We start from the raw sequence: 72089 nt of genomic DNA on the forward strand, positions 1-72089 counted from the left end.
CAGTAACTCATAATGGTTTTAACCCTTGTGGTTTAAACTCCTCCAGAAGGCAAACATTCTTTGGGCTGCTGAATATGCCTTTCCCATCAGACAGGACTGCTCTAAAAGATCACTGTAACACTAGGGAGTGTCAAGGTCCTCTTCTCTTTCTTCCTTAGTCCCTTGCTTGTCTCCTCCACTATTCCTGCAGCCTCAGGCAATTCTTTTCTTTTTTTCAAGAGCCTATGAGAATTTGGATGGAAAAATGTAAGAAAATAAATGTTAAAAATGGTTTCTGGGGCAACTAGGTAGTATAGTGGATAGAGCATCAGACCTGAATTCAAATGTGTCCTCAGATACTTCCTAGCTGTGTGACCCTGGGCAAGTCATTTAACCCCAGTTACCTAGCCTTTACTGTTCTTCTGCCTTAGAATTGAAAACAATTCTAAGAGAAAAGGTAAGAGTTTTTTAAAAAAAAGTCAATATAACTTAGAAAACTTCTTTCTTTTTTTGTTTATTCTTTTTTTTTTAACTGCATGGAAAAACAATTTTTTAGCAGTTGTTTTCTGACTTTTTGCAATCCAAATTCTCTTCCTCTCCTTTCCTATCGCCTGACAGTAAACAAACTCATATAAACTATTCCAGTGTTGTCATATAATACAGATTTCCATGTTTTTCATATTGTGAAATAAGGCATATGTCGTATATGCAAGAAAAAAATCAGTAAGAAATAAAGTGAGAAATCATATGGTTTGACCTGTATGTATTCTCTAACATTCCTTCTATGGCTGTGGATAGCATTTTTTATCATAATTCCCCCTGGGTGGTCTTACATCTTTTCATTGTTGATAATACTTCAGTTCTTCACAATTAATCATCATACAATATTTCTGTTATCGTATAAAATATTCCCCTGGTTCTGCACACTTCACTTTTCATCAGTTCATACAAATCTTTCCAAGTTTTTCTGAATTCATCCTATTTTTTTTAATGGCACAATAGTTTTCTTTTACAATTATATACTACAACTTGTTCAGCCATCCTCAATTGCTGAACATTGCCTCAGTTTCCAGTTCTTTTCTACTACAAAGCAAACTCCTAAAAAATATTTTTGTACAAGGAGGTCCTTTTCCCTTATCGCCGATCTCTTTGGAAAAATCTAGTAATGGTATGACTCTAGGGTCAAAGAATATGCAATGTTTTCCAGAATGATTATATCAGTTCACAGCTCCACCAACAGTGTATTAGTGTTTGTTTTCCTACATTTTTTTCCCACATCCTCTAGGAATTCTGTTATCTCTCACTCTTGGAAACCTTCAACTTGGGGATACCTCATGAGGCCACCCATTCTGAGATCACCCTATGTAGATAATCAAATCACAGACACACACACACAATTGGAGGTTGAAGTTCAGGAATATTGTCTATTAACTTCTGACTCTGGCCAAGTGGCAGCATCTACGTTGGCTCCTCCCATGGAGATCTGAAGGAACTTTATCAATGTCGAGGTGGCTCCTATTTCTTGGGCAGGAAGAGCTTGTTCTTAGAAACTCTCCTCTTTAGGCTGTACCAGTAACCAAAGTTGGGGCTCTGCCATGAACTTGGACCCTAATCCTTCTATCTCCTCCTCCTTGACTCCCAAGGCTGGCACATAATAGACAATTTCCAAATTATAATTTATTAGCTCTGGGGGGAAAAAGAAACCACAAATGAAAAGGATGAAAAAGTGACCGGATCCATTGTGTGAGTTCCCATTTGTTTCTTTCTTCCATGAGAACAAAGACAGAACACACATGTTGTAAGGCTAGCACAGTTCCTTCCCCACCAGAGCCAGAGGGAAGTGGTTGAGTCTTTATCAGGGCTTAGAGTTCTCAAACTGTTTATTCCTGGTTCTGTTGGAGTATCTCTATGCTCAGCTGACTACTGAAATCTCTCTGGAGCTCAGTGAGCTCAGTGGTAGAATAATAACATTAGAACAATCCAGAAGCCTTTCATCTGAGGCTGATGAGAACTAATTAGTGGGGGTTTTGTTTGTTTTGAATCCCTTACTTTCTGTCTCCATATCAATTCTGAGGCAGAAGAGCAGCAAGGGATAGGTAATGGGGGCTAAATGACTTGCCCAGGATCACACAACTAGGAAGCATCTAAGATCATATTTGAACCCAGGACCTCCTATCTGCAGACCTGGCACTCTATCCACTGAACAACCTGGCAGTCCCAGAATTAATTAATGCTTGCAGAGCCAGAGATGAAAAGGCATCATCCATAGAGGCAGAATGATTCCAAGGATGAAATAAGAACCAGAGGTCATGAGTTCAAATTCTTATTTGGACTCTACCACTAACTAGCTATATGATTTTAGGCAAACTACTTCAATGTTCTGGGCTTTGTTTTCTCTTACTCTGACAAATTAGGAGGTTGACTTTACTACTCTAAAGCTCTTTTAAAAAAACCTCTAAGATTCTACAATTCAATTCAGGATTTGATGTGGTTTTCTCTTCGGTGATATGTATTTTTCCCAATTGCACATAGAAACATTTTTTTTAAAAAGAACTCTTACCTTCTGTCTTGGAATCAATACCAAGACATAATAGTGGTAAGTTGGGGATTGGCAGTTGGGGTTAAGTGACTTGCTCAGGGTCATAGCTAGGCAGTTGTTCAGGTCAGATTTGAACTCTGGACTTCCCATTTCTATGCTTGGCTCTCAATCCACTAAGCCAAGTGACTGTGCCTCCCATTCCCTACCCCCTTATTACTTCTTATAGTACAATAATATTCAGTCACAATCATATACCACAACTTGTTCAGCCTTTCCCCAACTGATGGAATCCCCTTAGTTTCTAAAACTTTGCTACCACACACAAAAAAGCTGCTAAAAACATATATTGTACTATTAGGTCATTTTCCCCTTTCTTTGATCTCTTTGGGCTACAAATCTGGTATTGGCATTGCTGGGTCAACATGCATGCAGAGTTTTATAGCTCTTTAGGCATAGTTCCAAATTGTTCTCCAGAATGGTTGGAGGAGTTCACAGCTCCACCAACAGTGTATGTGTCCCAATTTTCCTATATAGGATTTAATGATTCTAGCATGTAGCCTGGCACCTAGTAGGCATTTAATAAATGTTTTTTTTTGTTAACTGATGCATGATGAAAGAAATTAATATTATTTTTAATTGCAAAATTTTATTTAATTAATTAATTTAGAATATTTTTCCATTATTACATGATGTATATTCTTTCCTTCCCCTCCTCCTATCCCCCTCCTGTAGCCAATGGGCAATTCCACTGGGTTTTACATGTGTCATTGATCAAGACCTATTTCCATATTATTGATATTTGTACTAGGGTGATTGTTTAGGGTCTACATCCCCAATCATATCCCCATCGACCCATGTGATCAAGCAGTTGTTTAAGAAACTCATATTCTACTGTAATAGGTGGGTTAAAAGAAGAGTTCAAAACTAAACACACACATACATATATAATTAGCAGGTTTATTTAGCTAAAGGGAAAAAGGAAAGGGAATTAGGGAATAACTAACTCTTAACCCAAAACACAGATTAAAACCGTTATAACTACTATACCTATTCTAAACTAAATTCTTAAAGTAGTAATCAAGGTTAAGGGGGTTTGGTAGGAACAAGGACAAGGGTCAAAGAATCTCACAACCAGGTCAAACAATAGTCCCAGTAACAGCTCTGTTGAAATCCACTTGACAGCAGTACCAGCAGCAGCAAGGATAGGCAGAATATCAAGAAAGCCAAAGAAGAGGGAATCACTGACTCTCTGGGTCCACCCCAGGAACACCAAACAGAAACCTTCTTGGCTCTCCTGGCTGCTAGAGAAAAGCAGCAGCCTCTCCCTCTTCCAGAGGAGTCCATCAACTGCTCCCAGAAACTGCCTGTGTGTTCAGTTCCCCAGCTCCTCAGAGTTCTGTGTGGAATGTTGGTTTGCAGGATCTCTTGCTGTCAGCTTGCCCCTGCTAAAATCCCTTACTCAGTAAACAAGGAATAATTTGACACTTCTTCCCCCTCCCCCAAGACATACACTTCTTTAGGGATTTGGATTTCTAAACCAGAATCATCTTCAAAAATCTATGAAAAGCCCCAAACAGTTCATTCTTAAGGACATGTGTTTTCCTCAGGGTGGGAACTCTCCAATTCCTCTACATCTTAGTCTTTGGAGAATCACCCAAGTAAATCTCAGAGAGGTTAACTAACATGCCCATAATCAGCTATGGATTCCCAAGTTTCAAAGAAAATTATACCCAGATTTTTGTGACCCTAATTAGGCACAGCTACCTGCTATCCTAGTCTGCCTCTTCATGTAAGATTTGGAATAAAAAGACCTGTATACCAGAGGGAAATGGAGCCAGTTCCAAATGGCTCTTGAGAGAGCCAATTGTTAAATTTTTCCATGTGATCATTTATACCTTGGAAATTGGCAAAGGTCACGAATCAGGACTTGACTTGTTTTTCTGATTGCCTGGACTTAAAAGAGTGATGTTGAAAATATTAATAATGCAGAATAAATTTAAAAGTGGGTCTTGTATATCCTCCTATTTTTTTTCTGGCTAGTTGGTTGTTAAACATTTTTCAGCATACCCCTGCCTGCATACAAGGCAAAAGACAAACAGGCCAATACCTATTTACTAAAAGAACATTCAACATGAAGGAAGAAGATCCTATGCTGTTTGGTGGCTTACTGGTGCTGTGATGTTAGGTAGTTAAATTCAATCTGAATTCATAAATATTAAGCACCTACTATATACAAAAGATAAAAATGAAAAACAGCTCAGCCCCTGCGCTCAAGGTGGACAAGGACCCTACACAAATAATGACAATACAAATGAAATTGAGGAAGTTCCCAAGAGGAAAAACCTCTATCCTGATAGCAAGAGCAGGAAAGTCTTCCCAAGAAATCTTTGACCCAATCTGTTTTGTCTTCTCAAGGAATCTTTGAGCTAATCTGTTTTTCCTTCCTAATTCAATTCTTCCCTCCTTGGGCAGCCTGATGGTACCTCATACCCCAGAGCTCATCATATTAATGATTCCAGGGAAGTCTATTACAGCTTAGAACTCCCAGCCTCAATCAATGACTCAGTCTCAGGTTAGCCAGTAGCAAGAATTATATATAGGAGAGAATCCAAGTCTTCCTTACAACAAAGGAGTAAACGGAACTTAGGGAAATAATTTCATTTCTGGGCCTTCAATTTCTTATAAGATGAGGGCAATGGATCACATCATCTGCTGTTCAGCCTTTGGTCTCAGGCCCCCTTTAGACTCTTTCTTTCTTTTTTTTAACCCTTTCTGTTTTAGTAACAACTCTAAAACAGAAGGGTCAGGGCTAGGCAAATAGGGTCAAGTGAATTGCCCAGGGTCACACAGCTTGGAAATGTCTGAGGCCAGACTTGAACCTAAGACTTCCTGTCTCTAGGCCTGAGCCACCCAGCTGTTCCCTCTACTCTTAAAACTTTTTGAACACTGCCCTACAGAGTTTTAGCTGATTTGGCTTATATCTAGTGATAGCTATCATATTAGAAATGAAAAGTCTTAGTAAAATTATTGTGAATCTTAAAAACTACTCAGATTGTACTTTAGAAGATTTGATTTAGCTATTTCCTTATTGTAACAATGGAGATACTTGGTCTAACAGAATCAGGAATGTCTTGGGAACTTTACATTACTCCACTCATACTTAGACATACCTTAGGGGAAGATAAAGTTGTAAACTCCTGATTGAACAATGAAGGTACTTAACCCATACCTTACAGTGAAGCTAGAACTTTAAGCTAAGTCTATTTTTAGATCTAATAAAAAAAGCTGTTAAGTACCTGTAAAGGTTAAATTAATCACAAAAAGGTCAAGTAACTCACAAAGGGCGAACTTAACAAAGAAGTGTTAAGTAACTCAAAAGATATAATCTAACCAGAGAAGGTGAGAACTAAAGAGTGGTGAGAACTAAGAATGGGCAGTCCTGGAAAAAAGCATCTACTGTGATTGGTAGACATGAAAATTTAGGGTCGGTGACATAAGAGAAAATTTATTTAAAAGGAGGGGTAAAAAATCAGCTCAGGATATTCAGTTCGGAGTGGAGAATTCTGAACTCAGTTCAGGAGATTGAGTTCAGTGGAGGACTGGAGCTTCCTTGGAGACAGTCTCGTGGTGAGTGATAAGACTGATTCCTTTTCCTTTAGACTCAGGAAGGCCACTTTGGCCAAGGCCCTTAACTACTACCTGGCTCAGCCTGATCCAGAGCACTTTAAATTAATTCTCTCTCTCTCTCTTCTCTCTCTCTCTCTCTCTCTCTCTCTCTCTCTCTCTCTCTCGCCCCCCCCCTTAATTCCTTCTCTCTATATTAATTAAAATCCCCATAATTCCCAGCTGACTTGGGCATTTTATTATTTGGGAATCATCCCTGGTGACCAATTATTTAGATTTAAATCAAAACACTAAAATTATCCTTACATTATGAAAATCATTTTGGCCGTGCACCTCTCTGAAATCTCATGAAATTCATGTAATTCTGTGAGTAGGGAGTAGACCAGCTGAGAATTCACAAAATTTCCTTTTCAGCTGGGATTCCTGGATCCCCTTCGATACATTTTCATAAGGCAAACTCCCAGCTAGAACCACCCCAGTGGAGAGCAGGCCCAACTTTATATCAGCATGCTCCTCATTCCCCTTTTTGAAACCCAAAGTTGAGTAGAAGGAAAAACCTGGGCTGAATCGAATCAGAGTTTATACTCTACTTTCAAGTCCTAAATTGTTCCTCACAGCAAACATCTGAGAGACAACATACATATGATGCTTTGCAAACTTTGAAGTATTAGATAAATGGCTACCATTGTTGTCATTATTATTAGGGATGAGAACGGAACAACAGAACCCTTCCATGATATAGGATCCATTGGCTAAGGCTTGTGAAGTAGCTCCTATGCTTGGCATTGCTCAAAGCACCGGGGACTCTAAAGGCAATAATGAAACAGTGCCTGCCCTCAAGAAGATGACAACATATGATGAGAGACAACACATGGTGACCACATACAAACTCTGTATTCAATAAAATGAGTTTGGGGTAAGGGTTGGAGGAGAATCAGAGAAGGGAGATGGAGCGGCATGTGTGAGGAATAACACAGCCATCAGTTTGGCCCAATGGTAGGACTAGTGAAAGAGTGAAGGAAGATGGAGAAGGCTGGAAAGGTTGACAGGGGACAGCTTGGCCAAAGGGCTAAAGATGCCAAACGAGAAATCTATGGTTGATCTGAGGGGTAGTAGGGAGCCAAGGTAGTTACTCCAGGGCTGATAATCACCATAATTGAAGAAAAATCAAGATAACAAATGACCCAAGGGGCAGTGGAAAGGGGAGCAACTCACCAATGGTGACTCAGCCAGAAAAGCACTAGAAAAGCACAGTTTCTAAGTCCATCTATCCTTGACAAGGAAGAGAATGTGGGACAATCAGAGCAAAAATGAGCCCCCCTGAGAAGTGAAAGGAACATGGGTGTCATCTTGCTTGTTGAGTGAATACTTAGTAGAGCGTTTATGGAAAGGGACAGAGGAGACTTGTGCAGGATAAGAAAGCCCAAAGGGATTGTGATTCATCTGTACACATTGGAACGTGAGGAAATCACATGCCTTTGAGAGTGGAGTTCCAGAAGCTGCCAAACAGAGAAGAAGACCAGTGGGGAAACTCACATTTTTATTGTGACATTGGGGCTATCATAATTGCCCTCAAGGAGTTTATCTTCTAGGTGAGAAATGATAAATAGAAAAAAAGCAAGACATCATTTGTTATATACACATATTTTTTTGTCAAATGGTGTCTTCTTTAATGGGAGAAGAGGAAAGAGGGAGGTAGTTACCTGGGTATTTTAATATAACAAATCAATCAATCCATTTAGATTTTAAAAAGGCGTCTAGAGAGGGGGCAGCTGGGTGGCTCAGTGGATTGAGAGATGGGAGGTCCTAGGTTCAAATCTGGCCTCAGACACTTCCCAGCTGGGTGACCTTGGGCAAGTCACTTAACCCCCATTCTTAGCCCTTACCACAGGCTTTCTTTTTTCTTTTTTTTCTTTTAAACATTATTTTATTTGGTCATTTGCAAACATTATTCACTAGAAACAAAAATCATTTTCTTTTCTCCCCCCCCCAACCACCTTTCCCTCTCCCATAGCCGACGCATGATTCCACTGGTTATCACATGTGTTCTTGACTCGAACCCATTGTCATGTTGTTGGTATTTGCATTAGAGTGTTCATTTAGAGTCTCTCCTCAGTCATATCACCTCCACCCCTGTAGTCAAACAGTTGCTTTTCATCAGTGTTTTTACTCCCACAGTTTATCCTCTGCTTGTGGATAGTATTTTTAAGATCCCTGCAGACTGTTCAGGGACATTGCATTGCCACTAATGGAGAAGTCCATCACCTTCGATTGTACCACAATGTATCAGTCTCTGTGTACAATGTTTTCCTGGTTCTGCTCCTTTTGCTCTGCATCACTTCCTGGAGTTTGTTCCAGTCTCCATGGAATTCCTCCACTTTATTATTCCTTTTAGCACAATAGTATTCCATCACCAATATATACCCCAATTTGTTCAGCCATTCCCCAATTGATGGGCATCCCCTCGTTTTCCAATTTTTGGCCACCACAAAGAGCGCAGCTATGAATATTCTTGTACACGTCTTTTTCCTATTATCTCTTTGGGGTACAGACCCAGCAGTGCTATGGCTGGGTCAAAAGGGCAGACAGTCTTTTATCACCCTTTGGACATAGTTCCAAATTGCCCTCCAGAATGGCTGGATCAATTCACAACTCCACCAGCAATGAGTTAGTGTCCCCACTTTGCCACATCCCCTCCAGCACTCATTACTTTCCATATCTGTCATGTTAACCAATCTGCTAGGTGTGAGGTGATACCTCAGAGTTGTTTTGATTTGCATCTCTCTGATTATAAGAGATTTAGAACACTTTTTTCATGTGCTTATTAATAGTTTTGATTTCTTTGGCTGAGAACTGCCTGTTCATGTCCCTTGCCCATTATCAATTGGAGAATGGCTTGATTTTTTGTACTATTGATTTAGTTCTTTATAAATTTGAGTAATTAAACCTTTGTCAGAGGTTTTTATGAAGATTTTTTCCCAATTTTTTGCTTCCCTTCTGATTTTAGTTACATTGGTTTTGTTTGTACAAAACCTTTTTAATTTGATGTATTCCAGATTATTTATTTTGCACTTTGTAATTCTTTCTAATTCTTGCTTGGTTTTGAAGTCTTTCCCTTCCCAAAGGTCTGACATGTATACTATTCTGTGTTTGCCTAATTTTCTTAAAGTTTCCTTCTTTATGTTCAAGTCATTCACCCATTTTGAATTTATCTTGGTGTAGGGTGTGAGGTGTTGATCCAAACCTAATCTTTCCCACACTGTCCTCCAATTTTCCCAGCAGTTTTTATGAAATAGTGGATTTTTGTCCCAAAAGCTGGGATATTTGGGTTTGTCATATACTGTCTTGCTGAGGTTGCTTGCCCCCAGTCTATTCCACTGATCCTCCTTTCTGTCTCTTAGCCAGTACCAGATTGTTTTGGTGACCGCTGCTTTATAATATAGTCTGAGATCTGGGACTGCAAGGCCCCCTTCCTTTGTATTTTGTTTTCATTATTTCCCTGGATATCCTTGATCTTTTGTTCTTCCAAATGAACTTTGTTATGGTTTTTTCTAAATCAGTAAAAAAAAATTTTGGAAGTTCCATGGGTATGGCACTAAATAGATAGATGAGTTTGGGTAGGATGGTCATTTTTATTATATTGGCTTGTCCTACCCATGAGCAGTTAATGTTCTTCCAATTGTTCAAGTCTAGTTTTAGTTGTGTGAAAAGTGTTTTGTAGTTGTGTTCATATAGATCCTGTGTTTGTCTCAGGAGATAGATTCCTAGGTATTTTATTTTGTCTAAGGTGATTTTGAATGGGATTTCTCTTTCTAGTCTTGCTGCTGAGCTGTGTTGGAATTATATAGAAATACTGATGACTTATGTGGGTTTATTTGTATCCTGCAACTTTGCTAAAGTTGTTGATTATTTCAATTAGCTTTTTGGTTGAGTCTCTAGGATTCTTTAAGTAGACCATCATGTCATCTGCAAAGAGCGATAATTTGGTCTCCTCCTTGCCTATTTTAATGCCTTCAATTCTTTTTCTTCTCTAATTGCTACTGCTAGTGTTTCTAATACAATGTCAAATAATAGAGGTGATAATGGGCATCCTTGTTTCACTCCTGATCTTAATGGGAATGGATTTAGTTTATCCCCATTGCAGATGATATATTAGTTGATGGTTTTAGATATATACTGTTTATTATTTTTAGGAATGACCTTCTATTCCTGTGCTTTCTAGTGTTTTAGTAGGAATGGGTGTTGTATTTATCAAAGGCTTTTTTCTGCATCTATTGAGAATAATCATGTGGTTCTTGTTGGTTTGCTTGTTGATGTGGTCAATTATGTGGATAGTTTTCCTAATGTTGAACCAGCCCTGCATCCCTGGTATAAATCCTACTTGATCATGGTGGATGACCCTTCTGATCACTTGCTGGAGTCTTTTTACTAGTATCCTATTTAAGATTTTTGCATCTATATTCATTAGGGAGATGGTCTAAGTTTTCTTTCTCTGGTTTTTGACCTGCCTGGTTTTGGAATCAGTACCATGTTTGTGTCATAAAAGGAGTTTGGTAGAACTCCCTATTTGCTTATTATGTCAATTAGTTTGCATAGTATTGGGATTAACTGTTCTCTGAATGTTTGATAGAATTCACTGGTGAATCCATCAGGCCCTGGGGATTTTTTCTTAGGAAGTTCTTTGATGGCTTGTTGGATTTCATTTTCTGATATGGGATTATTTAAGAAATCTATTTCTTCTTCTGTTAGTCTAGGCAGTTTGTATTTTTGTAAATATTCATCCATATCACCTAGGTTGGTATACCACAGGCTTTCTTATCCTGCACAAGTCTTGACTGTCCCTTTCCATAATGCTCTGCCAAGTATTCACTCAACACCAATATACAGTATGGATTCCAAGACAGAAGGTAAGGGTTTAAAAATAAAATAAAATAAAAATAAAAAATAAAAAGGCATCTAGAGTTTTTATAGACAAAGTTGTAGAGAAGACCTCTCCTGTTAAAGAAGCATGGAATCTTGGATAGAGTTGATTTTGAAGGATCTCCCTAGGCTTCAGCTTCCTCATCTATAAAATGGAAGGGTTGGCCAAGATGTTGTCTGAATTCCTTCCAGTTCTATTTCTGTAATCCTTGATGGATCGTTTCCTCAGACCCCCATAGGCCAATGTCACTCATCTGGGACCTGAGCCACAAGGCTCACTGCCTGGGATCATCCCTGGCACTAGCCTATGTGTGTATTAGACTGCAGAGCACACCAGAGTTTCCATCTCTCTTCTCTCAGCTCAACTGAATTTGGACCAGGTGCCAAAGTTGTGAATGAGGACTCTGGATAGAGGGCATCTTCAGTGACACTATTGGTACTGGGTTGTGCCATGGGAGGAGGCTCCTTTGGCTTAAATCCACAACTTTTTGCATCGTTTTTTTTTTAAACCCTTACCTTCCGTCTTGGAGTCAATATTGTGTACTGGTTCCAAGGCAGAAGAGTGGTAAGGGCTAGGCAATGGGGGTCAAGTGACTTGCCCAGGGTCACATAGCTAGGAAGTGTCTGAACCAGGTCCTCCTGCCTCCAGATCTAGGTCTCTATCCACTGAGCTACCCAGTTGCACCCCCTCTGCATCTTTTTGAACCAACTTAGTGGGACAAGTGTTTAGAAAGGTGCTTCTGTGGATAAAGAACCAGGCGTGGAGACAAGAGGTCCTGGGTTCAAATGTGACCTCAGATACTGGGCAAGGAACATCTCCCATGGCCTAGCCTTGACCAGTCTTCTGCCTTGGACCCAGACTTAGTAAGGATATAAGACAGAAGGTGAGGGTTTAAATAAGGGGAGGGGGGGGCCTCAAATGGTGAACTTCTCTAGTCAGTGTGGGAAATGCTGTTGCTGTTGCAGGCGTGCATTAGAGAGGGGGAAAAGGTAGCGTCTAACTTCCGAATCGACCTCAGACTCTTCCTAAGAAACCAGATGAAATACGGAAGACACCCAACAACAATTCCTTTTAAGGGAAAGTAGGGAACAGACGCCCCAAATGTTCCTATAGGAGGCTGTGGCACGGGGGCCGTCAGGGAGGGGAAGTAGGGCATTCCTCAGGGCAGGTGGGTCACCCCAAAGGTCTTAGGGTGAGAAACCTCAAATCCATCAGCCAGAAAGAGTAAGGTGTTTTGGGGTTTTTAAGTGCGAGGGCAGGGCCTAAAGGGAGCTGCTTGTTGGGCTCCTCGGCCCCCCCTGAACCAGAAAGGACATTCCAGCTGATGCTGCTCATCCAGGCCCTGCCCTCCCACAGAAGGGAAGGACAGCTGGACGCAAGCTTGCTAGGAAAGCCAGACAAGACAGCCAGAGATAGAATGACCCAGGAGGCATTTCCAGGGCAAGAATCAGAAGAATGCAGGAGGAGGAACAATGCAGGCAAGTCTACAGAGGCAGCGCTGGTTGTCAATGGCTAATCCTCTCCCCTCTCGTGCCCCTCCAGGATGGGTTATGCGAAGAATGGGTTTAGAAAATGGAAGCCAAGTGCCAGAGTGGGATAAAACCAAGCATGGAGAGAGAGAGCTTCCATCATACAGTGGAGGAGTGGAGAGGAAGAGAGACAGAGAAACAGAGAGATGCAGGAGACACAGAGACAGACAAAGAAACACAGAGGAAGTAACCGAGAGACAGAGATAGACAGGCAGAGGAAACAGAATACAGAGAGATCAGCATAGGACATACAGAGAAACAGGACAGACATATAGAGAAAGAGAAATAGGAGACAGAGAAACGAGAGGCACGTAGAGATACAGAGATGGAGAGAGAGAGAGAGGGACAGAGGGAGGGGGAGAGAGAGAGAGAGAGAGAGAGAGAGAGAGAGAGAGAGAGAGAGAGAGAGAGAGAGAGAGGGACAGGGAGAGGGGGAGAGAAGGGAGAGGAGGGGGAGAGAGAGAGAGAGAGAGAGAGAGAGAGAGAGAGAGAGAGAGAGAGAGACGAGAGAGAGGAGGAGAGAGAGGGGAAGAGAGGGACAGGGAGAGGGGGGAGAGAAGGGAGAGGGAGGGGGGAGGGGGGAGAGAAGGGAGAGGGAGGGGAGAGACAGAGAGAGAGAGAGAGAGAGAGAGAGAGGAGAGAGAGAGAGAGAGAGAGAGAGAGAGGGAGAGGGAGAGGGGAGAGAGAGAGAGAGAGAGAGAGAGAGAGGGAGAGAGAGGGAGAGAGAGAGAGAGAGAGGGAGAGAGAGGAAGAGAGAGAGAGAGGGAGAGAGGGAGAGAGAGAGAGAGAGGGAGGGAGGAGAGAGAGAGAGAGAGAGAGACGAGAGAGAGAGAGAGGAGAGAGAGGAGAGAAGAGAGAGAGAGAGAGGAGAGAGAGAGAGAGAGAGAGAGAGAGAGGACAGGGAGAGGGGGGAGAGAAGGGAGAGGGAGGGAAGAGGAGAGACAGAGAGAGAGAGAAGGGAGAATAAAGAAGGTGGGAGGGGGCAGGAAGGTGGCTCAGTGGACTGAGAGCCAGGCCTAAACAAAGGAGGTCCTGGATTCAAATTTGACCTCAAACACTTTCTAGTTGTATGATCCTGGGTAAGTAACTTAACCTCTATTGCTTAACTCTTACACTCTTCTATATTGGAACCAATACATAGTGTTGATTCTAAGATGGAAGGTAAGGGTTTAAAAAGAAAAAAGAAAGAAAGATAGGGAAGGGTATAATATAAAATATATAATACAATATAATATAAAGATGAGGGGGAGAAAGAGAGAGAGACAGAAAAAGGGAGAGAGAGAAAGGGAGAGAGGAGAGATGGAGAGAGAGAGAGAGGAGAGCTTTTTCTTTTTTGGTTCTCCAGATCATAGCCTTAGAGCTGGAGGGGAGGCTAGAGATCATCTAGTCCAATCTCATTTTACACATGAGTAAACTGAGACCCAGGGAATTCAAGTAACTTGCCCACAGTCACATAGGTGGTAAGAATTAGCAGCAGAATTTGACATCAGAGTCTCTGACTCTGGAGCCAGTGCTCTCTTCCCAGCCTCTCTAATTCTTCCATCTCTAAGCAAGTCACTTCCCTTGAGCCTCCAAGTGCTTCTACATTTCTCTAGAAAGGAGCAGGCACTGGCCTAAGGGGAGGGGGGCAGGGCAAACTGGCTCCCTGTCTTCTCCAGCTGCACCAGCTGCACCATCTCCCAATGCCTGGGTCTTCTTGGCACAGCTGGGAAGAGAGATCAGATTACGCCTTTGGAAATCCTCCTGGCATAGTCACTAAGAATCACAGCTGCCCCAGGATGCACAAGGAATATGGAAACAGGAAAGAAAGAAAAAAGGAGAAAGAAGGCAATGCTTCATTATTCTTCTGCACAGCCATGCTGCCATGATCTTAGGTCACCTGGAATTGCTCAGGATCTCAGATCATTTTCCCTTCCACCATTGCCATGTAAAAAAAGCCAACCTGTTTTTAATGTGTTATAGGCAATTAAATTTGCTTAGTGTCTGTTTGCTTTTTTAAAGGAAAGCAAACCCTTTTATTAGAATCAATACTAAGTACCTGTTCCAAGGCAGAAGAGCTATAAGGGCTAGGCAATGGGTCACTCAGCTAGGAAGTATCAGAGGTCAGAGTTGAACCCAGGACTTCCAGTCTCCAGGCCTGGCTCCCTCTCCACTAAACAACATGGTAGCCCTCTCTGTTTACATTTAAATCAGATCATTTCAACACAGAAAAGTATTATCAAAGCCAGTGTGGCTTAGTGGACAAAGGAGTCAGCCTTGAAATTAGGAAGACCTGTGTTCAAGTCCTGCCTGTGACCTATCCAGGCTGTGTGTGAGATCCTGGGAAAATCATTTTACATTAAATTCTCTAAGCAGCTCTGTTAAACTCTCAGTTGCTGGGCAGGTATCAATTTACTTCCTTCTAGCACTTGGGCACTATTGTGTGCCAGGCACACAATAGCACATAATAAATGTTGATTGATGGATTTGATCTCCTTGGCCCTAAGCTTCCTCATCTGTAAAATGGAAGGGTTGATGTTCTCCCCAAAGTTACCTACACCAACGAAATCTAAAGAACAAGCCAAGTTTCCTAACGCTTTCTCAGATCGTCCCCTTTGTTCCTCATTAGAATTTCTGTCAATTCATTCTCCTTCTTCATACAGGGGCTCATCATCTCCTGCTTAGAGTATTGCAATAACCTCCTCGTTGTTCTCTGGCCTTGAGGCTTTCCTCATGCCAATTCATCCATCACTCAGCTGACAAAGTGATTTTCCTACCAGGTCTGACCACTTAACACGTTTTATACTTTATTTCTTCCATGCATTCTAGGATCTGGCTATACTGACCCATCAGTGCCCCCCCCCCCCATTCCTTCTTAAACCACCCTTTGGCACAAGACTCCATCTCTTACCTCCGTCCCTGGGAGATTCTCCCTTCTAGTACCAGCCCAAAACCCACCTTTTGCAAGAAGACTTTCCTGCTTCCTTCCTCCAAAACGAATGCCTTCCCTTTCAGATTACCTTCCATTTATTCTGTTTATCCAGAATTATTTGCATATTATATTGTCTCCCTTGTTAAAATGTGAGTACTTTGATGTCACTTGGATAATAGAGTCTGGGGAGTTTGGCTTTTGGGGGGGCTGTTAATACATGCTTATGAGGTAGAGAGGAAGAGTAGGGCACAGGATTTGAATAAATTGAGGAACGGAGACATTAGAATATTTGAGGGGGGTGCAGCTGGGTATCTTAGTGGATTGAGAGCCAGGCCCAGAGATGGGAGGTCCTGGGTTCAAATTTGGCCTCAGACACTTCCTAGATGTGTGACCCTGGGCAAGTCACTTCACTCCCATTGCCTAACCCTTACCACTCTTCTGCCTTGGAACCAATACACAGTATTGACTCCAAGACAGAAGGTAAGGGTTTTATTTAAAAAAAAAAAAGAATATTTGAGGGACTATAAATAAGTAAGTTGAATTCCCTTAGCATAAGGGCAGGAGTTGGGGTAGAAGGGGAGATTAAATTAGGTAATGAACTGGTTTATTAGTAATGTAAAGATGAGATTAACTCTCCCCTGCCCATTTTTAGATTTAATCACCGGAAGTGCATACACCCCACTTATCCTGAAGTGGGGGAGAGGTCTGTGACCCACACTGTGAAAGTGAGTGACAAATCAGAACCCACTGACTGTCCCCTGGGCAGTCCTAAGCAAAGCTTTAGCTGTAATTGGTCCATGTAAAATGGAAGGAAGGCACAGGAAGTGATGAAAAGGAAAGTCTTTAAAAATGCCAAGAACTTCCTGTGACAGGTTCTTGTGCCTTCAACTTGACTGTGGAGGAGCTCTGGCTGAGGACTGCTTCTATTAGGACTACCACGTGGGTGAGTGAGAAAGGCTGACTCCTTTCTGTGTCTTGTTCTGAGAGGTACTAGCCATTGCTAAAACCCTTGTTTAATTGACTCCTAGGCCCTCTGGCTGGGGCTTCTGGAGCCCTGCCAAAGTAAAACCAGGGCTTGAGCAAATAGTCTAGCTAGATTGATTACTCTGCCCTCTTTCTCATTTCTCTACTTTCACTCTTTCTATATTTTATAAATTGCTAAAAAATAATTTGGAATTAACTAATTCCTGATAAATTTAGTCCAACCCTTTAATTTTAACTCCTTGTCATCTGGCCTTTACAGTAACTAGAGATTTAGAATTACTTAGGTGGGGGGAATACAAGAGGATAGCAGTATGCTGGGACAGCTAGGTGGCTCAGTGGATACAGCACTAGACCTAGAGTCAGGAAGATTCATCTTCCCAAGTTCAAATCTAGCCTCAGACACTAGCTATGTACCTCGGGCAAGTCATTTAACCCTATTTGCCTCAGTTTCCTCAAGAAAACCCCAAATGGAGTGAGGAAGAGTCTTAATTTACTCAACTATAAAATGAGGATAATAGTCATACATGACTGAAGTCTGAAGAACAAAGAAGTACGTTAACTATGGAAGAGGTCAGGCAGAGTATTAGTAGTAAGAGAGAGGTCTGTGGAAGGAGGGAAGGATTAGATTGTTCAAGGTTCTCCCTTGAGGCCCAACCTCAGGATAAGGGGTGATGGATCCTGTGAGCCTTGGGTTGGCCCACCTCACAGTAACAGGAGCAGGTGGACCAATGAACTGGAGAAGGCAAGAGGAAGAAGATGGTGTTGCAAGGATGAAGGTGTGTGTGTGTGTGTGTGTGTGTGTGTGTGTGTGTGTGTGTGTGTGTGTGTGTGATTTGTAGGGGAAGGAAGTGTCTGGAATAGAGGAAGACCTCCGAAAACTGGAGAAGACCCTTCAAAGAATTCCTTTCCTTGGGATTCTCATTCTTTCATTTCACTCTGTGTATTGACTATTATTGTTGAAGTGGAGTTGGAGAAGTTAAGCTGAGTCTTTTTCCTAGGAGCTGGGCTAGAAGGTGATTTCCCTCTCACCTCAAAGCCTTCCAGGCTCCTTTGAGCTGAGTGCTAGTCCACTGAACTCAGAGTCATTCTCTACTCCTTCTCAGTCACCCCTATATTTAATCAGTCTCCCAGTCTTATCAGAAGCAGTTCAAGTCACTAGCCCCAGGTCCTTAACACTGAAGATTCAGGCCGAAGACCTCTTGGACAGGAAGTTCATCATCTTTTATAGTCCTTTTTTACATCACTTCCTGTCCCTTCCTCCACTTTACAGGGACCAATGGCAGTGTTTAAATTTGCTTAGCACTGCCCAAGGGGCAGTCAGTCACTTCTGGAGGTGTTACTCACTTTAGTAAGTGGTTTGTGAACCTCCCCTACATATTGTTAAGTAAGGGTGTCTTCACTTTTGATTGATCAAATTTAAAAGTAGATAAGGGGAGAGTCAATCCTATTTTCACAATCCCCAATGGATCATTTAACATAACCAGTTTATACCTCTAAAGATCTTCTAACTGCAGGTGCATATAATATTGCACCTTCTAAGAGGAAACTACAATAATTAGAGATAAGAAGGAAATAAGAGAGAGAGAGAGAGAGACAGAGAGACAGAGAGACAGACAGAGACAGAGAGAGAGAGAGAGAGACAGAAAGAGAGAGAGACACAGAGAGAGAGACAGACAGACAGAGAGAGAGAGAGAGAGAGAGAGAGACAGAGAGAGACAGAGAGAGAGAGAGAGACAGAGAGAGACAGAGAGAGAGAGAGAGACAGAGAGAGAGAGCGCAAAACCAATGTTTACTAGACACATTGACAAAAAATCAATTGGGGGCAATCCCCTTTGGCATAAGAGTTTCCATTCAGAATAAATGTGTTCAACTCCTTCAGTTCAATCAATTACATCCTGTATCTTCTGATGCAGTGGAGGTTTCTTTATGGTACATTTTTGATTCAAGGAGTCAGGGAGCTTCTTTTCCTGAAAATTTTCTCAAACAAACTTTTTCTTCTTTAAATAATAGATTTAATGAAAATTACACACCTCCCCTCTCCCAGAGCTGATGAGCGATTCATTCTGGGTTATATGTATATTACCAAAGAAAACATATGTCCGTATTATTCATTTTTGTAAGTGAATGATCTTTTAAGTACAAAAGTCCCAGACACATAAACAAGTTATAAGTCAGGTGTGTTCATCTGCATTCTAGTAGGGTTTTTTGTTTTTTTTTTTAAGATCCCTTTGGGTTATAAAAATTAAGATTTTTTTTCTTTTCCAAAAAGAGGTTTTCCCAACCTCAAATCAGAAAGTGAGAAAAGTAGTATAGAACTATGGTGCTGAATAATAAAGGTTTTCAAAATATTATGTGAGTTTTCTCCTTTGATTTTCACAACTCTGGAAAGTAGGTGCTATTATGGAACAGAAAGCTGAAGCTCCCAAGGGTGAATTAATTTATCAAGCATCACACGCAGCTACTAAGTGACAGCTAATACCTATCAGGGATCAAATTTGAACTCAGGTCTTCCTGACTCCAGGTCCCCACACTGGGATACCTAGAGAGTACAGAGAAACTTCCTTAATAAGCTATCATCTGTGAACCTGATATTTTCATGAAGAAGAAATACATTTTATAGGGTAGTACAAGTGATTGGAATTTTGCGGGGACAGATTGGGATTCTTAATATGGTGTCCATAAACTTAAAAAAAAAAAATGGATAACTATTTCATTGTAACTAGTTTCCTTTTTTTTTTAAATTTTATTTGGTCAATTTCAAACATTATTCCTTGGTTACAAAAATCATATTCTAGTCCTCCCTCGCGCCCCCCTTTCCGTTCCGATCCGCAATTCCACTGGATATGACTAACTAGTTTCCTTTGCTATCCTATGCATTTTATTTTATACATTTCACGACATCGTTCTGAGAAGGGGTCCTTAGACTGCTGTCCAAGGGGTTGGGGTCACAAGAAAAGTGAAGAACCCTTGAGTTCAGCCTCCAAGGCAAGACTGTTACTAGTTGTGTGTCCCTGGACAAGTCCCTTCACCCCGTTTGCCTCAGTTCCCTCATCTGTAAAATGGCAAACCTCTGTAGGATCTTTGCCCAGAAAACCCCAAATGGTCGTGGAAAATTAACCATCACTGAAACGACTGAACAATAAATTAAAAAAGTGCCAGGCACTGCGTTACTGGAGAAACAAAAAGAAGCAAAAGTTGGTTCCTGCCCTAACTTTTACAATCTAATGGGGGAGGCAGATACAAAGCAAGTTTATACCCGAGATAAATGGATGCTAATGAACCGACGGAAGGCACTTGAATGAAGAGGTATTGCTTATTTTACTATTAAGTAGTAACAATATTAATATTACTCGCTCTCATTAACTTTTTTAAACCCTTACTTTTATCTTAGAATCAGTAATGTGAGGTAAAGGCTAGGCAGTGGGGGTTGTGACTTGCCCAAGGTCACACAGGAAGTGTGTGAAGCCAAATTTGAACCCAGGACTCGGGACCTGGTTCTCAATCCACTGAACCACCTAGCTGTCCACTATCTAACTCTTTGCCAAGTTCTTTCTTCTTTGCACTGCTCTTCTCACCCAATTCCGTCTCCTCCCCAGGTTTGTCCATTATTTGGCTCCAGCCAGACCACGCCTCGGGTCTCCTGCGCATGGGCAGGAGGCGGGGAAGGGGAGAGGGCGGAGCCTGAGGGGAGCCGTCCGGTCACGTTCCACCCGTCCTCCCTCCCCTACTCTTCCCTTTCTCGCACCCTCTCTCTTTCTCTCTCCCCCCAGGAGGCGTGGCCGCGGCCCCTGTCGTCATCAGACCCCGCCCCTGCCCCGCCTCGCTACACCCTAGCCCGGCCGCCATTTTGCTTCCAGTGTCTAATTTGCCGTCTGCCGAGTTGGAAGCGTCCTTTCGTCGCTCTGGTGCCATCGGGGACTCGAAGCCTTTTGTCTGTGCCGGGCTCCCTTTCTGCGTCCCAGGCATTGCAGTCCTGCCCCAGAGCCATCGGCCAGAGCCGCAGCGACATTTCCCCTTTCCCTGTCTTTACGTCCCTTCCTGACGTTCTTCCCTTCCCGGGACCCCGGAGGGACCCGCGCCCCGTCACGCCCCTAGCGCGCTCCCGCCCCGCGCGCCCCCGACGTGTGTGAGTGAGTGTGTGAGTGCCCGCGCCCCGGACTCAGGCGGTGTCCCATAGATGGCCAGCTTTCCCCCGAGGGTCAACGAGAAAGAGATCGGTGAGGAAGCCGGGGCCGAGGGCGGGAGTGGGTGGTGCGTTCGACCTCTCCTCAGTATAGAAACTAGGAGGGCGGGGTCCGCTTTTGTCCTTGGTTCCCAGCGCATGCAGCTGGCGCCTACTAAATGTCACCGAGACTTGGAAGGGTCTCAGGGCATCAGCAGGCACGCGCGGCAGTGGCGCCGGGAAACGCTTTCTACTTTGTAACCCTGCTAGATTGCTACGTTGTAGCTCTGCGGTGGCGGCTGCTTGGATAGGTTCGGAACAGCCGCAGAGCCGGCGCGTGGCGTCGCAGGGATGCTGGTGTCTTTGCACTGGGATAGAGGAACTCTCTGGCAAGTTTGGGGTGTCTCTTGCAGTCCCACTTCACCCGGTGCACAGGGGCACACCTTGGGCCCTTCGGAAAAGGCAGAAAAGAGAACTGGGGCTTGGAGAGGGGAGGGAGGGGGCTGGATGGACTCTTTAACTCCCCAGTCTTGTCCTCCAAAGCCTGCTTCACCCATCCTTAAAGCCCTTTGAAACCCGTGCTCTAGTCCAGTTTAAGGGAGGGAGTGTATGCTCTTCCTTGTGGGATTGATTTTTCTTTCCATTGAAAAAACCCTTTTATTTATTTTTAACGTTAATTTTTTCAAATTCAGCTATACTGTGTTCTCCTTCCCTCCCCCACCCAGTGAAAAGGCAAGCAATATGATAGATTGATTTCTTATTCAGAAGGAAAGCTGGGGGGTGGGAGAAAGAAAGGGGAGCAGGCCCCGAATTGAGTGGGAGGAGGTGCTGGACAAGGAAGTAGCTGAAATTGGCCCCAGCCCCAGATTAAGTGGGATTGAAGAAGGTGGCTTGGAATGATGGGGGCTGTGGAGGAGGGGGGGTGGTGGTGAGCAGCGTTCAGGGGAGGAGACTCTTCTCCCACTGGAATTGCTCTTCAAACACGTATTGAGTGGGAAGGGCTGGGTGGCTGGGACTGCAGTGGCTGGAGGAGAAAGGCTGTTCACATGGAATTATTGAACTGTAGGAAAGCTGCCCATTATCTGCTTTAGTAGCAAACCTTCCAGAAGGAATGGATGGTTTAGCTGCCCGTTACCCCAGACCTTCGGGTTCTGTGTGTGTATTTGAAAGGATTTCTCTTAATCTGGTTTCCTGGACTAACGTAACCGGCCTTCAAAGATAGAGCTGGAGAATGAGCTCACTGCCCCTAAAATGAGCTGGGGTGACGAAGAAGGGTGTTCCAACTGGACGGGAAGCAGGGAGACCAGCGTAGTTAATTGTTTGAGCAATCCTAGACCTTCCAGGCACCGGAAGGCAGCAGTGCCGCCTCTAGAGGAGTGGGAGCAGCCAGAAAATTCTTTATTCAGTGTTTGGGAGAACCTGGCATCTAGGCACAGCCTTCCCTACAGCATCCTCCTGGGCTTTGTTCTCTTAGAAATTAGGTGGCAAGTTAGGCATGCCTTTCCCCTGTTGATATTTTAAATATTTCGTTTATTAACCTACATTTAATGCTTTCATCTTACAACCGTTTTAGCAAGTTCTTTTTTTAATTTTTAAATTGATTTTTAATTTAAATTAAATATATTCTTTTTTAATTTAAGTTTAATTAAATTTAAAATTTCATCATAGGCTCAATACTGAATTGGCTCAGAGGGGAAGCGTCCCACCCAGTAATTCACATTTAAACTAGATGAAAGATTTTTAAGGTGAAGATCCCTTATTTCCTTACTTTTGTGCATCTTTTTTAGACTTCCAGTCAAAAAATACTAGTTGAGCACCTACTATGTGCAGTTATAAAAAATTCGGGACTCAGAAAGGGCCAGTTAATAGCAAAGATTACTCTGCTGCCTTTGGACCAGGAACCAGGCTTGCAGGCCCCTTATTACATACCCATTGCCCTTTCTCCTCTCTAGGGTCTGGCTTGTAGGATAAATCCCTTTGAATTCTCTAATGAACCTTGGAGTCTATAGAATTCTTTCAGGGAACTTGTCTAAAGTTCTAGAATGAGCTTTCATTGTGACGAAATGCTGCTTGTACGGTTGTACAAATTTGGGGGATGAGAAGTCTTGTGAACCAGGTCGAGAAAATGAATGCTCCACTTTTTTGCTGATGACATTCATCAGTAGCTTGTGGCCCCTCGCTCGAGGTTTCTTTGTTAATGAGCAGGATGGCCAACCGGGTCACATTTTTGCTGGAGTGTGTATTAATGCATGTGTACCGCTAGGCGGTGCCATCGTGCCCAGAGCACTGAGCTAGGACTGAGGAAGCCTTCTTCCCCGGTTCAAATCTGACCTCCGACCCTTCCTACCCGGGTGATCCTGGGCAAGTCACTTCACCCTGTTTCCCTCCTCTGCAAAATAAGTTTGAGAAGGAAATACCAAACCCCTCCAGTATATTGTCTTGGCAAGGCTGCCCCAGTAAAATAGAAATCGTTAAAAATTAATCATCCTCAGAAGAGGACTAAAAATGGCCACATGGACGATGAAGTAGTAGATATTTGTTCAAACCAGCAAACATTTAATCCATTTTTAGTTTTTGAAGCACTTTATTGATGAACCTTGAGTTATGTTTTTGTAGAGTACCCAGAATTCATTTGGAAAAGATCTTGCCTTTGTTTGGTGCTGTGATGATAACTTTTTTTTTAAAGTAACACTTATTTGTTCTTATATCCTTACTCAACGACTCTAAGGCATCGGGGCTGGTATTATCAATGCCCCCATTTTGCAGATGAGGCCTAGCAAGGGAGCCACTAAGGTCAAGATCTTATCAGTGACAGAGAGGGCTTCCTTTCCTGATTCCCTTCCAGGGCTCTTTAATGGCTAAGTCATTTGTTATTCAGGAAAGGTGCAGAGGACCCTCCTCCAAGAGTGTAAGTAAAGACTCCAAGTCTAGAAACATCAAGACAAAAGATCCTGGACGTATTGAAGATGATATATTCGTTACAAGATTGCCTTGTTCTTGTTTGAGGTTATAAAGGGATGTCTAGGTTCCACTGTTACTTGTCAGATGGAGTTGTGAGTTTTAAAATGTGGTTTCCGTAGGATCTAAAAATCCTGTGGACATTTTATAGCTTACAGATTATATTCAAACCTAATAACTTTGGGTGAGGATGCGAAATGAAAGGATAGACAGGATGTCCCTGAATTCTTAGTGCATGTTTAAGCTCTTTCTCTCTTTTTTTTTAACCCTCACCTTCCATCATTCCATACAATACTATGAATTGGTTCCAAAGCAGAAGAGTGGTCAGGGCTAGGCAATGGGGGTCAAGTGATTTGTCCAGGGTCACCCAGCTGGGAAGTGTCTGAGGCCAGATTTGAACCCAGGACTCCTGTCTCTAGGCCTGGCTCTCAATTCATTGAGCCACCCAGCTGCCCCCTCACATTTAAGCTCTTAAAGCTTAAATTGAAGCTGTGGGCACTGTACTTTAGACCTACGTATTTCAGGATCTTGTCATTTGTTCTACATGTCATAGAGTCCCTTTTGATGGAGCTTCATAGAATCCGTGTTAGAAGGGACCGAGGAGGGTATCATGCATAGCAGTTTTATATCTTGACATCCCTGTGAGACGGGCAGTGAAAGTTGGATTTCTGCCTTGGAAGTTGAGAGGTTTAGAGTTAGCTGACCTGTCCGTGTAGATGAATTCCTCGTTTTGAGACTTCGAGACCCCCAGGAGTAGAACTTGGGGCTCCGGAGGAGTTTGTGACGGAAAGTATCTGCCTGTCCCCTCACGGAATGAAAGGATTCGAAGCTCCGCCTGGGAGGGAAAGAGGGGCACAGAACGCGGTGCCGATGAAAGGGGACTTTCCAGGCAGGTTCACCTGAGCCCAAAGAGATCTCCGCACTAGATAGAGAAGGTGCAGGAAGGGGGGACGCCCTGCCCTCAAATTGGCCGTGGTTCCTCCAGGGGTCTGTAGTGCTCCGGGTCCCTCTCCTGTGAGCAGGCAGCCGTGCCGGGGCCAGAGTAGTGGACTGATGTGTGGCCCCGAGCCTTTGAGGGGAGTCCTACTCTCCCGCCTGCCTCTTAAGGTTGATTTGGTGAGGAGCAAAGGGAAGGTGCCCCAGAGCTCCATGGGAATCACCACTCTGTGTTTAAATGAAGCTGTATTATTGCACCTCATTTTTTCATCCAATGAAACATTAAGTGAAAGCATTGTTAACAGAAGCCAACAGAAACAGTTCTTGCTCCCAAGGAAGTTACGTACATTGAAAAATCTGAACATTCTGAATGGCTGAAATACTGAAAATACTATTTAGTCATTTGCCCTGAATAGTAAACAGCTTATCTTTTTCTGTTTTAGATTTGATAACTTACAGCAATGAGAGTCAGCAGGTCTTGGATCTTTGACTTGAACAAGAGTCATATGACATCATGCCCGAGAAGTTTCTCAGTGTTACAAATGTGTACTTTGGAGATTTAAGAGATTGGCTTTTGGCGAGGAGTAGGTGGTGAGGCCTTGTTTGGGGTTCAGTAGCCAAGGAGTCAGAAGTGCCCGGCCCAGACGTTCTCGTGTGAGCGCTGAATCGGGCCATTGGCCCCTCTCTTCTTCTCTCTAGTGAGATCCCGCACCATCGGAGAACTTTTGGCCCCAGCAGCTCCCTTTGACAAGAAATGTGGCCATGAGAACTGGACAGTCGCCTTTGCTCCTGACGGCTCTTACTTTGCCTGGTCTCAAGGACATCGCACAGTAAAGCTGGTTCCCTGGTCCCGGTGCCTGAAGAACTTGTAAGACACTTTGATTTGGTACTGCATCTTGCGCTTTGTCTCCTTCTGGAGGACATGGGTCGCCTGCCAGGTGGAGGAGGGCCAGGGTTGTGTTGTGACCTAAAAGGGAGGCCCAACAGGGCCAGTCTAGCCCTTTGTACAAGCGTGCTTGGTCTCAACTCACGACGTATTCTCTCGTGATTGATCCCTTGTGGTTCTTGCTCTTACCCAGTGCAGGCACAAGTCATTTAAAAGCCATTTAAAAACCCAGTCTGGGAAAGCCTCTTGTTTGACTGGGCTTCCTGGGACCTCTTCTCTGCGCTTAGTCGGTGAACCAGTCAGCCGGGAAGGACTTCAGCGTCCTCTCCCCAGTGATGACTCGCATTCTCTCTATCCCGACTTTCCGTGCCACGTTACCAGTTGTCTAGTGGACGTTTCCTAGGACGTCCCACAGACGTGCCCAGCTCCAGGCCCTCTTTACCCCTCCGTTCCCCCCCCTGCCAGCCTTCCCAGGTCTGTTCCCTCAGTGTGGTCCTGCACCCTCACCCCACACAGGTCTTGCCATTTCTGCCTTCCCACGTCTCCCCTCCATCCACCCCGCCGCCTCCACCTGGTTCAGACTGCTGTTTCTCACCAAGACTGTTGCAGCAGTCTCCGCAGATCTGACCGCTGGCTTCCTTTTGCACCCAGGCTACACTATCAACCCGTCTCTTGAGCTTTGAAAGCCCTTTACACGCTAGATCACTCCTCTCCCGCTCTGCGGCCCAGCACACTGGCCTCCTCTCCTCCTCACACCTGACCCACTCCTCGTCCTCTGTTGTAAGCTCCTTGGGAGCACGGATTGTGTTATTTTGTGCCCCAGCACCTCCTCCAGTGTGGGCACACACGACGCCATTGAGGTCTTCTTTGATTGAGGAGACCATAGAACCTTAGGGTCGCCCAGCTGAGTGGCCCACGAGAGCCTTAGGGTCGCCCAGCTGAGTGGCCCACGAGAGCCTTAGGGTCGCCCAGCTGAGTGGCCCACGAGAGCCTTAGGGTCGCCCAGCTAAGTGGCCCAGGAGAACCTTAGGGTCGCCCAGCTAAGTGGCCCACGAGAGCCTTAGGGTCGTCCAGCTAAGTGGCCCAGGAGATAGAGCACCAAGCCTGGAGTCAGCAGGACTCACCTTCTTGAATTTAAATCTAACCAGAAACACGTATTAGCTGTGGTCCTCTGGGCAAGTTACTCAACTCTGCCTCCGTTTCCTCATCTGTAAAATAAATTTGAGAAGGAAATGGCAAATCTCTCCAGGATCTTTGTCAAGAAGACCCCAAATGGGGTCACCAAAGAGCCAGACATGACTGAGCAACAACAAAAGAACGTTAATTCTTATTCCAGAGAGTTTTGTTTTTTATTTTACACCCTGACTGAGAAAGTATGAGAAAATGAGACTGAAGGTGTGCTTTTAAGGAATGTATGTAAGTGGGGGAGCTTGGCTTGGGGGGGTGGATTTGTCTTTTTTTATAGTTAATAATTAATTATTTGGCACTTTTTTTGGTCATTTGCCTCATTCTTTAAAGTAGAATCACAGGATGGTGTGTGGAAGGGCAGCATTTTGGATTAATTGAGGGATGAGGCTCAGTTAATCCTAGTTAAAAATCTTGGACAGTGAGAGAAAATTGTAAACCAATTATTGTTTAATTTGTGTTTGTTCTTTATGACCACTGGAGGCTTTGTTTAGTGCCTTGGATTTATACAATAGCATCCCAGTGACCTAGATAGAAATGATTTTTGTTCCTTCGTCTATAAATAAGAATAGAATGATTCAAGTTCTGGTTTTGTTTATTGCCGTTGTAATCAAGTTTGAGTTTACTACATTCAGAAAGCATATTTTGGAATTCAAGTTTTAAGTCATTTGTGTCCCAGGGTGTCCTTAAATCCAGAATAAATCAAACGCGTCTCTCTCTCCCTCTCTTTTTTTAAAAGCCTCTTGGATGGCACCAAGAATGTCACTAACTCAAGTAATTCAAGACTTTCCAGACAAAACAGTGATGGCGTTTCAAAGAACAAGCCTTGTGAGCATGTCATAGACTGTGGAGACATTGTGTGGAGCCTTGCCTTTGGGTCGTCAGTCCCTGAAAAACAGAGCCGCTGTGTGAATATAGAATGGCATCGGTTCAAATTTGGTCAGGATCAGCTCCTCCTGGCCACTGGCTTAAGCAATGGACGAATCAAAATATGGGATGTCTACACAGGTACAGATCCTTCCCCCCAAAAAGGCCCATCATCATCTTTTTAAAAAATCGATCTTGGGGGCAGTTGGGTAGCTCAGTGGATTGAGAGTCAGGCCTAGAGATGGGAGGTCCTGGGTTCAAATCTATCCTCAGACACTTCCCAGCTGTGTGACCCTGGGCAAGTCACTTGGCTCCCATTGCCTAGCCCTTACCATTCTTCTGCCTTGGAACCAATAAATTCCAAGACGGAAGCTAAGGGTTTTAAAAAAAAAATCGGATCTGGTGGGTTTTTCACAGACTTTAGGTGGATGATTTTAAGAAGAGGAGCATATTTAAAATCAGAGCTATCCTTTAAATTTGTCTGTAATTGATTTCTACAGTGTCTTGCTAAGTTGAGTTTGATGGTTCAGAAAGAATTGAGTTCACAAAGTACGTCCTATAACAGCTGTTGAAAGTTTGTTTTGCTAAGTTGTTACTAAAAATTTTGAATGCTATCCATTTAAAAAAAATATATATATATACATATATATATTTTAGCGTAACTCTATAACCTTCCCCATCTGTTTGACTACTCTTTAAATAGACGTCATTCGAAGAGAGGACATTTAGGGGGCAGTTAGTTAATTATTTCTTCCCAACTAGTAATTTAGTTTACTGTTTCAAATAACCATGTTGCTAGTGGTTGGATAAACAGTGAAGTTTTCAAGGCAAGCCTCCTGATTTCATCAATTATTAACCTTTCAAAGTTTTAGGTGATAATTTAGCTGGAGTTTTAACCCGTGAGGTCAAGAAGCTAAATTCTTTATTTCGGTTAATAAAAAAACATGAATAATTGTAATTCAGGAAAGAATTTTGACATTTTCCTTTTTAAATGAGAATTAAAAAAAAAAAAAGACTAGCTATTATGTGGGATAGCCAAATCATTGGGTCCTTAAAAATCAAATCAAATGACACATGAATAGGTTTTATAAGAAAAGGATGCTACCCTGGTCAGATATTGGCAACATCCTCATTTGTAATTAGACAGAAATATTTGTGTCCTTTTAGTTTGCAGGTTTTTGTTGGAGCTGGGTGAATGTGGGGAGGAGGTTGTAATGAGCCTGCGATTTCATAGTAGAAGGAGCTGGGTGAGGATGGACAGCTTCAAGATTCTGAAGAGAAGAGCTTGCAGAGAAAATGACAGTCTGTGTTATTGCCCCAGCCCCTGAGGCCGGTGACTTGCCCAGGGTCACTTAGTTTGTGTTGGGAGAACTGGAATTCAGGCTTTCCTGCTGCCTTGGCCAGCTCTTCATCCACAAAGCTATAGTCTTTTCCTTTTAAATATGAGGAGTTACCATGCTTTTGAGTCATTAGACATCTATATTAGCACACATTCTAGTGCATAGAACAACTTGACTTAAAGGTCCTCAGACATGCTGGAAATAGTTTAATGATGAATTTGTGTGTTTTTTTGCATACATTTACATAAATTGAATCTGTGTGATACACTTGAAACTTTTTCCTTCCCCCAATTCTTCCTTGCTATTTATTCATTTTTAACAATTTAAAGTTTTATCTGAAAGAAAAATTGGGTCTAAGACTGGCTGACTTGTAAATAAGGGCTTTTCCCAAAAAAAGCGAATGCAAAACCCAGCCCAATTAATCCAGTGATAGATAGATCCTAAGGATACCATGAGAACTCTTTGTTATTTACTTAGAGACTGAACTTTGTCATCCCTATGCTTTTAGCTCCTCAGAGGAACTACTCTTTTGAGAAAATATTATGAATTAGATTTGAAAATTAAACTAATGCTAATCACATTTTTTTTTGTATTTTCATTTCTTCTTAGGAAAACTCCTCCTGAATCTAATGGATCATACAGATGTGGTCAGAGATTTAACTTTTGCTCCAGATGGAAGTCTGATTCTAGTGTCAGCTTCAAGAGACAAAACTCTACGAGTGTGGGACCTGAAAGATGATGGTAAATAAGCAAGAACCTTTCTCTGTGAGGTTAAGAAAACCAGCATCAGTTGTGAGTGAGCTGCTTGCACTACAAATGTCTTTTGTCCTCTTCTTCAGTATTTGATAGCATAGGATCTCTCTGACTTAGAAAACATGGTATAAAATAAAATCTTTTTTTTTTTAATTCTTGAAATTTTCTGTAAGGACCAACAAAATGATCGGTTAAGTAGACAGTCTGATATTTGGAAGTCTTGAGCCTGGCCCACAGAACCTGGACCCATTTCAGGTTTTGGTCTAAACAAAGAAGCATCTGCTTTCTCTTCTGCTTTTGTTTAGTAAAAAGTTCTGTGAACCCCAAAGCAACTAGCAGGTGCAGCTTAACAAAAATTAAGTAGTACATAAAATAAACAGCTGTTTCCATTTGATAATTTAGGACATGGATTTTAAGCAATGGTATAAACCTTATTTTGGGGGGAAGTACTGAATATGTTACTGAAAAAAATATGAAAGTATAATTTCAGAGAAAGTTCTATTTTTAGATCTTCCTTCCCATCTATAGTATTTGAGGTAGTCAATAAACAGTTAAGAGACAAAAGGCAGTCCCTGCCCTGTTCACAATCTAATGAGGGACACAACATGCAAACAGATATGTATATATAGCCCATATACAGGATAAATAGGAATTAATTAAGAGAGGGAAAGCACTAGAATTGAGAGGGATGGGAAAGGTTTCTTGTAGAAGAAGGGGTTTTAACTACTATAAACTCCAGGCACTGTAAACTTTGAAGGTTGCTCTTGTGAGAACCAGAGATGGGTTTGAGGTCCTCTAAGCATGCCATCATCTATCTACCCAACATCCTCAGCAGGGCATGAAGACGGATCTGTGTTCTCTGCCTGATGCTAAAGATTCATAGCCCAGTTTCTAAAGATACACAGCGGCTTAAAATGTCAGCTGCTGCTGACGTGGGAGCCCTTAGAGGGTAGCAAGCAAAAGACTCAACTTTAGGGAATTGATTTTCATTTGTAATATGAAATTGGCTGTGGCCTGCTATAGTTATGGTAGGAGAAGCCAAAAGATCAGCCTGGGAATGCCTGTGAATAATGAATGGTTGCTTGGGTAAGGAGGATTGTAGGAACATGGTTCTGGAGTTGGAAACGATTTTAGAATTCATCCAGACCTCTTTCCCTTCCCTCCAACTCCCTCTACAGATGTGGGGACATAACCTGGAATTCTCACAAGTACAGACTCTGCGGAGCTAGTTTTCATTATTTTTACATTCCTTCACATGGCAGCCCCTCGGCCTGGCCAGATATGCTGAAGAAGGTCTAGGGAAGACCAGATTCCCCCAACGGTGATCTTTTTATGTCCCGTTTCAGCAAAATTGCCAAGTGATCATGAACTCTTTGAAACAGAGGATCTGCCCTTAACTAGAAAGGAAAGAGCATAATGCCTTAACCTGCTGGGTGGGGAAAGGTTTAGACGCTGAACCCGGGTTCGGGGATCTTTCTCCTTGCTATCAGGGGAGGGCACTGTTGGTAATTCTGCTCTTTTTGTTCAGGAAACATGATGAAGGTCTTGAGGGGACACCAGAACTGGGTTTACAGCTGTGCCTTCTCCCCTGACTCTTCCATGCTGTGTTCGGTTGGAGCCAGTAAAGCAGTAGGTGTCACAGTTCTGGACATTGACTTGTGAATTGATTATCCTAATGTGTGCACAATCACTTGAAATCTTAAGTAACCCATCAAGGCTGTGCTCGGTGTCATTCTTAAATGTTTTACAATGAGGAGAAAGTTGCATGAAAGAAATGGAATAAACCAGTAGAGATGTTAATTGTGAATTGAGAACTTGCTGATTTTAGCTAAAGCTGTTCTGTAAATTATCCATGGGCGGGTAGCCAGTGGGAGTTGGGAAGGGAGGGTGGGTCTTTGCATTTAGCTGTTTATTGTAGAAACTGAGAAAAGTACCATGTTATTTAGAAAAGAGCTAGCTCAATTAAGATGTCACTTTGCTAATGATTTTCTTCTCTGTTCTATTTCTTGTCCAGTGTGCTGTTTTTTTTTAAATGTGAGTCTTAGCTGGTCCTGGACTTAAAACAGAAAAAAGTGGCTTTTAAAATTAAAAGTTGTGAATTAAAGTAGGGGGAGAGTAGGTGGCTTCTGATATCTCTCATCTGGCCTGCATAGCATACTTGGAAGCCGCGCAGGTAAAGGTGCGCTTCTGAGAACTCCCTTAAAGAGAGTTCCCTTCGGGCCTCTCTGGCCAGCCCTGAGCTGGTGCAGAATGCCAGGAGCCTGTGTTAGCTTCTGGGCTGGAGGAGAATGCTAACAAAAGGCCAAGGAATGGGATGAGTAGTCTGTGCACTTAGAGCTGCCTGGGCTGGGAGGCTGGTGAAATGCATTGTATAGCCAACAGGTTGGGGAAAAGGGGAGTTGCCAATGTTGCAAGTTTCAAGCAGAATAGTCAGTTTAGTCTTTTTAAAATCATAGAGAGAAGAGATCGAGATGTTGACATTGCTGTTTTAGGCTGTGTGTTTTCCATAAGCTTCTTGCTTTCCCTGTCACAGGTGGTGGCAGCAATATTGGTGTGATTGAGGTTAAGCTGGCACCACTCGCACACAGGCGCACAATGGTGCCAGCTGGGCAGAGTGGCATCTCTGGCTACCGGGCTGGGGGCGACCTTTACCATAGGACGGTGAAGTAACCTTGCATTCGGCTGCAAGGGGTACTGTACGTACGCAGGTGCTGGTCGGCGTCCACTTTCTGCTTCTCTTTCTTTCTTTTTTTTTCCTTTATTTTTATGTCCCCACAGTGAAACCCACTGACCTCCTCCAAGTAAATTGGTCTTCCAGTTTTATGGAACTTGGGGGTCTGAATAGTGAAACCAATTTAATGTAACAGAATTGGCTTTCCTACGGTTTCTCTGAACTATTTTTGGATTTATATAAGGGGCTAGACTACCTTATTAGTCTTTGGTTCAGTTTAAAATTTGTGCTTGTTTTCCTTTGTTTGAAATACCTGTATTAAAACCAAAACTGTGCAGAAAACTTGGGCTAGTTTAAAAAGAGTGCCTAACTCCAAGAGGAGTTTATTACTATAAGTCTTGGGAGTTAAAGGCTTTTCCTATACCACTGGGCTGAACAGTAGATTTTAAAATGATATTTAAAGCTATTCTGCACAGTCTATAAGCTGCAGTTTGATAATCTAAAATTCCATGGACACTTGCATTGAAGTAGTAACTTTGGTCCTTTAAATTTCATTAATGAATAATAGCTAAAGTTTAAAAAAATAAGATGGTAACTCATGTCACAGAAATGTTGTGATTTTACTCTTTCTGTAAAATTGAAATGTCACTTGGTTGAGCATCCTTATTGTTTGCCAAAGAAAATTCTCTCTGCTTGCAGTATCTGTTTCTCTTTCTAGGCTCACGTTGGTGACCCAAGCCTATTGTAAACAAGTGATTATCTCAAAGGGAGATGCCAAAGGAGTAACAATTTGTTAACATTACATTTTCTGTCTGTATATTTTTTAAAATTTTGGTAGTTTTTGGAAAAAAAATAAGAAGGGGGAATTGTAGTATTTAACACTATTTCTGTCAAATTTAGTTAACTAGTATTTTTTATATACATACATTTAAATGGAATTCAATATAACTTTGTGGTTAAATTACATTGCCTTTATATTTAGGCATATTTTGTAATTAACATTTAACAGAAACTTTTGATATAGAATTTGCATGTCTGCTTTAATTAACTTTAAAACTGATTTTTAATCTACCTGACTATGACACTGAGCATACTTTTAATTACTTGTAATTTATACTTCTTAATTTAATATAATTCTAAATAAATCTAGCAGTTTTAGATAAGATGTGTGATTTTGTCATCTGTGTATCCGAAGGAAGCTATAATATTTGTTTTTTTATTTCAGGTTTTCCTTTGGAACATGGATAAATACACCATGATACGGAAATTAGAAGGACATCACAATGATGTTGTAGCTTGTGAGTTCTCTCCTGATGGAGCATTACTGGCTACTGCATCACACGATACTCGAGTGTATGTCTGGGACCCACATACTGGATCAGTTCTGATGGAATTTGGGTAGGTAGGGTGGGAATTGTCTCGTTCTTTCCTCTTTGTCCAGTCTGTTTAACTTTTAGAAGCACAATTCATGGCACAAAATAAATGCTTGATAAATGTTTTGGTTGACTCTGAAAGTGATTAGGGAACCAAAAAGAGAATATATTCTGATATTTTTAAAAAATTATTTGAATGGGACCTTTGGTCTACTGTCTGGATCTCAGCCTTTGACCATCACCTCAGTCTCCCTCTGGACACGGTTATCTTTGGAGGGAAGCCCATTGTCTGGTATTGGCAGCTTATTAGGAAGGAATCGTTGAAATAAACGTCGGAATCTCCTGGTGTTGAAACCCAGTTAGACCAAAGGAGTATCCGCGTGGTGATTACGGGCCGTGTTTGGTTGTCCCTGGCTTGGCCTCTCGCCAAAGCTTCATAATCTTGTTTTTAACAGCAAATATGAAATTCCACTTTATGAATTGAGTTTGGGGGAAGTTGTGGCCTCTCAGAGACGTGTCACCTCAAGGCTTGTGTTTGTCTGCAGGCACCTGTTTCCCCCTCCTACACCCATATTTGCTGGAGGAGCAAATGATGGCTGGGTGCGAGCTTTGTCTTTCAGTCACGATGGACTGCATGTTGCGAGTCTGGCTGATGATAAGTAAGTGCCAGCTTTGGTTGTGTTTGCTTCCGTTCCCTTTCCTTCTTTCCAGCATCCGTTAAGAGACCCTCTTTAAAGCCTTTCTGCACTGGGGCTGCCGTCGAGCCGGCCAGGGGTTTGCCTGTTCTTTTGCTGAGCGACGAGGCCCCGCTGGGAGGGCTTCCTGCGGAGTGGCAGGTGTCGGCGCCTTCGCGCCCGAGCAGCCTGTCTGCTCAGTGCCGGGCACGCGCGAGGGCTGGGCCAGGGAGGCCCGGCCTCTTCACGGCCCTTCTCCGTCTCCTAGTTTATCCACCCTAAGCCAGTGTGTTCCCGAGTCCCTGACTCGGCCTGTGCTGTTTGTCCCAGGATGGTTCGGTTCTGGAGGATCGACGAGGATTTCCCCGTCCAGGTGGCCACTCTGAGCAACGGTCTGTGCTGCGCCTTCTCTACCGACGGCAGCGTTTTAGCTGCAGGGTAAGCGGGGGCTGCGGGGGGCTGCAGGGTAAGCGGGGGCCGCGGAGGGCTGCAGGGTAAGCGGGGGCCGCGGGGGGCTGCAGGGTAAGTGGGGGGGGCTGCAGGGTAAGCGGGGGCCGCGGGGGGCTGCAGGGTAAGCGGGGGCCGCGGAGGGCTGCAGGGTAAGCGGGGGCCGCGGGGGGCTGCAGGGTAAGCGGGGGCTGCAGGGTAAGCGGGGGCCGCAGGGGGCTGCAGGGTAAGCGGGGGCCGCGGGGGGCTGCAGGGTAAGCGGGGGCCGCGGGGGGCGGGGTCCCTGCGAAGGCCATGCAGTGGGGCTTCTTTGGCTTTGTTGGAGAGCCTTCCCTCCAGGCCGTGGCCACGTGTTGGGGGGCTCCCCGCAGCAGAGGCTCGGGCTGGGAGAGCGGCCGGCTGAGCGCTCTCGTCTCCTCTCCAGGACGAGCGACGGCAGCGTGTACTTCTGGCCCACGCCAAAGCACGTCCCGAGCCTTCAGCATTTGTGCCGCATGTCCGTGCGGAGAGTGATGTCCACCTGGGAAGTGCAGAGGCTGCCGGTGCCTCCCAAGCTCGTCGAGTTTCTTTGCTACCAGGTGTAGCAACACCCCCTTGGCCGGCCCGGCAGAAGCTGCTCTCCGCACACCCCAGCCGTCACGGGCTTCGAGCCTCTGTCGGGACAGGCTTAGACTTATTTAATGTGCTACTTCCTTGTACTTCATTTGGATCAGGTGGAGCTCCGACGTTATTTATAGACTCTCAGACTGTCTCCGAAGACCTCCAGCCGGAAGGTTTAGCTCTAACTGTGAAAACATGTACATACTTAGACGTAAGCTGCTAGATGCCGCGTGTCTTGTTACTATTACTATTATTATTATTATTATTGCTTTTTGGAGTTTTAGTGTCGTGTATATATTGCTTCGTAGCGCTCACAGTATGTATTTTTGCTGTAAAGTGGAAGTTTTATTCTGGGACAGCGAGTTAGACGGTCAGACATTGACTTCAGAAGGGTAAACTGCCCCGTACAAATGCGTATTGGTGGGGGGAGGGCGGCAGGCTTCACGCCTGACGGGGAAATCTTTTTTGTGTGGGAAAGTTTTGTTTTTTTTAGGAATGGCTGAGAGGTGCCGCTTGAGTGTGATGTACGAGTAGAGAATGGAGCCAAGGAGATCTGCCTAGTAACAGGGAGTTTTCTTGTCTCAGCGCAATTGCAGGCCTTAACTTTGGAGAGCAGCTTGTTCCTTGAGCATCGTCTCAAGTGTCCTGCTCCGTTGGTTTGAGAAGTCCATCTACTGTATGATCGCGTAGTGTTTTTTCTGTAGCCGTGGGACATCTGTGTCTTTTTTGGAAGATTCTGGTGTTTGTTTCTCACGGCCATATTGTTTCTTCAGGGGGTGACATTGGTGAATCGCCAAAGAGAAGCAGTGCTTGCTTTTGCCTTCTGTTCCTTATCTGTACCTGCAGATATTAAAAATATGCATTACATAAAATGCCTGATTATATATTTTTGTTGAATATTTTTATTAAAGACTTGTATAAAACACTCATCTTTTGTGTGCTTGTTTCCCAGAATTATGGAAAGTTCAGCCCCTTCCCTTTTTCCCCAAGTTCTTCTATAGCACTGACCCTCACGGCTCCCTCGGACACTCATTCCTGCTCTGTTATCTCCTGAAGTGGAACACACAGGAGTCACGTACCCTGCGTGGGGCAGGCGACCTGTTTACCTTGTATTCTTTTGAGTATTGAAATCATTTTAAATGGGAATGAACCATGTTGAGGGAAGCCTGTTGGTACAAACATCACCATGTTAATAAAAGTATAGGAGAGCTTTAAAAGGAAATGGAAGTATGAGGCTGTGCAAAAGAGGAAGGGCCTGATCTTGGGGGGGATGAATATGCCAACAGCTGGCCTCTGTGGTTATTCATGAGAAAGAGGTAACTGAGTGCACTTTCTGATTAAACAAGGAGTTCCCTTGGGGAATTTTCAGCCACTAATTGTGATTTTGAGAGTTGTGTTCATGTAACCAAAGGTCTTCAGGCAACGGCTGTAGTTTGGGGAAACTGAATAAATGCTGCATTAAAATTTTGTACCGTGTTTTAAATGTAATGTGTTATTTGATTCAGAGTATAATCAGCATTTGTTAAAGCCAAGCGAGTTACATAGCTGAGAAGTTCAAGCCAGTCATTGATTTCTTCTGTTTATTCACCTTCAGTCAGTCTTGGACTTAAAATCACTCGGTGGAGGCTCCGTCATTGCCAGTGAGCATTCTTAATGACATGATGGTCTTGCAGAGGCTCCATACCACTGAAAGAACTGGGACTGTATTCGGGATACTTTATGAGCAGTTACTTTAAACTGAATTCCTTTATATGGCTGTAGAGATTACGGGAAGGATCATTTTTCTCATTGATTCCCACTCCGGCCCCAAACTCGGTTAATTCATGAAGCCTTGTGAACAACTAGAATCTGACACTTTTTTCCCCAACAGAAAAATCTTTTCTGGATGGTACAAGCTGACTCTTCCATTAAATGACTTCGAAATGTGCATGTATGTAAATTCCAAAGTTAACATTTTAAAATAAAAGATTCTCTCCCAGAGTTTTATTCATCCCTTTTGAGGGCTCCCGTCTACATAAAGGGACTCAATCCAAAGACATTCCTGAAAGGGGCTGACCTGCTTGTTTTGTACTGTAAGAGGGGTTAGTGCGAGGGTGTTCAGCCTAGTGTTGGAGTTGTAAAATTGAGATTTGAACTCTGGACTTCAATCCCCACAAGCCCTTGCTCCACTTCCCCAAAATGCTTTGTAATCTCACGGAATTCTGAGTTGGGCGAGATCGAGAAGGTATTTAAGCTGATTTGCAGGGGCTTTTGAGCTCTCTCTCGCTATTTTGGACTTCTGTTTTGGGGCAGACGTGGCTCTTTCCATAATGTAGGTGAGGTCTTGTCTAGGCCTCTGGCCTAGGCACGTTTTCCTTATCCTGTATTTTCTTTAATCCTTAATAAACCTCTAAAAAAATATAATACTCCTTGCAGAGAGAAACTAATTTCTACCTGCCTCAGTCTCCCCTAAATTTTAACTTACAGAGTGACAATGAGCAGAAGAGAATGATCCAGCTAATTGGGGACGCATTTTAGTTTAGTAGTTGGTTCTAATGGGCAAAGATTGTTGGACTCTCCAAATCTTAATGCATAGCCTTTGTTGAACGGCATGACTAATGCATTTGCTTCATCAGTTTTCCAAATTCCTCTGAAGCAAATGGTACTTGGTTAACTCCTTAGCATTATTCTCTCAAAAAAGATTGCTTCAAAAGTATAAAATTCTTTTTTTTTAGAATTTAAAATTTTTATTTTTTCAAAGTTTTTTTTTTAAACATTTACCTTTTGTCTTAGAATCAATACTAAGTATTGCTTCCAAGGCAAGGACTGGGCAATTGAGGCTAAGTGTCTTGGCCAGGTCTCACAGCTAGGAAGTTTCTGAGCTAGATTTGAACTCAGGTCCTCCTGACTCCAGGCCCAGTGCTCTGTCCACTGTGCTAATCCAGCTACCCCTGAGAGATTTACAATCCTGACATCTTCTGTCCTGTCACTGCATGAGATAAAGATGATTTCGGCTAGTTGGTGCTGCCCTAAGCTGCAAAGCCAGCCAAAGTCGCGTACACCAAAATGCTCTGGTGTGGGGTGGGACAGGAGAGATGAACTTGGCTGGCAAGCAACTTAGTGATTGAGAATAAGGAAAGGAAAACATGGTGTTATGGGAGAAAAGCTTTTAAGTTTGACTCACACTCAAAAAACCTGCTGGTGGTGTAAGGACTCCAGAGGGAATGGACTTTCATAGTCTTCCATGTCCATGGGGCATCCAGGGAGAGGAAACTAGCAGGTGTACAAGTGGAATTCATGATGGAGATTCTATGTAGATCTGGGAGTCATCTGTGTAAAGATGGCGCTTGAACCTTTGAGAACTAATGAGATCCTCAGGAGAGCTCTGGAGGAAGAGTAGAACAGTGTAGAGCACTCTGGGGAATGTTGTTTGTCCTTCCTTTCAAAGAGTGGCTTCAGGGGATGAGTTGTGAGTGAATTCAATTGAAGTGAGACAGAGTTGCCCATCAGCCTCTTCCAGAGTCATCAAAGTCCAGTGGCAAGACAAGTCAGGACAACTGGTGATGACCTGGGAACACTCATACATAGGAGACAGGAACTGGATGATCCATCAATAGAGACAGAAAAGGAAAAGTGAAGATCAGTGCTATTAAAGTCAAAGGAAGAGAGTGTCCAGGGTTAGGATGTGGGCAACAGAAATAAAAACTCTGGAAGGGTCCAAGCACAAAGGCTGAGAAAAAGTCCTTGGATTTAGCAGTTGGGAGCTTCAGAAACCTTGGAGAGAGTTACTCCCAGGGAAGTATCACATTCTAAGAGCCTCACATCCTCTGGGGTTCATAACCAGATTACAAGGGGTTAAGAAGGGAGTGGGAAGTGAAGTATGTAAACCTCAAATTTCCTTAGACTTATAAATGTTAGAAATTTCACCATTGGGATATTTCATACTTGGAAAATTTCTTACTGATAGTCTATTGGAATGGGAACCCCATTGGCATGGGAGGTTCCTTCTCTTCCCTTCTTAAGATTACTTTAGGACAGAAACCCTTTGCTGAACAATGGAAAGGACTTTGACCTATGCTTAAGCATAGAACAGGAATTTCTTTGAGTCTTGATTGATTTTAGAATTGATACAATGGAGATACTTGGAATAAATCTCCACCCTATTCAGTCCTAATAGGATTGAGTAAGGGCTGCAGCCTAGATCAAAATTTAATTATTCCAATCTCTACCCTACTCAAGTTAACAGGATTTAGAAAGGGCTGTAGCAAAGGAGTAAAGATTTAATCATTTGAAAATATGACCTTCAACAGACATGTGCAAAAGCCAGAAACCTCTGGGCGGTCCTGGGTTAAGCTAGAGCCTCCATTGACAGGGAAATTGATGAACAGGGATTGGTAGATGTGAGGACTGAGGGGAGGCAACTTGGAGGGTTTCCTTAAAGATAGGGGGTCTGAAGACTCGTGAAGGTGGTTGAGGTTTTGGTCGGTGTGGTTCCTGGGCTCTGAGAAGGCTTGCTCTGAAGGAAGCTGAAGGTGGGGGCCTCTGAGACTGTTTCTCCATTTTGGACACGTGAGTAATAGGGACTGATCTCTTTTCTTTGCCCCAGCTATCTAAGGGCTTGGGCCTTTTAGCCCAGCCTAAACAGAAGGGGTATTTAAGCCCTATTCCCTTCTCTCCCTTTTTCTCTCTCTCTATCTCTAATTCCTTTCTTACTCCTATTGTAATTAAACTCCAAAAAAGGCTGACGGCTGACTTGAGTTTTTCATTTAGGAATTACATAGCTGATTCCTTGGCGACCTTAAATTAATATATATCAGTCTTTTAAAGTGATTCCCTTGTAACAAGTATAAATAGTGGATGTAATTGAAATTCTTCCTAGGAGGCTCTGAATAGTCAGGAGGTCCTGGGTTCAAATGTGACCTTAGACACTTCCTAGCTGTCTGATCCTGGACAAGTATCTTAATCCCAGTTGGCTAGCCCTTACCTCTCTTCTGCCTTGGAACCAATACTTAGTATTGATTCTAAGAAGATATGGGCTTAAAAAAATCCTTTCTAAAAGTTTGGCATTAAAGAAAGAAGAAAGGACAATTTAAGAGGATGGGGGAGGGCAGGGGGGAGCTGGGTAGCTCAGTGGATTGAGAGCCAAGCCTAGAGGTGGGAGGTCCTAGGTTCAAATCTGGCCTCAGACACTTCCCAGCTGTGTGACCCTGGGCAAGTCACTTAACCCCCATTGTCTAGTCCAGACCACTCTTTTGCCTTGGAGTCAATACACAGTATTGACTCTAAGATGGAATTCCGGTAAGGGTTTAAAAAATTTTTTTAATTAAAAAAAAAAGGATGGTAGGGTTAAGTGTGAGTTTTTAAAAGGACCTATGCTCAGTTTTTAGGCAGTGATGAGGAGCCAATCATTAGGGAGCTATTGAACATGACAGAAGGAATGACAAAAAAAACCCAAAAAACTCGGAGGAAGCCAGAGGGAATGAGATTAAGGCATGGATTGAGGGGTTGGCCATGGCGAGAGAAGCCATCTCTTACCAAAAGATAAGAATATGAAAGTTTGTAAAGTGCTTAACACAATGCCTGGCACATAGTAGGTGCATTGTGTGTAACTATTATTATTATTAATTGATGTTGGATATTGTGAGTTTGTAGTAGATCAAGTTGACAAAGTACAAAACTTTTCTGACAGTTTTCAGACCTACAAATGGAGAAAGCAAATGATGGAGAGCTCTGGTAGGGTTGGTACCAGCAGGTGTAATAATTAAAATTAAATCATGGGACTGCTAGTAGCTTTAGTAGCTTTATTACATCAAAGTAGTGATAGGAAAGAGAAGTAAATCTAGGAAAGAGGTACAGAGTTGATTATCTGACTACCCTATTTGCCGTTTGATGGATTGAAGCTCACCACTAACGGGTTCCTTCAGGTTCCAAGCTCCAGTCAGAAGACATTGAGAGAGAGCCAGCAGTGCCTTGGTCTCACCTTATAAGCAGTTTTCTCCACCCGCTAGCTCTCCCACGGTACATCTCAGGAACCAATCATAGTTCCTTAATTTGCCTGGACCACCTGGGCGGCAGGGGGAGGGGGCAGTGCCTGTGAGATCAGTTTCCCATCTGGTTGATTTCAACTTCCTTTCTCTGAGGGCTTGTCTATACCTGCACATCTCAATGGTAAATGACCTCCAGGTCACTGCTTGACATCAAACAAAACAACATAATGGGGAAAGAAATTCCCTTCCCACAGGGGCCATGTGTAAACTGCTCAGCTATAGAGTCAAGACAGTGAAGAAAAAGGAAGGAGAGACCAGAGTAGGAATAATAAAAGGAAAGCATGGAGGGATGGAAGGATTAGAGATTCAGCAGAATAAAGCCTAGATTTAGGAAATACAAGGCATCTAGGTGCTACAGTGGACAAAGTGATGGACTTAGAGGCAAGGAAGACCTGAGTTCAAATCAGTCCCAATCCCTTACTACCTGTATGACCCTGGACAAGTAACTTAACCTTTGTTGGCCTCAGTTTCCTCATCTATAAATAGCACCTCCTTCCCAAGGTGGTTGTGAAGATGCAAAGAGATAACATGTAAAGTGCTTTACAAACCTTAAATTACTATATTGATGATAAAGACTGGGAAATGGAAGGGCAGGCTGTGATAATCACAGAATTTCAGAGTTCACAATCATAGATGTAAATGAAGAGCAGTTATTAGTAATGTTGAGATCTTAAGTATGACCAGTGTAAAACCCAGTGGAATTGCTCATTGGCTACAGGAGGGGGTGGGAGGAAAGGAGGGGAAAAAACATGATTCATGTAACTATGGGAAAATATTCTAAATTAATTAATTAAACAAATAAACTTAAAAAATAAAGTATTCTGGATGTGGGTAAAGGAAGCTGCAGGTCATAGAAATCAAGGAGGCTTAAGAAATGACATAGGAACCCAGAGAGTTTAAAGGGACCTTGTCTTGGGTATTGGAAGATCTCAAGAATAATAGTAGAGTTTGGAGAGCAAAAGGAAAAAGAAAACCATGAGTGAGGAACTGTGGAGAAGAAAGAAATTACAAGAAAATGCAGCAAGACAAGAAGCAGGAGATTGATCATCTGTCAATCAAAGGAAGATTCCATTTGGAATGTGACTGGGAAACAGTTGGAGGCAAGAGACAACTGCTTGACTGGATTTTAAGGTTTTTGGGCTTTCTGGCTGATGTGAAGGAAGAAGCTGGTTTTATCTCTGAGACTTGGGATAATCAAGTTTGAGGTGACCTGACTGATTTGAAGGCAGAAGAAGGACAATAGTTCTTATATCTCTCTCTCTGACTGGCTCTGTTTCATGATAGTGCCTGAATTGCCATTTCTCTCAATATCCTCCAACCTAACACTCACTATAGAGAATAGGGATATTCCACCCCTCTTACCTTATCCTCCACCCTTGTCCTGTCTTCCCCAAATAAGCCCCTTGGTTGACAAAGAAGATTAAGAATTATTTCATTGAAACCTCACAGCTCACACTGAGTGACTTGAAGGAGACTGCAGAAGGTGGGAGGGGAGGCTGAAAGGCTTCTGAAGAGGGAGGTACAAAAGGGAGGAGATTAGGAAAAAGAAGATAACTACTTGATCCATTAGTTATCTAGCATTCATCAAATATACACCCTCAAAATATCATCTATTACAGAACTGAACTCTCAGAGAAGGAGGGAGAAGAGACCACAAGGGTCTGGATGGGATGATAGAAATGCATGGAGTTAATGTGAAAGTTGTGGTTGAGTCAGCCTCATGCAGACAGACAAAAAGTGGTAGAGAATAGGGGCAGAGCCTTTCCCACCAAGACTCAGATTCCCTGGGATTAAGGGATCAGGATGTGCCAATCTACTGATCACAGACACCAGTGGGTTGAGGCTGTTGCCTTCAGGGATCTGGGATGAAGCAGGTGAATGTTGGTGATTTAATAATTTAGGATTAAATTTCCATTTCCATTCTTTCTGTTTCCATTGTTACAGTCATTGTGAATACTGGCATCAGTTCATGTGTTGTCTGAGTTCTTCATTTTCAGTGTTCTTTACAGCACTATGTTAGATCCCATTAGACTATTGGTTCTTTGAGTGCAGAGATGGTTCTTTTGCTTTTCTTTGTATCTCTGGAGCCTGATATATAGTCAGAGCTTAATAAGTGCTGGTTAACTGATATTCCATTACATTCTTGTTCCATGATCTGCTTAGCCAGTCAATGGGCACTTAGTTTCAAATTTTTTTCTTCCCCTTCCTTCCCAATCCAAAATGCTAGTAATGATTTTGGTGTAGAGAACCAAAATTTGTATTTAGTTTGTATTTCAAACCCAAGGAAAACAATATGATACAGTGAAAAGTAGGTTTAAAATCAGAGGTCCTGAATTCAAATCCTGAGTCTGCTACTTCCTCCAACTGATATGACCTTGGTTTCTTCATCTGTAAAATGGTGAGGGAGTAGGACTAGTTAGAATAATCCTAGACTCAGATCTAAGGCAAAAGAAAATTAATGGGTGTAGGATTTCAGATACCATTGAACTATGCCTATTAAGAAGTCTCCTTTTTCAAGGCTAATGTGTCTACTAGGGTAGATTTTAAAGGCAATGAATGACATCTTTAGTGTTATCCTAAATATCCTGTGCATCCCAGGATCATCAGATGGAGCCCCAAAAAAGAACTTCTAAAACTATATCTGAGTTCTACACCATCATCAGTGACTATGCCTTTGAGTCCCTCCCCAAATAAACAAAATTCAAATGGATTGACACAGAAAGACTGTAGGAGTCTACAGTCACAGCCAACCACCATATTAAATGAGATGATGAGAGTCATTGTTCCTGGACAACTTATGTACCCTATACAACCAACCATTCTGCCTTGGGAAGGATCTCACCCAGCAATGATGATAAAGACTGCTGCTGAAGGCACGAAAGGCAGTCAGGGCAGGGATATATGGTCTTGAGGTCTGTCCAGAAGCCTCTCTGAGGACCAGGGTCTGTCTGCCTAAGTGTGATGTCACGGGATAAATGAGATGAGACACACCGTGCATTCAGCTTACATACACAGTCATCACACACAGTGCTCTGCCATGGTATCATGGTATATTTATTATATAGGTTTTCGGTACATACACACATAATCAATTCTCTATGTATGTGACATTCTACAGTTTGAATGGTTATTATCAAATCATCTAAACAACACTCTTGTGATGTTACTACAACAAAGAATTCTGTGATCATTTACTAGGTTTCTACAACACTCTGTTAGATATGATTAATATGAATAAAGCCCCTTGACCTGCTGAGAGGATCATTGTGCTTTTGGTCAGCTTTCACTATCCATCATAATTGCTTGGGAGATGAACAACAAAGCATATTCATATCTAGATGTGAGGACTTTAGGCAGACCAATTTTGGGGTTTTCCTCAATTTACAAGTTCTGTTTTTTTCTTGTGTTACTTTGAGATGCCTCGTGATGCTATTTGGCTTCTGTTCCAACAATTTCATTCCAGTGTGGTAACTGTAGGACAAGATTCATTATGTTGTAGGGCCTTGGAGCCTCTCTTGTGCTTGAGAAAGGAGAGGTCATGGCAGTAGTCTTTGGGCTTTTATTCTGTAACTGCAATCTTTTTGGGGTAATAACCTAGGGGGCTTAAAGTAGGATATATATTTATTGATCCTATAAGTATTTGCTCTCATGTTATTTCTCCTGTATTGGGGAGAGAATAAAAATCATAACAAGTTCACTAGAGGGGAAAATTTGGGGAAAGAAATCACAAAGGGGGATCAGCAGGGGACTGGGGTCTGCCTTGCTGACCTTCCTTCCTCGGACCGTGACCTTGTCAAATGGTTGGGGTATGATGGCCTTCGGCAATATGGCAGTGGTGTCAGATTTAACCTGGCCTCCAATAAGACCAAAGACTTAGTCTTCATAGAACAGACATTCTGTGACAAGTCAGAGGCGTAAAAGGTTGTCAGGACATATTTGTCTCATTTGGGGACCTCATACCAGCTGCGGCCCCCATCAATCATGTTCGATAGTGCCAACACAGTAAATATTTAGAAGTACGAGAAGGATGTACACCAATATAGTATGTCACCACTGAGAGAGTGTGGAACACTCCCTACTCCATCTCCTGACTTGGAATTAAAAAAAGAAATACATATTCCTTCCTTCTTAGATGCCTCATTAGAACTAGAGGGGATCACCCTGTTGACCTGGCTGACACAACAGGACCTTACTAAAATATATCAACATTTGTTAAAATAGTACCAAGAGGTGGTTGAGGGAATTAAAGATTTAGGCTAGACTCCACAATAGGAAAGATGTGTTGTCATTGACATGATTGTTGGAACTAGACCAAAAAAACCCTACAGAAACAATGGGAAGAAATCAAGGGATTGGGTACAGTAGAGTATCAGGTCTGGAGTTGGGAGGTCCTATGTTCAAATCTGGCATCAAACAATTCCTAGCTGTGTGACCTAGGGCAAGTCACTTAAACCCCATTGCCTGGCCCTTGCCCTTTTGTCTTAGAGTTGTTACTGAGACAGAAATCAAGAGTTTTTAAGAAAAGAAAAGAAATTAAAGGAACATGTAACAATTTTTCTTATGTTGGCCATTTCCTCAATTACAAAGGCATAAGAGACCTTGAGACAATTGGGGAAAATCTACCATTTTCTATTAAGGATATATTCAGGGATGTTTTATTATTTATTATGAAACTAATTGCCTTATGTGTACTATTAGTGGTTTTAGTCATGACCAACTCTCCATGATTCCATTTTGGGTTTTCTTGGCAAAGATTCTGCCATTTCCTTCATTTTCTTTTCTTTTTTCTTTTTAATAAAAATCATTTTATTTATTTATTTTTAATTTTATAGGGGGCTTTATTTTTTGACATCATATGTTTGTTTTGTTTTAGTAACAATAAGTTATTAAATAAGTTTTCCACGTGTCCACATGTTTTCCAAAATTATTCATGTTGTCTTTCTCCCTTTTTCCCTTCTCCCTCCTGGAGCTGGCAAGCAATTCAATCTGGGTTAAACATGTATTATTATGCAAAATATATTTCCATGTTACCCATTTTTTTGTAAGTGAATAACCTTATAAAACCAAAAGTCCCAAACATAAACCCAAATACAAAAATATTTATAGGGCTCTTTTTGTGGTGGCAAAGAATTGGAAAATTAAGGAAATGTCCAACAATTAAAGAATGGCTGAACACGTTGTGGTATATGTTGGTGATGGAATACTATTCTGCTACAGGAAATGATAAGCAAGATGATTTCAGAAAAAGCTGGAAAGATCTGCATGAACTGATGCAGAGTGAAATGAGCAGAACCAGGGGACATCATACACAATAACACAGTAAGATGATCGCCTGTGAAAACTTGGCAATGAAATGAGCTGGGACAATTCTAAAAGACTTATGAAACTGTTGGAGTTGGATGGATCAGATCAAAGCATACTGTCTGTCACATCAAGATATTTGGGGTTTGGGCTTTTTATGAGTGTGTTTACAACAATGATCAATATGGAAGTGTATGTATGGCTCAGGTCAAATTGCTCTCCAGCTCTGAGTGGAGCAAAGTATGTAGGTTTAAAAATTGATTACCAGTGCCCCACTCACTCAAATAAACAAAATCCCAGCCTAAAGGTAGGAGTAAAAAGAGACAACTGTTTATTCCCCTTCATGAAAGAGAGCACTCCGATGATGGGCTAAGGAGTGCCGACTGACCAGGCAGCAAGCAGTCAATATATACCCAAGGTTCCTCTTCCCTCTCCTCTCAGGCCTGGCAGGCTTTGAGCTACAAATCAAAACACTTGTGCTTCCAACCCAATTCAGGCGAAGCAAGGGAAGCAACCAAGGTGTTCATTGCTGCTTCTGTTCTTCATCAGTCTCCCTCCCAAACCTGTTCCAGAGTCCTCCACCAACAAAAAGGTAGCAAATTAGCTTTTATAAGCTAAATGCACATTCTGAGAATAGCACACTTAATTCTGTCCCATGCAAAGGGAAGGGAGGAAAGATGGTTTGGATCTTACCATTTTGGAAAACATATGTTAAAATTTATTATTACATATAATTGGGAAAACAAAAGTGGGGTGTCAATAAGTGTTGAATAAACCCACATAAATCATCAGTACTTCTATTTACCACCCACAAAATCCAACAGCAAGAGATAGAAAAGGAAGTTCCATTCAAAATAATTCTAGACAATATAAAATACCTAAGAATAAGCCTACCGGAGCAAATTCAGGAACTATATGAACACAATTATAAAACACTCTTTATACCAAAAAAAAAAAAAAGAAATCCAACCAAGCAATTAGAAAAACATTTAATAGCTCATAGGTAGGCTGATCCAATATAGGGAAAATGAAAATTCTACCCAAATTAATTTATCTATTTAATGCCATACCAAACTACCCTAAAAAATTTCACAGAACTAGAAAAAAATAACAAGGTTCATTTGAAGAACAAACCAAGAACATCAAGGGAATTGATGAAAAAAATATTAAGGAAGGAGGCCTGATTGTACCAGATCTCAAACTATACTATAAAGCAGTGATGCCCATAGCAACTTAGTGTTCAATAAACCCAAAGATCCAAGCTTTGGGGGAAAGAATTCATTATTTGACAAAAACTGCTGGGAAAACTGGAAAACAGTATGGCAGAGATTAATCATGGAACAACAAACATCTCACACCATACAGCAGGCTACAGTCAAAATGGATACTTGATCTAGAAATTGATCTTGATGTAAGAAATTCATACTTGATGTAAGAAATTAAGAGTTGACTTGGAAAATTCCAGGAAATGGTGAGGGGTGTTCCAAGATGGTGGAGAAAGTACAGGGATCCATCTGATTTCTACCAAATTATCTTCCCAAAAGCAATGATAGAATGCCTTAAAATGAATTCTGGAGCCTCATAACTCACAAAAAGACAAAGTGAAGTAATTTGTTTCAGCCCCAAATAACTTAGAAGGCTGGCATTAGGTGGAGCACAGCCTGCTAAGACAGGACCCACTGAGACAACAGGCTTTGGGTGCAGCTGAAGTAGCAACCAAAGCTTCCCCAAAAATCTCAGTCAGAGATGGTAAGGGGGTGGGAGGAGGATCAAAAAGCTGCTGAAAAGGAGATAACGGAGATCCCTTTGCTGGCTCTGGGTGCTAGACTCTTGTTGCATTGGCCATATGCAGAACCAGATCACAGCCTTGGGGTGCAGTCCCAGAGTAAGGAGAAGCACCAGAATACACCAGCACTTCTAGCCACAGGGGAGCAGAGAACCCTTGATACAATTTCAAGGGGAAAACTGTTTGGGGTTACTCAGAGCAGAGCACAGGCCAGGTGAGTATTAAATATGCCTCTTCTTCCATCATACCACCTTGGAAGAACTGAAAGCAGTGGCAGCTCTAAAAGCAGCTGCACAACAAATCATAGTTACATAGCTTATGAGGACATATAAAACACAAGTCAGGCCCACTGAGGAAAGCAGCCATGCTTGCCTGAGACTGCCAGCAAGATCCCGATCTCACACAAAGGCACTGCTGCTCTCAGCCGAAAGTCATCATTAAACTCGGAGTCCTCCCTCACTCCAAAGAGCAAAGAAGTCTTTGTAATACCAGACTGAAAGCACCAAACCTGCTCGAGTATGTAGAGTAGATTAGTTATCACTCTCAACTTGTTTATTTCTTTAATAGTAACTATGGTAACGCTCTTGTGTGAAGTCACTTTCATAAACATTACCCTGTGGGAAAGTAACACCCCCCCCCCAAGAATGTTGTAATGCTTAGTATTCTTATTCTCTATAAAACTCTCTTTTTGTCATAATAAAAGTGGAGTTCATGGACCTCATGCCTCTACATCTGGCCCTTGCTTTTTTAACTCTTCATCATCTGTAGATCTCTAGCTCTACCTTTCCATCTACCTCTCTCCCTCTCTGTCTCTGTCTCTGTCTCTGTCTCTGTCTCTGTCTCTGTCTCTGTCTCTGTCTCTGTCTCTCTGTCTGTCTCTGTCTCTGTCTCTCTCTCTCTCTCTCTCTTTCTGTCTCTGTCTCTGTCTCTGTCTCTGTCTCTCTCTGTCTCTCTCTCTCCCTCTCTGTCTCCCTGTCTCTCTGTCTCTACCTCTGTCTCTGTCTCTGTCTCTTTGTCTCTGTCTCTGTCTCTGTCTCTCTCTCTCTTTCTGTCTCTGTCTCTCTGTCTCTCTGTCTCTGTCTCTCTCTGTCTCTCTCTCTCTGTCTCTGTCTCTCTCTCTCTGTCTCTCTCTCTCTCTGTCTCTGTCTCTCTCTGTCTCTGTCTTTGTCTCTGTCTGTCTGTCTGTCTGTCTGTCTCTCTCTCTCTCTCTCTCTCTCTCCCCTCAATGATAGAACCCTGGCACTCCTCTCATAGTGCCCATGACAGTAGCTCAACTTTAACTTTTTTTTTTTAATTAAAAGGAAAAAAAAGGCAGGAAAATGAGCAAACAATGGAAAAAGAAACTCAACAAAGAAAATTATTTTGGTGATGAGGAAGGCTTAAACTCAGAAGACAACAAAGTCAATATTGCTGATAGCAAAAAGCAGGTCATATTATAGTGTCTATGGGGAGAATGGCATTAGAGGGGAAAATGGGGAAAGAGCCCAATTTTTCTTTAGATTTCCCTTAGCCTGCATCTTTCCTTTATTTATAAATGCCTGTAGACCCCAGCAACTGTTCTCAATATCTTTCTTCTTTATCATAGTTCTGTGTTGGCTTTGCTCCTCAAAGATGTGTTAAAAATATGTTTGTTGTTGGTGGAGTTGTAAACTGATACAGTCATTCTGGAGGGTAATTTGAACTATGCCCAAAGGGCTATAAAAGTATTCTTACCTTTGATCCTGTAATAATACCAGTACTAGTTCTGCATTCTAAAGAGATAAAAAAACAAGGGTTGGAAGAAGATCTATTTGTACAAAAATATTTATAGCAATCCTTTGTGTGGTGACAAAAAATTGGAAATTATGGGGATATCTATCAGATGAGGAATGGCCTAACAAATTGTGGTAGATGATGGTGATGGAATACTATTATGCTGTAAGAAATGATGAAAAAGATCATTTCAGAAAGAGCTGGAAAGACCTCCATGAACTGATGCAGTGAAATAAGCAGAACCAAGAGAATACTGTGCATCGTACCAACAATATTGTGGAATGATCAACTGTGCTAGACTTAGCTATTATTGACAATGCAATGATCCAGGACAACTCTGGAGGACTTATGACAAAGAAAGCTACCTACCTCCAGAGAAAGAATTGTTCAAGTTGGATTACAAATCAAAGCACATGATTTTTCACTTTCGTTTATTGGGTTTTTATTTTGGGGTTTAAATTTTATGAGTATTTTCTTACAATAATGAACAATATGGAAATAGATTTGGCGTGATAATACATGTATAACCTAGATCAAATTGTTTATCATCTCCAAGAGAGGGGGAAGAGAACATTTGGATCTTATAACTTCAGAAAACTTATGTGGAAAATTGTTATTACATGTATTTGGTAAAATAAAATATCTTTTTTAAAGAAATGCCATGTTTGCTCCAACCTCTCAAATATATTTCTTCACTCACTTACAAGGTTATGTGTATGTGTCTATGTATTCATGTCTAGAAACTGGGATGGTGCAGTAGATACAGTATTGGATTTGGAATCAGGGAGCCTCACCTTCATGAGTTCAGATCCAGTTTCAGATACTTTGTAGCTGTGTGCCCTGATCAATTTGCCTCAGTTTCCTTATATGGAAAATGAGCTGGAGAAGGAAATGGCAAATCACACCAGTATCTTTGCCAAGAAAACCCTAAATGGGGTCACAGAGGGTCAGAAAGGACTGAAACAACTCAATAACAACACACATATACACACTTATTGTGTGGGGCATTACCCACTTTCTCATATATTGGCTTTGATTATTGAAAGGGATTTACAGGTCCTCCCTGTCCACAACCAGTTCTGATTATTTGGTTCAATCAAAAATGTCTTTTTCCAAGTCAAGGCTCCATTGACAAAATGGAATGGTTTCTATTCCCCAAAATTGTAGTAAAATGGATAGAGTGCCAGATTTGGAGTCAGAGGACCTGAGTACAAGGTCTGATTCTATGTTGTTGGGCAAATTACTTAACCTTCCCAGGTCTCAGTTTCCTCATCTGCAACATAAAGGCTAAATAGCCTCCAAGAGTCCTTCGAGCTCTGAATTTCAGTCCTTACACCATTAAAAAAAAAAGGCTTACTGTGTATTGGTTCTAAGGTAGAAGAGTAGTAAGGGCTAGGGCTAGGCAATAGGGATTAAGGGACACCCACCTAGAAAGTGTCTGGGGTCAGGTTTGAACCCAGGACCTTCTGTCCCTGGCTCTGGGCTTTCAATCCACTGATCCACTGAGCCACCTAGCCACCCCTGATCATTATCTTAAATTTATTTGTGCTTCAATGTCTCTCAGCAAACGTGTAAGAGAATCTGTATTTTTCTGGGCCTTAGTTTACTCATCTGAAGGAAAAATAAGGATTCAAACTAAATCTCTCAGATCTCTTCCAGTGTTTTTTTATGTCTCCTTGAGTAGTTATCTATTTCAGCTTCTTATCCAAATGCAGGAATTATTTCCATATTGTCTCCAGGAATAGGAAGCCCCTTTCCCCCAAAGGTAACCCCTTCTCATTGCTTTTCTGGTCTTTTTATTGGGTCAGTAATTTGCCACAATCCCTTGGCCCCCCATCCCCATCTTTCACCTATGGGCCCTCTGGAGCCACACAGAACGAGCTTCCTTCTCTCCAAGATAGATTTTCAGATATTAGAAAGCAGTTATCATGTTTGCTCTTAATTTTCTCTTCTCCATGATAAACATCACTGACTTTTCAAGCATTCCATATGTCAGTGTCAAATTCAACAGGCCAGAAAACCACAAACTAACATCATTCATCTCATGTTGCATTTTTGTTTATTTTGTGAAACATTTCCCAATCATTATCATTTTGTAAAACCCTCGTCTTCTGTCTTAGAATCTATACTAAGTATTGGTTCCAAGACAGAAGATGGTAAGGGCTAACTAATTGGGTTAAGTGACTTGCCCAGGGTCACACAGCAAGGAAGAATCTGAGACCACAGCTAAGGACCTCTTGTCTCCAGACCTGGCTTTCTCTCCACTGCACTATAGCTGCCTCTTCTCCCCTAATTATGTTTTAGTCTGGTCCCACAGCCGTTGAGTTCTGTGAATTTCATAAGAATTTGACACCTGTGCCTTACAAGACATGGTTTTAAGACTCCCTTACCATTTTGTTCTATTGCCTTCCTTCTAGAAATTACCTTTTAATTTACTTTGTTAATATTAACTATATCTTTATTTGTATGCATGTTGTTTCTGCCAATAGATTATAAACTCTCTGAGGCCAGAGACAGTTTTATTTTAGTTTTTGTAGTTCCAGCATCTAGCACACAGTAGGAGCTCATAAAGTATTTGTTGCTTGATTGATCATCTTCCTTTGGATGCCTCCCTTGTAATATGTGGCAGAGAAATGAACCTAATACTCTGTAAGAATTAAATTTAAGAGATTGGTCCTTAGAATAAGTAATTTTATTAAATCAAAAGTAGTAGCAAAAAAAGATAGAAAAATAGGAGAAAGATGTATATTTAACTTACTGATACATTATCTTGCTAACTCTATGGCTGCCATTTTGGGTCCCCTGCTCCTGAGGAGAACAGTCCACAGGAAACATGGAAGTCCAGAGAACCATGGTTTTCTAATTTGCCTGGGCCACCCATGGGGGCAATCCAGGGGGTAGTGCTGCATGGAAGATCATCCTGCCCTCTTGGTCTCATGATATTCTCCACGTCTTTGTTCCATTTTTCTGGCTGTTATTCTATGCTCATGACTAAAATTATCCAGTGATTTTCCTTACAAAGTCTTTGCTTCAAGCCTGAGTTCAAACTCATTCCAGGTATCCGTAGTGGAAAAGGGGAAAAGGATAAAATTCCCTTTTCACAACTCCAAATGTGTTCTCATCAGCACTGAGAAGAACAATACTATTACTTTCCTCCAATGGACACTCTGCTTCATGAATAGAGCCTAAAATTAAAAAAAGTTATTTTACATCTTCGATTCCTGCATCTTTTCTCATATGAAATTCGGCCCTGTCCTACAGTATCCTCCTTAGCTGAGTTTGTGCAATGGGTTTGTTTTTTTGTGAACTTAAATCCAAGCCTTGGATTGCTTTTAAATTTCATCTTGGTTTCATCCCCCTGCTTGAGATTTCCTTGATTTAGATGCTGCTTTGTATGAATTAACCCTAATTCCAGATTTGTATCTCAACAGATTAGATAAGTGTGCCTCCTTGCTCTTCGAGGAGAGAAAAATTAAATAGGATCGAGCTCCCCAAGGCCTGATGGAATGCCTTAAAAGCCTTCTGTCCACATTGATGACCACACATTAATCAATAATTTGGGGGCAGCAGTTTGTTCAGCTGGGAGAAAGTCAACTGATGAGGCTATGATCCAGCCTCCATTTCTTCTGAAAAATTTTTTAAAAATCTTTTGTTTAAATAACCTTCATCTCCAAATCTTTCCCTCTTCCCTGTCCTATCTAGTGGATTATCCCTTAAAATAATCATATTTGAAAGGAGGGAGGGAAGCAGTACAGATCAATCATATCTGATCAGATATACTGGAATCCTTTCTCTCCTTAGAAAAGGGAGGGAGGTGGATCTTATTCTTCTAGGTCAGACTTAATCATTCTAATTAAAGAGTGTTCAATTTGGACTTTTTTGTTCACTCTATTTGCATTCTTGTAGTCATTGTGTTTAGAGAAGCAATTGCTTAGAAAAAGAAAAGAAAGTAGGAAAAGGGTCATTGGAAGATATTTTTTTAATGAAACAAAAATATGGAAAGAAGGCCTAAAGAATCACTGAGAAGCAGGATAGTTTTGAGAGTTACTGGCAGAATTTATTTTAAAAAGAAAAGGGGGCAGCTAGGTAGCTCAATGGATACACAGAATTGATTCCAAGACAGAAGGTAAGGGTTTAAAAAAAAAAAAGCTAAGTGTCTGATTGAGACATTTATATTAACTGATAATTTATAGAGGAAGTATCCCAGTGGGGGCTCATGAGCTATTGAAGTTAAAAAAAACAAATCACCCTTAGCGCTATTCTAAGACATAGCAACTGAGCTCTGGAGGCCTTCTTTACCTATTGGTGGCAGGGGGTTAGGAGAAGAGCTCCAGAGTATATACTATTCTTCATTTCCCTGAAGAAACCTTGCATGTGATTACATTGTATTACACTGTATACAGTCTGCTGTACACAGATATACACTGTATACAGATCAAAGTATATATTGTATCCTTCAGTAGAAATAAGAAAGCTCTTTGAGAAGGATCGTTTCTTTTTTGTGTGTTTATTATCTCTACTTCCTAGCACAGTGTATTTTTGTTTAGTTGTTTAATATAATTAATTGAATTTGAACTTTTCTGAGAGAAAATCTCAGCTTTCTCATCTGCAAAATAGAAATTCTTATAGGATAATTGTTTCACAATCAAATGAAATAATATATGTAAAGCGTTTTGCAAAATTTAGATACTTATTATTATCTTCTGAAATTCTTCAGGTTGGATGTTTCTTTTCAGTTACCTGGGGACTTGCCCTGGGTCATCATATAGGACATCAGTGATGTAAAATTTGAACACAGGTCTTTCTGACTCCAAGCACAGCAACCATCCTCTTTAAGCCCTTTCCCCTTCTCTAGCCTTTAATTTCCTCTTCAGTAAAATGGCCTAGTGAGGGGTTCTGACCTTTGTTCTATGAACTTTTTAAAAAATAGATTAATTGTATCTATAATTTTCCTTAGTAAAACTACAATTTTTATTTTATGCATCTAAAATCTTTATTCAGAAGAGGAACCCATAGGCTTTACCACACAGTGCCAGAGGGGGCTATGAAACACAAAAAAATAGAACTTCCAGTTATTTTAGAGTGACCTCTCAGGTCACTTCTATTTCTCAATCCCATGATCCTTTAATCTTGACATCCTATATCAGGACTCTTACTGGAGCTCAGGAAGGCATCCATTCCCTTAGAATGTTACTTATGTTATTAAACCCTTTTGGCAAAGGCCCAGACTTTGAAGTTTGGCATGGGCTCACCTTGGATTAGGAGATTATCCGATAGGTTGGCACACCTCAGAGGAGCCAATGCCTGTGTGGCCAGGACTCATTATATCAGACCTGCCCTTTTCTAGGATGCGGGGTGAAGAGGAAGCCCCTTGCAAGGACTACTGAGGTGGGCTGTGTCTCCAGACCTCTCCTTCATTGCTTCTCTCTCTTTTTTTAACCCCTCACTTTCTGTCTTAGTAACAACTCTAAAACAGAAAGGCAAAAGCTAGGCAAATGGGCTTAAGTGACTCGCTGAAGGTCACACAGCTAAGAAGTATCTGAGGCCAGATTTGAACCTAGATACTCCCAACTCCAAGGCTGTCACTCTATCCATTGTGCCACATGGCTGCTTCTCCATTGCCTTTGAATCAATAACAGCTCACATTTAAGTAGTGTTTAAGGTTCTACAAGGCACTTTTCTCATTACAAATCTCTATCAAATGAGATAATATTTGTGGAGTGCACAGGATACAGCACATAATAGGTAATTAATAAATGCTTGCTCTCTTCCCCTACAACCTTTCAGGGTAAGTAGTAGTAAGTATTAGTCTGGTGCCATGGAAAGAGGGCTGGATTTGGATTCAAGGGAGGTAGGTTCAAATCCTGATCACTGCTTACTGCCCAAATGACATTAGGAAAGATACAACCTTTTGGGGTCTCAGTTTCTTCAGCTGAAAAAGGAAGGCATTGGCTAGATGGTTTCTGAGGTCCCTTCCAGCTCTAAATCTATGGGTTCAGTTTTACAAATGAGGAAAATGAATGGTTCAAAGTTAAATGATTTGAGGGAAGTAAGCATTTATCATTTAACACAGCACTTTATGGGGCAGCTAGGTGGCTCAGGGGATAGAGAGTCAGGTCTGGAGTCAGGAGGACATGGGTTCAAATCTGTACTCAGATACTTCCTAGCTGTGAGACCCTGGGAAAATCACTTAACCCAGTTTACCTAGCCTTTGTCCTTCTGCCTTAGAGTTGTTACAAAGACAGAAAGGAAGGGTCACCGCCCTCCCCACTAACCCCCCAATATTTAAATCTGCACTTGGGAGTGTTGCAGCCAAATATGGTCCCAGTCAATTGTTCGATGCCTCTGCTCTAGGCAAGTAGCCCTCTAAGACCATATGAGTGACTGAGAAGGTGATGACCTGATTTGGTAGATTTCATTAGACCAGTGAAATCAAAGGTCTAGTCTCTCGATTGAAAACGTCCTTATTGGTGGGGAGGTGTCAAAGCTTTGGATTTCATCACTGAAGGGAAATCTTTGCCACTAATGCCTCTCTACAAATTTAGAGACTATGAGAATGACTCATCCAAGGTCATACAGCCAGTGAGTGTCAGAGGCTGAACTTGGAACAAAGGTCTTCCTTTCTTTCAGTGGGAGACGTACTGCCTCTGGGTTGGACCAGATTAATCAATTCATCCACGAGTGTTTATTAAGTACTTACTATGACCCAGACACTGTAGAAGGAACAGGAGAAAAAATATAATAAGAAAAAATGTTTCTCCTTGGAAGGACTTTTATCTTCTAAAAGTTACAAGTCAGCTGACCTCTAAATTCCCCTTGCAAATTGACATCCTACATCAATCAGACGAGATGGAAATTAATCTACACGAGTTACTCTTTCCAGAGCTGCAGGTTTAATCATCCCTGACCCTAGGACAAGCAAAGAGCATGTTTTGTGTGGGCTGTTACATCGTATCTGATCCCTTGAGGGCACCCGGTTAAAGTTAAATAAGTCACAGTCACAGTCTCTCATCTGGAGCCAAAGGGGACGTCAGAGGCCAACTAGTTCAGCCCCATCATTTTACAGAAGAGGAAATTCTGAGGCTGGGATGGATTGATCTGCCCCAGGTCACTTTAGGAATGTCAGATACTTATGCCCCCCCTCCCCCCATAAGCGAACATCTATTGCTGTCCTTTATTTACTCATAGAAGAAATTCACAAGGGCAGCTAGTTAGTTCAGTGGATAGAGAGCCAGGGCTGGAGATGGGAGGTCCTGGGTTCAGATACTTCTTAGCTGTGTGACCCTAGGTAAGTCACTTAACCCTAATTCTGTAGTTCTTATTGCCCTTTTGCCCTGGAACTGATACTTAGTATCAACTCTAAGATAGAAGGAAAGGGTTAAAAAAATTACAAAGAAGGAACAAATCCAGAAATAATGTTGCTAATTCTAAACTATACAAGAAAAGATACAGATGTACCCTTCATGCACAGGAAGGAGCATGTTAACTCAGTCTTGTCTAGGCACACAGTTGGCACCCTGCTGCCACAGCTGCCTCATTTTCTTCTCCTCCCAGATAAAAATAGCTTTGTGCATGAGCTCTCTCCTCAGGACCTTATCTCTGACACACCATCTTTATTGCATATGAATAACCAACTCATATAGTTCCATGTGGGCAGTGAAACAGCCTTTTCTAGCAGTGTCTTGAAGGCTAGATGGATATCTGACTTCATTGACCTTGGATCAAAAGACCAACCAACCAACAGTGGGGTTACTGGCAAATTCAAGTGGAAACCTGAGTTTCCATTCCCATGCTAGCAATAGTAGAAATAACTATCAGTGCTCTATATAGTAAATGATTCACTGGGAAAATTCATGTTATTAGGAAAGGAAGAGGAAGAAAATAATGAGGAAGAAGAAGAAAGGGAAGCAAAATAGAGAAAGAGGGAGAGGAAGACAAGGAGAATGTCTGGATTCAACAATCACAGATTTCCAGAGTTGGAAAAGGACATCAGAGGCTATCTACCCCTAAACTATTGTTGGTCAAGAATGTCCTCTACAACCTGATGAGTGGAATGTAGCCTTTGTTTAAGGACATGTTGAGAGCCAAGTGCAGAGATGGGAGGTCCTGAGTTCAAATGTGGCCTTAGACACTTCCTAATTGTGTGACCCTGGGCAAGTCACTTAACCCCCATTGCCTAGTCCTTACTGGTCTTCTGCCTTAGAACCAATACCCAGCATGGATTCCAATATGGAAGGTAAGAGTTTACAAAAGAAAAAAAAAAGATTTGTAGAGAAAGGGAACCCACCATCTTCAGAAGCAGCCCTTCTAACCTGGGATAGCTAGGATTCCAGAACTAAATCTGCCTTTTTACAACTTAGGGGCTCCTAATATCAAAGATCACACACTAGAAAGAACCTTAGTGGTCACCTATGCTGATTCCTTGATCTTTATAGATGAGGAAACTAAGGCTTAGGGAGGTGAGGTCTGAGTTGGAAAGGACTTCAGAATCCACTGAGTCCATTTTACAGGTGAGGAAACTAAAACCCAGGAAAGTTGATGGACTTGCCCAAGGTCACACAAGCGATAAGGTGCAGAGGCAGGTTTTGACCCCACCTTTACTCAGCATTCCTGGTTCTGCCCCAGAAGTCAATCAGTCAGATTGCCCTTCAAGATTTGTTGCTATGCCCTGGACCCATGTCTTGTCTTCTCCAGCTTAGTCAACTCCATATCTTCCTATCTATCTTCTATCAGCAAATCACGATCTTCTTTGACACCCTGTTTACTCTCCTCCAAACACACTCCAGTTTATCAGTGTCCTTCTTAAAATGGGACATCTGGAATTGAACAAAATCTCCAATTTGTCATCTGAACAAGGACAATTTCAATTGCTTCATTTACGCCTACCTTCTTTCTAGATCTGTAGATTACATGAGCTGTTTGGGCCACCATCATATCCCACTGTTGGGGCATAGAGTCCACTAAGCCCAACCTTAACCTCCAGATCTCCGGCCTCCCTCTGAGAATCCTTTTGAGCTTCACTGTTTTCTTTGTACGTTGGGGTTTTCTTCTTATCTCTTTTTGGGACGGGAGCTCCTTGAGGACAGGGACCATGAGTTTGCCTATCCTTGTATCTTTAACATTTATCCCAGTGCCTGGCACAAAGTAAATGATTAATAAATGCTTGTTGACTGACTATATTGTAGCTTCTCTCTGTGACATTACATTTGCTTAGTCAAATGGGGGCTATGCGTGTTCAGGAAAGACTAGTAGCTCTGGTGTGAGGGCTTGCTGAGCCCTTGTCAGAGCTGCATATCCACCTTTGGTGTCTACCTCTCACCCAACTCTCACCTTTGGCTCCAAGAAGCTGCAGGATGGTAGTGACCACACCTGCCATCTTGGCAGACAGGTTAAACCATATAGAGGGTAACCAACAGGTCTCAGACTCCTCAGTGAGTTAGGGGGGCATGTTCCTCCAAGCATGTGAAGATTTGTTCCAAGAACTATGAAGGTGCTCTCTCAGAGCTTGGTTAGTCATAGAAGAAGCCACAGTCATCCTTTGCCTCCTGGATCACCACCAGTCATTTTGGTTTTCCTATTGCCACTGGACTTTGATGACTCTGGATTCGAGTGCTCTGTGCAATCCTGCCTCACTTAAATCCAACTTATGTAGGAGTCAAAAGACATCACTGGTGACACCATTTTGGCCTTCTTAGAGTAAGCCAGATAACAACCAATGGTAAATCAGAAACATGATGGGTAGAAATGTTTTGCAGACTTACAAGCCCCACATAAACATCAACTATTATTACATTTATTGGCGGACAGGCGTAGCCAGTTTCTCCCTATCATCTTTACTTTTCCATTCAAAGTCCTTTTGCTAAGATTTACAAACCCTCCAAGCAAATTTTTTTCCTATTTTCTTTTTACAAATCTCCATTTAGTGTACTTCAACCCTGTACAAGAAAAGACCCTCTACATTTCATTATTTAAACTGTTTGTTTAAACAGGCTTGTTCTTTTTTTTCTTTCTTTTTTTTAAAGCCTTACCTTTTGTCTTATATTCAATACTATACATTGGTTCCAAGGTAGAAAAGCAATAAGGGGTAGGCAAAAGACTTGCCCAGGGTCACACAGCTAGAAAGTGTCTGAGGTCAGATTTGAACCCAGTACCTCCCATCTCTAGGCCTGACTCTCAATCCTTTGAGCCACCCAGCTGCCCCTGAGGCCTGCTATTTTAAACCTTCTGTTTTCTTCCTAAAACTCTCTTCCTCTTTCCCTCCCTTTGTCCCCGCCCCCTCTCCTTTCCTCCCTTTCTCCATCTCTGTCTCTGTTTCTTTTACTTTCTGTCTCTCTGGGCCTCTCTCTCCTCTGTCCCCCCGCCCCCCCCCCCCATCTCTCTGTCTCTGTCTTCTGAACCATCTACGAACAGCAGCGAGTGAATGACCACCTATGCCCCTAAGGTCTTCACTTTCTTAACCAAGTCAACACAATCCTTAGCAATGTTTTCAAGATTCTTTCTGACGATATCATTTATCCCTTCATGTATCTCCAGAACAGAATGGTAGGAAATAATTTGACAATTTTTTTCTGTCCCATCCTGGATAAACTCCATGAGTATTCTGAAGCCAGTTCTGATAGGCTCTGGCAAGCCAATTGTTAAACTGTCAGTATCAGCATTTGCCCCTGGAAATCAGCCAATGCTATAGGCCAGGGCTAGATTTGTTGTTTTGTTGAGTGTCTAAACTTAACAAAGTGATGGAGAAAAATGATGTCACATTTGACTTTAAAATGCATTTTGTGAGAGCAGCTACCTAGCACAGTGGATAGAGTTCCAAATCTGGAATCAGGAGGTCCTGGGTTCAAATATGGCCTCATATATTTCCTAGTTGTGTTGTAAGGGGTAAATTTAGGGTTGTGACTGAATATAAATTTAGTTGGTCACCAGGGATTAATTCAAATCCCAATAAAAATATTCAAGTCAGTTTGAGAGTTTTATGGTGGTTTAATTATAGAGGGAAGGAATTAAGAAGAAGAGAGAGAGAAAGAGGTATAAGAATTTTCCAGCCTAGCCTAAGCTAAGGGAAGTTCAGAAACCTCAGCCACGAGGCTTCCTCTGAGATGAGGGGCCTCCTAGGAGGATAGCATTTAGGAAAGGTAAAGGAAAAAAAGGAATCAGCCTAAACTCCAAGAGAGCTCAGGGAAGACGCCTCACCTGACCCACGCCAAGACACCAAAAAACTGCCATGAGCCAAACCTCTAGTTGCACCCAATGTCTCTGAGAGGGAGAGAGACCCTGAACTCAACTCTTCTGCTGCCAAAGAGAGAGAGCCACCTCTCAGAGAAAAGAGGTCAGAGAGAGGAAGTGCTGTGAAATATATAGACTTTTTTTTACATCACTTCCTGCGTCTCACATATACCAATGGTAGCTTAAGCTTGACTTAGGACAGCCCAGGGGGTCTGTTAGTTGTTTCTTATTTGTCACTTTGCTAGCACATGTCTGTCATAGGCCATCCTTCTCAACATTTAATCCTTAAGTAGGGGTGTATACATTTCTGGTTGCTAGACTAAGTAGGGTGGAGTAGATCTAAAATTCACAGTGTGACCCTGGATAAGTCACTTAATCCTGATTGCCTAGCCCTTGTCAAATTTCAGTCTTAGAGTTGATATGAAGACAGAAATAAATGTTTTATTTTTTACTTTAATTTTCTTTATTTTATTCCAGTAACAAATATACACATAAGTTTTCCAAGGTTACATGATTCATGTTGTTTCCCTCCTCTCTCCCATAGTTGACAAGCAATTCCACTGAGTTTTACATGCATTATCACTCAAAACCCATTTCCATATTGTTCACTTTTGTAATAGAGTCATCTTTTAAAACCCAAAACCCAAATCCTATACCCATAAGCAATAGATTATGTGTTTTCTCCTTCATTCCTCCTCCACCAGTTCTTCCTCTGGATGTAGATAGCTTCTTTCCCATAAGTCCCTCAGAACTGTCCTGGATCATTGCATTGCCGCTGGTAGCAGAGTCTATTAAATTTGATCATCCCACAAAGTTTCAGTTACTGTGCATAAAGTTCTTCTGGTCCTACTTATAGAAATTAAGGGTTTTTAAAAAATGTATTCTGTGGAGGGCAGCTGGGTGGCTTCAGTGGATTGAGAGCCAGACTTAGAGACAGGAGGTCCTGGGTTCAAATCTGGCCTCAGACACTTCTCAGCTTGGTGACCCTGGGCAAGTCACTTGACCCCCATTGCCTAGCCCTTACCTCTCTTCTGCCTTGGAACCAATACAAAGTATTGATCCTAAGATGGAAGGTGGTTTTTTAAAAAATGTATTCTGTGTAGTGCTCCTTGTTACATATTTACTGGCAAAACTCTGTATTTCTCTTTTGTTAATGTCAAGTGAGAGATAATTTGAGGAAAGGGAGGGAGGAGGACAATGATGGTAGGAATAAAGCAAACACACAGGCTAGTTTGAATTTAATAGTTAATTTATAAGAAATGATAACAAATCATGTGCTTGCAAAGACAAGGCAGGCTCTTGTACAAGTTTAGATACTTTTCTAACCAGATTTCATGCTCATAACATTTTCTACAGGGTGAATTCTTCTCTGGTGATGCTACTGTGTACACCCTATTGTTCTGGCTGGGGCCTATGAATGTGGAGCCCGAGAGAATCCTACTTAGCATTCATTCCATGAGGCAAGGAAATCATCTCAGCAAAAAGCCTTGGGGTGGACTCCAAGAAGGCTCCCATTCTCTCCAGGGTTTTCAGGATCCTTGTGGTACAAAAATAGGATGAGAGGAGTAGTCTGCTGGTGCCAAGTGCCATAGAAGGCATTGGTGGCTCATGGAATGTCAGAGCTGGGCAGATCTTAGAACATACATTGGTAAAACATGGCATGCCAGAAACAGAAGGGGACTTGGCACATAGAATGGTGATATACAGAATGTCAGAAATGGAAGGGAGCTTAGAACATAGACTGCTAGAACACAGAAAACCAAAGAGATCTTGGAAGGACCCTAAGACATAGAGTGATAAAATAGGATATTATAGCTAGGGGCAATCTTAGGACACAAAACATCAGAGATAGAAGGATCTTACTTATTTATTTGTTTATTTAGGCCCCTACCTTCTGTCTTAGAATCAATTCTATGTATTGGCTCCAAGGCAGAAGGGTAGTAAGAACTATGCCGGGTGGGTGGGTGAAGTGACTTGCCCAGGGTCACACAGCTAGGAAAGTGTCTGAGGTTGGATTTGAACCCAGGACCTCTCATCTCTAGGCCTGGATCTCAATCCACGGAGCTACCCAGCTGCCCACTTGGAATGCTAGAACTTGAAGCATATATTGTTAGAACTTAAAACTTCAGAACTGGAAGAGACCTTAGGGACCATCACATCCAACCTTCTCATTTTACATTTATACTTTACATTTCCAGGGCCCAGTGTGTAAAGGTTGGCAGGTTCTCTTTTGGCCAGAATGATTCACAGAATGCCTGGCTTTTGAGCAAGTTTGGGGGTACTTCAGTTTGGTTTTACTTTAACTTTTTTTTTTTTAAACCACATATCTAGGGGGAAGCTGGGTAGCTCAGTGGATTGAGAACCAGGCCTAGAGACGGGAGGTCCTAGGTTCAAATCTGACTTCAGCCACTTCCTAGCTGTGTGACCCTGGGCAAGTCACTTAACCCACCCTTACTGCTCTTCTGCCTTGGAACCAATACACAGTATTGACTCCAAGATGGAAGGTAAGGGTTTAAAAAAAAAATAAAACCACATATCTTCCAGACCTTAGGCTAGGAACCTCTTTAATAAATGTTCTCTAAATTCCATAATCCTATGACTGGCCCAAGATCACTAAGTATTTAGTAGCAGAACCAGGAACAGAATCTAGGTCCCTTGGTTCCAGGATTCATACTGTCCTCAAATAAGTTATTTATCAATACTTTGCATTACTAAGGTTGAGGCAGCAGAGTGGCTCAGTGGATAGAGAGCCAGGCCTGGAGTCAGGAGGTCCTGTGTTCAAATCTGTTGTCAGACACTTCCTAGTTGTGTGACCCTGTGCTCTTTAAGACACTTAACCCCAATTGCTTATCCCTATTCCTTAGTACTCTTCTGAGTTAGGACTAATACTTAGTATAGATTCCATGTCAGAAGGTAAGGGTTTCAAAAAAGAAGCATTAATAAGGCTTGTTAACCATAAATATTATAATAAATATTATTACTACAACATCAAGGAATTCATAAAAGGTTTTCTTGTTTAGGATGGTTTGTCTAAGACATTTCCTAGAGGATGGTTTTTCTCCTAACACCACTCCTGTGGGATTTGTTTTTATTATTTAACCAGGTGAAGATTGAGGTCCTCAGATGGCAGTGACTTGACCCAGTTCTGCTGGGAAAAAGAAAAAGAGCCTAGGGCTCCAGCATCTAGTCCACACGTGGCCGCCCAATGCCATTTCTCCAGCCCCCACCACACTTCCTGAAGGGGCATCTCTTTCATTGGTGGTCAGTGAGAGGAACACTGCATGTGGTGGCACTGCAAAGTGTGGCATCACTCACATATAGTACTACTTCCAGTGATATAATCCTTTGCATAGTGCCTTGTTCTGAGAGTAACTGAACAAGAACGAGGTACCGTGCAAAGGATTATGTGACTGCACAATGGAAGATGTCAGCGTGGTGAGTGGCCATTTGGGGGAAGGGATTTCGCACTGTGTCTACTGCTGCCCAGTATAGTGGTGGCAGTGCTGGGCCTGTGCAAGGTGTGACAGGCCCATCATAGCCAGTGCTGCAGCCTCTGCTATCCCAGACAGCGGTATACAGATTTGTTTATAGTTTTTTTGTTTTTTTTTTTAGTCCAGCCCTCCAACAGTCTGAGGGACAGTGAACTGGTTCCCTGTGTAAAAAGTTTGGGGACCCCTGATCTAAGGTCATCTTTCAACACCTCTGGTGGGGCTTCCTGGGAAGGGTTCCATCCCCATTCCTGAGGAATCATGAGACTGGAAATAGCAGTTGGGGTTGAGGTTGGGGGTGGCGGCACTCTTTCTCCCTGGGAGATGCTGGGTAATTATTAGTTCCAGATAACTAGGTACTTTTTTAAGAAGAAAAAAACAACCCCTACACAAAACACTCACACTATCATAAATGCTGGTATGTGTTTTCCCATTTGGTTCTCAAAGGTCATCTCTAGATAAGTAACAAGGAGACTGAAAAGGAATTCACACTCTTTAAAAACTCTGTTAAACATTGACAAGAGAAGGAAAATGGACCAGGAAAGGGTATTTGGTTGGTAAATAGACTTTTCCCCTCTTCCATATCTAGGGCCCACTCAAAAGAGATGCAGAAACCCCAAGGAGCTGCCAGGAGAGAATCTGTTCTCATTAGAGTTGCTGATGGTGATAAGAAGAAGGAATCTCCACCCTGCATGACTCTCCCCATTTTCTGGGCCTGCTTATCTTTCTGGTTCAGCTCCTAGGGAAGTGATGGCAAGAATGCTGGGTTGAATATTCCACACACACGATACTCCATCCTTGGCTCCAAGCATTTTTTCTGGCTTTCCTCACCTCAGACTACTGATCTCCCTGACTTCCTTTCAGTCCCAACTAAAACCCCATCTCCTACTGGAATCTTCCCCAGCCCCTCTTAACCCCAGAGCTTTCCCTCTTTTAATTACATCCTTATCTTCTATATAGTTTGCTTTATATATATTTGTTGATATGTTGTCTTTCCCATTAGATTGTAAACTCCTTGAGGCCAGCACTGTTTTTTGTTTCTTTTTGTATATTTGGGCTTAGCATAGTCCCTGGTATGTAGTAGGTACTTAATAATTTTTTTTTAAATAACCCTTACCTTCCATATTAGAATCAATATGAAGTATTGGTTCCAAGACAAAAAGAATGATAAGGGTTAGGCAATGGGGGTTAAGTGACTTGCCCAGGGTCACAGAGTTAGGAAGTGTCTGAGATCAAATTTGAACCCAGGATCTCTCATCTATAGACCTGGTTCTCAATCCACTGAGTCATCTAGATGTCCGCTTGATAAATGTTTAATGAATTGAATTGAATTTGGAATCAGAGGATCAGGGATTGAAGTTTGGCTTTTCTATTTACTCCTTGAATAACTTGGGGAAATCACTTCACCATTAAAAGCCTCAGTTTCTCCCCTCCTCCTTTCCCCTTCCCCCCATCAAATGAAGAAGGTTGGGCTTGATGGCTCCTGAGATCTATGGTCTTCTTGGGAGTCCCCAAAAGAAATGGTTAATGGGCTACATAGTCAGTTGTCTTACAGGTGAGTAGAGGGAGGGAGGGATTGGTTTTTGAGAACCTGGCTTTGGAGGAGAGCTCTGACGTGTATTTTGGAATAAAAACAACAATGATTATAAGCATTTAATTAATTAGTCACTCAGTCAATAAACATTTATTAAGGACCTACACTATGCTAAGACACTATGCTAAGTGCTGGGGATTCAAAAAGAAACAAAAGGCAGCCTCTGTCCTCCAGGAGCTTACAGTCTAATAGAGTAGACATGCAAACAAGTCAAGATGGAAAAAATCAACATTTTAAGAAGCTGTTGCCAAAGAAATATTCATAACCTCCAAATTCCATGTAATGAAAAGCTTTCAAAATATAGAGACTTAGTAGAAGAAATCAAAGTTATATGGAATGTCATCACCATCAATCTATCTACTCCTGGAGGGATTCTGGAGATGTTTTCAGGGAACTAACAAACCAAGAGCTTTCCCAACAATACTTTTATTCAGTTACAAAAAGCCATCGTGGGGGGAAAGCTAAGTGGCTCACTAGATTGAGAGCCCAGTCTAGAGACGGGAGGTCCTGGTTTCAAATCAGAATTCAGACACTTCCTAGCTGTGTGACCCTGGGCAAGTCACTTAACCCCTATTGCCTAGGCTTTATTGCTCTTCTGCCTTGGAATGAATATTTAGTATTGATTCTGAGACAGAAGGTAAGAATTTAAAGAAAAAGAAAAGTGAAAGCCACAATTGCCTCTGTTTATGTAACAGCTATCAGAACAAGAAATATAAAAGGAGAATATTAGAAGGACAGTTTGTCCTTGGACTGTTCTCCTCTGAATGCCATTGAATGGCAGGAAGAGTGAGACAATGGTAAATGGTACTCAGCATTTTTGAGTTGTGCGCTTTGGCTTTTACAAGACATTTTATATGTCTCACCTCATCTGAACCCTACAGTTACTCCATGAGGTAGGTTAGTCAGTCAATCAACAAGAATTTACTATTTAAGCTGCCAAGGAGTTGTCTCTGGATGGTCTAGTAAATCTGATTTACTCTGAAAGCTGGTTTGACGGGCAGGGGAATCGAAGATTCCTTTTGTTGAGGTTATTAGATTCCTGGACAGAATTGGCCTTTTTAGTTGGGGGAGAAGCAGAGAAAAGCAAGTCTCTTTCTGTGGTCCCCAGGATGGTAGGGTTTTTCCATCACCCCCGCCCCCAACAAACAAATGCTGAATATTTTTAAAAACAGAAACGCCATTCCAGGTCAAGCGTGAGTGGTCATATGATTAGGGAATGTGGGAGAGGGAGAGGTGGGGGTGCGGGGGAACATGGGAAGGAAACAAGAGCTCTGTTTGCTTCCTAATGTATGTCCAAGGAAGATTCCTTAGCTGCAGAAACACTCAGCTGCAAGGCAGCCAGCCTCCTTTTAACCAGCAATGCCCCAGAGAGAAGCATGAAAGTAAGACTTGTCACAGCTGGAGAGTTGCAGAGGAAGTGATCCTTCCCTCCCCCAACTGAACCTGGAAGGGAAACCTTCACTATCAGTGACAGAAGGGATCTCAGAGATCATGTAGCCAATGGATCCATCAACAAACCTTTATTAAGTATCTACTATGTGGTGGAAAGCAGCTGTGGCTCAGTGATTAAGAGCAGTGGGCCTAGAGTTAGAAAGACCCAAGTTCAGATCTAGCCTCAGATACTTCCTAGCTGTGTGACCTTGGGCAAGTCACCTAACCTCTGAATGCCTGACAAAAGGATTCAATGGGTCCATTGGACAAGAAAATGGCAAACCACTCTAGTATCATCGCCAAGAAACCCCCATGGGTGGGATGCTATGGACCAAGGGGTTGGATGAATGACAAATGTGGTAGATGCTGTGCTAGGCAATAAGAATACAAACCCAATAATGAAATGATCCCTACCTTGGAGAAGTTTATATTCTATTAGAAAACAGCACAGATGAATATCAATAAATTAAAAATACAAAGTAGATACAAAGTTATTTGGAGGATGAGGTTCTGCTAGCCCTGCTGAAATCAGAAAAGACTGACTGTGGGGCAGCTAGGTAGCACAGTGGATAGAACATCAGGCCTAGAATCTGGAGGTTCTGGATTCTAATCTGACCTCAGACACTTCCCAGCTGTGTGACCATGGGTAAGTCACTTAACATCCATTGCTTAGCTCTTATCACTCTTCTGCTTTGAAATCAACATTTACTACTGATTCTAAGACAGAAGTCAAGGGTTTAAATAAGAAAAGAAAACACTGATTGAAATGAACTGCTCTCATTAAAATTTTTTTATTGATATCTTATATCAATAATAAAGCCTATATTTCTCTCTCCCAAAGAGCTGCTCCTTAAGGGGGAAAAATTCTTTTAAGAGGAAGAAACAAAAAAATTAAACAAAACCTATCAATTCATCCCCCCCAAAACCCTGATATTGTATAAGTTGATCCTTGTCTGTGCCTTGGAAACAATACTAGTAGTAATCTTTTTTATTTTTTTTTAACTCTTACCTTTTGTCTTGGAACCAGTACAGAAGATAAGATTAAAAAAAAAAAAGACACAGGGAGGGAAGATACCTTCAGAGGAAGTTGGGGTTTAACAGTGGCAGCTTTCCACATCCCAGCTCAGCAAGATGGTTCCCTGTCCCATTCTGACTTCTGACCAGGCAGGCTAGATTCTGAAATGTCTCTGGGCTGATGTATAGCGTCCAGGAATCACTGAAACAAAAATCTGACTTTTCTAAGCAATAGAGACAAATGGATCAGCTTTGTGGATCTTCCCCTTTCTGAATCCATTTTTCCTGGTGTTTCCCTTCTTTTAATTCTTTCTTATTTCTCTGGCAAAGAGCTTGTTTGTACATATTTATTGGCTTGTTATCTTCCATATTAGAGTGTAAGCTCCTTGAGGGAAGGGATTGCCTTTTGCCTCTTTCAATCCTCAGCATTTGGTACAGGGCCTAGAACATAGCAGGACATTGAGAAATGTTTATTGACCAACTGAAAAATCTACCAAAGAAGGCTAGAGAGTCATAGAACTGGAGCCAGAAGGGGTGTGAGGAACCATAGGATCCCTCATTTTACAGGGGAGGAAGTTGAGGTGTTAGAGAGGGGAAGTGATTTGCCCAATATCATGGGAAATTAGTCATCGAACCAGGATGACAAACTCTGGGGGTTCAGGCTCTGAATTTAGTGATTAGTTGATAGACATTTTTAAAATGACTTTTCTATTGATATTTCCTCCCTTTATAGAATTTCATTTATATACATATATAATATAATGCAATATATAATATAATATAATATAATATGCACATCACCTTTATTTATATATATATACATATATTTATGATGTAAAAAACTACTACAAATTGTTTTGCTGACCCCCCCCCCCCTTTTTGTTATTCTTTGTCATCAGGGAAATTTCTCTGGGTAGAGGGAACTCAGAAAGCTTTCCTTGGAAATAAAGAATAAGAGAAAAAAGAGCCAGCAAAATAAACTAACCCAGCAGCTCATATGTCTGACAGTGTATGCGATGCTCCACACCCACAGTCTCCCACCTCTCTAAAGAAGGGAGGTCAGTTCATTTTCTATCTATTTCTCCAGAGCTTTGCATACTATAAATGCTTCATTCTTTGGGACCAAGCTTAGTTGCTATAATTGTATAGATTCCAGGTTTTTTTTTTTTGGTCATTTTTCTTTTCATTTCTATTGTTGTGGCTCTTGTGCAGGTGCTGCTTTCCTGCCTATGGGCTCCCAGACTTTTAATGCTGGAAAGGATGTCTTTATTTAGTTACTTATAAAAAACCTTACCTTCAATCTTAGATCTGCTCTGAGAAGAGTCACAGGGGTTAGGTAGTTAGGGTTAAGTGACTTGTTTAGGGTCACACAACTAGATAGCGTCCAAAGCCAGATTTGAAACCAGATCCTCCTGACTACAGGCTTGGTGCTCTATCCACTATGCTACCTAGCCACCCCTTGGAAAAGAGGTCTTCAGAGAATACCAAGTCCAGAGCCCTCATTTTGTAAACCAGGTTATTGAGGGCAGAGAGATCAAGTCATTTGTCCAAGATCATACAGATATTATATAGTGGAGCAAAGATACAAGTCCAGGTCCTCTGACTACAACGGCCTTAAGGCTGCTACCCTCCATGGCAGGGGGTAAGAGCTCCCAGAAGTAGAATACTCCCCAGGACAGTGATGGCAAACCATTTAGAGACTGAATGCCCAAACTGTAACCCTCCTACTGCATGGGAACCCCAGACAGGAGAGGAAGGAAGTGCTCCTACTGGGCTGCTGGACAGAGGGGTAGGTGTTGTTAGAAATGTCCTCAGGTATGCATGGAGAGGGGGAAGGCAGAAGTCCCCCCATCCCCTTCAGTAGTAGTGCCATAGGTTTGCCAACACAGTCTTAGGACATTCCTAGAGGGAGTGGAAAGTGAGGGATGGAACTTAAGAAATTTGGCCTAGGGACAAAGCGGTCTTTTCTATCTCTTCCAGCTAATAAAAGATGAGATAATATCTATTTAAGAGAAAAGAAAGGCACTTAGCACAATGCCTGGTACATGTTGTTTAGTCATGTCTGACTCTTTGTGACTCCATTTGGGGTTTTCTTGGCAAAGATCCTGGAGTGGCTTGCCATTTCCCTTCTCCACCTCCTTTTATAGATGAGGAAACTGAGGCAAGTAAGGTTAAGCCATTTGCCCAGGATCACATAGCTAATAAGAGTCAGAAGCCAGATTTGAACTTGGGGAGAAGAGTTTTCCTGACTCTAGGCCTAGCACTCTAGCCACTATATCATCCTGCCAATCTAATAAGAGATGTGATAATATCTATTAGGGGGAAAAGGCCCTTAGCATGGTGCCTGGAACATAGTAGGTGCTATATAAATGCTCATTGTCCCTCCCCTTCCTTTCTCTTCCCCTCTAATCTGCTTTTCTTTTAAATCCTTACCTTCCACCTTAGAATCAATACGATGTATTGGTTCCAAGGCAGAAGAGCAGTAAGAGGTAGGCAATGGGGGTTAAGTGACTTGCCCAGGATCACACAGCTAGCTCATCTGCTTTTCTCAGTTTATAGTCTGTTTTAGTTGCTGCCATCTGAAATCTTGCCCCAAAGTGGAATTTATTACCCAGCTGGACAAGATCAGACTAGCCAAGGTTCATTCCTTAGATAAGGATGATGACTCCAGCTAGAGAGAAGGAGGTCAGAGGGAAAAGGGGCTAAGACACAGAGCTCTCCTGGTCCCATCAGACAGCTAGCTCATCCCAGGTGGCAGAGTCTCAGCAAATAACCTGCTAACGCACAGCCCAGCAGCCTGTGCAGGAGAAAGGCAAGTGTGGCACACCAGCGATTTTCCTTGCCCAAAGCTCTGGTCTTCTTTTCTCCTGCCACAGAGATGTTTGAGAGGCAGGGAGAGATGGTAGAGAAGCAATACAATTCTGCAAACATTTACTAAACCAACTATGAGGAGAATGATAGGGGTACAAAGACAAAAAAGAAAAAGAGAAACAAAGAAACAAAACTGCCTTCAAAGAGCTTCCATCCTGAAAAAACAAATCAGACAAAGTATTCCTTAAGCTAACAAAGAGTTTCCAGCCTATTAGAAGGATACAATGTATAGATAAGTATTCATAAATCTATACAAAGAAA

At 42.2% G+C, this 72089-nt stretch overlaps 1 protein-coding gene across 1 annotated transcript; it reads left to right on the forward strand.

Annotated features, from left to right (window-relative positions):
- Positions 1 to 20332: 20332 nt before the first annotated feature.
- WSB1 (WD repeat and SOCS box containing 1) lies at positions 20333 to 36268 on the forward strand. The gene is made up of 9 exons (XM_056819496.1): positions 20333 to 20704; positions 25243 to 25411; positions 27354 to 27622; positions 29431 to 29562; positions 31103 to 31203; positions 33471 to 33643; positions 34164 to 34277; positions 34623 to 34730; positions 35164 to 36268. The coding sequence occupies exons 1-9, from the start codon at positions 20665 to 20667 to the stop codon at positions 35321 to 35323; spliced, it is 1266 nt and encodes a 421-aa protein (XP_056675474.1). The 5' UTR covers positions 20333 to 20664; the 3' UTR covers positions 35324 to 36268.
- Positions 36269 to 72089: the final 35821 nt, after the last annotated feature.

The sequence above is a fragment of the Monodelphis domestica genome, chromosome 2 (genome assembly GCF_027887165.1).
Source record: "Monodelphis domestica isolate mMonDom1 chromosome 2, mMonDom1.pri, whole genome shotgun sequence".
Lineage (NCBI taxonomy): Eukaryota > Metazoa > Chordata > Mammalia > Didelphimorphia > Didelphidae > Monodelphis > Monodelphis domestica.

What these genes read in the sequence shown, in the direction of transcription:
- WSB1 (XM_056819496.1), top strand. Translation starts at nt 20,665, where the DNA reads ATGGCCAGCTTTCCCCCGAGGGTCAACGAGAAAGAGATCG. An exon ending in TCCCGGTGCCTGAAGAACTT is followed by an intron (nt 25,412 to 27,353) that starts GTAAGACACTTT and finishes TTTTTTTAAAAG; the next exon opens with CCTCTTGGATGGCACCAAGA. An exon ending in GGCAGCGTTTTAGCTGCAGG is followed by an intron (nt 34,731 to 35,163) that starts GTAAGCGGGGGC and finishes TCTCCTCTCCAG; the next exon opens with GACGAGCGACGGCAGCGTGT.